This window comes from Schistocerca piceifrons, chromosome 2 (genome assembly GCF_021461385.2).
Source record: "Schistocerca piceifrons isolate TAMUIC-IGC-003096 chromosome 2, iqSchPice1.1, whole genome shotgun sequence".
In the NCBI taxonomy this organism is placed as follows: domain Eukaryota; kingdom Metazoa; phylum Arthropoda; class Insecta; order Orthoptera; family Acrididae; genus Schistocerca; species Schistocerca piceifrons.
The window spans coordinates 502,761,115-502,833,203 of NC_060139.1; the positions used below are offsets into that span (position 1 = coordinate 502,761,115).

Sequence of the window (72,089 nt, forward strand, 5' to 3'; positions counted from 1 at the left end):
TCTTCGAAGATCACACAAGGAGCTCCCTCCCACAGTGTGAAGTGGAGAGACACATTGTATGCAACACACAAGCCACGGAACAACCTTCTCACAGTGTACCTAGGGGAAAAGAAAAAAAATATCCATATCTTGAGTAATATGCATTCCATGCCTTCTGTCAACTCCCCCTCCAGATAAGGGCCTCTCTCCCTCCATTATCCCTCCTATCAACTTTGATCCTTACCTCCCCCTTCCTACCTCTCTCCTTTTCCTGGGTTCCCTCTTCACCCCCCTCCTACCATCGTATTTTTCTCCGCCTACCCTCTCTTTGCCTCCATTCTCTCCTCCCCCACCCCCCAGGAGTCCTTTTGCTTTCTTCTCCTCTGCCTTCCTCACTCCATATTGCGTCCATCCTGCCCCCCCCCCCCTTTTAGTGTCCTCTCCCACCATCAGCTACTCCCCTCCTTTTGCTTTTTCCCTCTCCTCCTCCTTTTTTTTCCTCATCTGTCCAGGTCGCCCCCCCCCCCCCCATCTGCCTCAGGGTGTGGTGTGTCATCTTCATGTCTCCTATATAGTGCAGTGTTTTGTTTATGTGAGTGTTCAGTGTTGTGAATCCCCTTTCTTAAGTGTACTGAACAGAAATCAGACTGTCACCATTTCTTTTTAATTGTGTCTTCATTAGCGTCATCAACTTGTGTTTTTATATTTTAACTTCCACAACTTTCCGCCACTTTACAATCTTTACAAAGTCACCGTTTTATCGCCCGCTTTTATTGTTTGTTATCTTCTCATTATGTTTTTAACTCTTGTGTAGGCTGCAGATCGGCATATAAGGTGCTGCCAGTCCCCCCTCCCTCCCCCCTCTGGGGCGGATTGAATTTCAATAAAGGAAAAAAAACTAACATGCGTGCTGGGTGTCAGATGAATGAGAATACTGAGACGAAACTTCCAAAAACGGTGAGTCGATATAGTTGACTAAATGGCTAGACACCTGGCACCCACCAATGGCCTGTGCATGTCTTTTAGAATATTCTTGACCTTCCCATGATCAACGATCACACAATTTTTAAGTTACTTATCTCTAAGAAGATTTCACGTCGGGACTTTATCCTCAGAGTAGCAGATCAGCTTGTTGCCCTCTACTAACTGCAGACAGGAGCTAGTCTCCCCTTGCAGGCACTCGATACCGGCGCTGGCCAATATGGAAAAGGCGTTGTCAAATTCAGATTCTCTGTAAAAAACAAAACAACAAAGGGAAATAAAGCATCAAGCGAATGCTTCAAGTGCAACAAGTATGTGTGCAAAAGCTGCCAAGCAAAAACTCTTGTCGAATGTCTGAATCTCAGCTTAGGCAGTTCTGTCAAATCCTTGTTCTTAAATATTTCCAAATATTTATAATTACTGGATGAAGTTGTCTGTTATTATGTTTTAGTTCCATATTGCAATAAGCAGGAAAACACACAGAGAATTTTAGTCACCTACTGCATTTTAGAATCTATTAAAAATATTTTGTACTTATCTTATTTTTCTATAAAAGTAAAAATACTATTAATACGCACTAAACAATATATTTTGGTTCTGTGTCAATCTTTTTACAAAGAAAAACGTTATAACCTAGTTTTACTTACTTGTTTTAATGACGATTGATGAAAGATTGTGTAATTTCTTCTGATAATTTAAAATAAAATAAGTTTACATCTGGAAATCAATGTTTGACAGTGTACTATTCATTTTAGAAACGTATTGCCAGCGCTCGAAATACCACCCAAATACGAATAAAACGGTGGTTTTCTACTGAGGATCAAAAATGACCCACGTAGTACTACTATGGGTACAGCGAAATTCGGTACTTCTTTTGTTAAAGACACAATTTGTATCCACAGCACATGTGACCTGTAATTGCTGAAGTGTCATGATGATCTTTCTATTGGCAAAAGATTCGGGAATAGTTCCCCATTCGGATCTTCAAGAGGGAACCGCCGAGGGGGAGGGGTGACCATGAGCGAAAGATTGAATAACCAATGAAAGGATAACGTTCTACGAGTTTCTACCAGTCAGGGCGTAGAATGTCAAATGCTTGAACGTGGTAGGGAAGTTAGGAAATCGGAAAAGGGGAACGCTGAGGCTCAATCTACATATATATGGGTCAGTGAACTAAAATGGAAGGAAGATAAGGTTTTATGGTCAGACGAGTATAGGGTAATATCAATGGCTGCAGAAATTTGTATAGCATTCGTTATCAATAGGATGGGTGAGCTATGGTAAACAGTTCAGGGATAGGGTTGCTACCATCACAATCGACAGAAAATCTTCGTGGACAACTGTATTTCAGGTATACCCGCCGAAATCGTAAGCCGTAGGATACTGAACTGGCGTCCGCCCCCGGTAGCTGAGTGGTCAATGCTAAGGCGCCGGGTTCGATCCCGACTGTGTTCGGAGATTTTCTCCGCTGAGGGACTGGGTGTTGTGTTGTCCTAATCATCATCATTTCATCCCCATCGACGCGCAAGTCGCCGAAGTGGCGTCAAATCGAAAGCTTGAACCTGGCGAACGGTCTAAGCGACGGGAGGCCTTAGTTACACGACATCTACACTTACTGAATTGGTAATTCAGCGCGAAAAGTGAGATGAGAATCTTGGAGGACTGGAATGAGGTTGTAGGGGAGGGAGTAGAAGAAAGGGTACGGAACAATATGGCCTTGGTAATAGAAACGAAAGAGGAGAAAGACTAATTGAGTTCTGAGTTGGTAATAGCGAATACTCTTTTCAATAAACTTTGATTCCATCAGAAACCGTTGTGCACAGCGACGGTAGACTGTAAGGATGAAAAGGCACACAGCGGCCAGTCGCTATCGCATTAGTTTTTATTATACTTGCAAATCTAGGTTTCGGCTATAAATAGTCATCTTCAGCGCATTTTCGTTATGTTTCAACAGACTCGCTGCAGTTCATGTCACAATATCTTCTTACATGTGTGTAGGCCTATACATCTATAAGAACATATAGTGACATGAACTGCCTCGAATCTGTTGACATGTACCGAAAATGCACTGAAGACGGTTATTTAGAGCCGAAACCTCGATTTGGAGGAATAATAAAAGATAATGGGTTTGCGACCAACTGCTGTGTGCCTCGCCTTCCATTTTTCAAGAATCACCGGAGGAGGAATTATACTTGGAAGCTTTCAGTTAGATTACATCACGGTTAGAAAGATATTCCAAAATCAGATACTGGATTGTGAGGTGTACCCAAAAGCAGATCAAAATTTAGTAGTGCTGAAGATTAGGCTAAAGTTTAACTGACTAGTCAGGAAAATTAGATGTGCAAAGAAATGGAATATGGAAGTACTAAGAAGTGAAGAGATACATTTGAAGTTCTCTGAGGCTGTAGACACTGTGATGATGAATAGCTCAGTAAGCAGTACAGTTGAAGATTAACGTATATCTCTTGGAAATTTGTGGTAAGTTCCTATGGGACCAAACTGCTAAGATCATCGGTCCCTAGGCTTACACACTACTCAATCTAACTTAAACTAACTTACGCTAAGGACAACACACACACCCATGCCCGAGGGAGGACTTGAACCTCCGACTGGGGGAGTCGCGTGAAACGTGACAAAGCGCCTTAGACCGCACGGCCACCACGCGCGGCGTGGATATCTCTAAAGAGGGCATTCACAGAAGCAGGAAAGGAAACCGTAGGAGACTTCAGCGAAGAGACGATGAATAACAAATGAAATACTTCAGTTGATCGACGAAAGAGGGACGTAAAAAAGTCTTCAGAGAAATTCAGGAAGAAATCGAAAAAGAAATGACTATCAAAGTACGGATTCAGCATATAGGAAAGTCAAAAGTACCTTCGGTGAAATTAAACGCAAGGGCGGTGCCATTAAGATCTGAGCAAATGCTGAGGAGAGAGCGGATAGGCGGCAAGAGGACATTGATTCCCTCTATGAGGGGGAGGACTTCTCATGATAGAAGAAGAAACAGGACTCGACAGAGAAGATTTAGGTTCAAAAATGGTTCAAATGGCTCTGAGCACTATGGGGCTTAACTTCTGAGGTCATCAGTCCCACAGAACTTAGAACTACTTAAACCTAACTAACCTAAGGACATCACACGAGGCAGGATTCGAACCTGCGACCGTAGCGGTCGCGCGGTTCCGGACTGAAGATTTAGGGGATCCAGTATTAGAATCAGAATTTAAAAGAGCTTTGAAATGCTTAAGATCAAATAAGGCAGAATAAATTAATAACATTAGACCGGAATTTATAAAATCGTTGGGGAAAGTGGCAAAAAACGACTATTCGCATGGGTGTGTCAAATTTATGAGACTGGTGGTATTCCACTTGATATTTGGAAAAACATCGTAAACACAATTTCGAAGATAGCATGACGTGATAAGTGCGAGACTTGTAGTACGAGTAGATTCAGCTTAACAGTTCACGCGTCCGTGTTGCTGAAGAGAATAATATAAGGAAGAATGAAAAAGAAAACTGAGGACGTGTTAGATGACGTCAGTTCGGCTTTAGGGAAGGTAAAGACATCAGAGAAACAATTCTGACGTTGTGGCTGACAGCAGAATCAAGATTGAAGAAAAACCAAGACATGTTCGGTAGATCTGTCGCCATGGAAAAGCGTTCGACAAAGTAAAATGGTGTTAGATGTTCGAAATACTGAGAAAAATATTGATAATAGGGGTAAGCTAGAGAGAAAGGCGCGTAATATACAAATATGTACAAGAACCAAGAGGAAAAAATAGGACTGGAAGCCCAAGAACGAAGTGCTCGGATTAAAAAGCGAGTAAGGCACAGGTGTACTCTTTCGACCCTAGTGTTCAATCTACACTTCGAAGAGGGAATGAGCAAATTAAAAGAAAGTTTCAAGAGTGGGAATAAGGATCTCAGTGCTAATATTCGCTGTTGGCATTGCTATCCTCAGTGAAACTGACGAAGAATTACAGGATATATTGATTGGAGTGAGATAGTTAAGGAATTCTGCTACCTAGACAGCAAAATAATCCATGACGCATGGAGCAAAGCGTACATTAATAGCAAAAATAGTGGGCTTGCGTTCGGGAGGACTACGATTCAGTCCAGCGTCCGGCCTCTTGATTTGGGTTTTCCGTGATTTCCGTATACAGCTTCAGGCAAATGCCGGGGTGGTTCCTTTGAAAGGGTACGGAAGACTTCCTTCTCAATCCTTCCCCAATCCGAAGGACTGATGACCTCGCTGTTTGGTCCCCTCCCCCCAAATAATCCAACCAACCAACGAACCAGCAACTGGCAAAAAGAGCATTCCTGGCCAAGATATGTCTACTAGTATCAAACATAGGCCTTAATTTGAAGGATGGATTTCTGAGTATGTGTGTTTCTAGCTCAGTGAGACACAGACTGTGGGAAAACGGGAACAGAAGAGAATCGGAGCCTTTGAGGTGTGGTATTATAGTCGAATTTTGAAAATCAGGTTAGGAAAGGAACATATGGAAAACATAGAGAAGAAGAAGGGACAGAATGACAGAACAGCTGTTAAAACATCAGGGAATTACTTCCTTGGTACTAGAGGGCGCTTTAGAGGGTAAATACTGTAGAGGACGACAGAGATTAGAATACACACAGCAAATAACTGAGTATGTGGGGTGCACTTGCTACTGTGAGATGAAAAGGTCGACACAGAAGAGGAATTCGTGGTGGGCGGAATGAAAACAGTCGTAAAAAAGAAAAGAAATCTCATTTGACAGCAGGCTCGGGCCGTTCTGGAGGATGTATGAGGAAAACTCCTCGTTCCTATTTTGGAAGGTTTCAGATCCTCCAGATCTCATTAGATCACCGTGGCAAAAAAGGAGTATGCTGTATTTAAATAAATCTCTGTTGTGTCTAAATGTGTTCCCCTCAACAGGACCAAATGGCCCCATTTAGGGTGTCTCATTCACACCGTATACAGGAAAGCCGGTATCTGTACACTTGGTCACCATCCAGTCCTAAAGCTTGTTCATCGAGCAAATGCCGTCTCTTATACCGAAACGTGCCAAAAGAACTCAACTACCCAAGAAAAGTCTTCCGAGAATATATGCAGCAACAAATAAGTACCGCAAGCTACTATAGGCGGTGTCCACAGGTAGAACACGTTAATGGAGGACAATAAAAAGCTTAAGTTTCTGTTTATTTTTTTTAAATTGTAGTTTGGTAACAAGAAGGTCAGACGGCTCCTAAAGACGCATAACGTCCATCTTCAGAATCACAGCTAAAATAAGTCAACCCTGAGGCCTGTGAAAGAAAGCAAAGTGCTCAAATCCCACGCACCACGCGCGTGATTGTGGACTTAGTATTTCGGTAAGACCGTAGGCACAATATAACAACGTCGGACTGAATATGATAGGTGTCTGCAACTACGCTATGCATGGGAATTGGCTTTAGCTCAACGTGCGTTGGGAAACTGACATAAAACTGCGTTCAACGGCACCGCCATCAACACGAATGCTAATGGACTCTGAAAATGGCATGTGTAATTACTATGTAAGCTGGCAGTTATTTTTATTTTGTAGTGAAGATTGTAAGACAGATGCAAGTTCAGCGTCTGGCTATGCGGATATCATTAGGGACGAACCAGAGACGTGAATGAGATAAAATCTGTGGTTCAAAGGTGAAAGTAAATGTTATTTCTGCCACCCATACATTACCCGAAAGCGACAAGGGAAATGAAGAAATAATAAAAGATAAAAGATATACATCATATTCGTGGTACTTCTCAACCCAAACTACACTTTCAGCCAGTACATGTTGGATGTTGCATAAAACAGTTTCGGGAACTGGTGTGTAGTGTGCCAACGTTTCTCACCGTCACATGACCTTTTATTAGTGACTAATACCTCTCAACTGACGAGATCTGCCTGTTGGCGCTAAGATGTCTGTAGTACAGTGGCAACTACGCCTTGACGCAATTCTATAATGTATTTCGGACGCTGGCAGTCATAAATTCGACGTTCATTGGTGGAATCAGTAGTCAATAGACTTCTGAATTACAAAAAAATATTAAATTACTAGCAACGCAAGTGGGATGTTACCCTTCCAAATAGCCATGGGCGTTAAAGAGACCGCTACCGGGTTAGCGGGAGACAAGCTGGCCCAGTTCGAATCCGCCCGCCAGTGTGTCAGCCAGCCTGCAAGTGCCTTTTAGGTGGTTTTCCACATCCACTAGGTGAATACCGGTATGGAATCCACGTTCCGCCACTGATACGCACTATATGAACATTTAGAACACTTTTTTACAATTGCATATAGTACTCTAGCGCAGACAAACGGGATACAGTGACTACATCCTGGGTATTGAATATATCGAAAGTTATCCTGGCAAGGGCGCCAGAATGAAAATTATCCCATGGTGCTGACTATTTAAAATGGTTGAACACGTAGTAAAATTTACTATCAACATTCATTTTTTAAAAGAAAAACCGACATAAATTATAGTTATTGACTGAATAAAGTAAACAACTGACAGTTGGGTTAAGAGAACAATGGACAAGGATCGTTGGTGGCAGAAGTGAGTCAAGTACTCTGACCCTAAAAATGTGGATAAGGCAATCTGAATTCATCTGATGCTGAGCAGACTTTTACTGATAATCTACAGAAGTCTATATGGGTGCAGCTGAGAGCAAGTGGCGATTGAGATCTATACGCCCTGACAAGGCAGGAGCAGCAGTACGTTACCCTGTTTGCTTCATGCAGTGATGTAACTTGCAGCTGGCGAGATGTGTTCGGCGGAGGCGAGGCGTAAGGCGGCACCTGTGAATCGATCACGGCCACAAAGGAAATGCAAAATCTCACGGTCTAGCGATCAGGCAGACGGATCGCAATTTACTCTCTACCAGAGCCCTGAAATCAGATTCCAGTGCGTGACACACCCATTTTCTGGTCGTACCAAGGACCAATTTGGCTCACTTATACGACAGAACGTACAAGGATACCAAACTTCAAGACTGGTAAACCAAAAATGAATAAGTGTGCCCTCAGCAAATGAGTAGTCAGAGACATTTGAAGTCACACTGTCAGTACAGTAAGAACTTCACCACAGGATCTCCAGTCTAACTACTTACAAGTGAAGAGAAGCTAAATCTCCCCTCCTACACGACAGCACAAACTCATGTCGAACCAGCTCAAGAGTTAAGAAACCTGCATCTCTGAAAAAAAAGAAACTGGCAATTACTGGCTTTTTTTAAGTTTTCACGGTGGCAGAAGGTGTTTTTCTCTAAAGTCGCGTCGTTTCCCATGGCAACAAGAGAACAGATACAGTCTTAAAGATCTTTATCTAAATCGCCTGTGCCTTGGAGTATGTTAGTCCAAGCTATGAGGTGTAATAAAGATTCCATCTCTAAACATTTCTCAGATGCCGGAGTTTCTTATACAACCAAGGGGGCCGATGGAAGTGGGTCACAGGCCTATTTGCAGGATCGGCGAACACGAAAACTTGTGAATTTTTATTACGCGTGGCTCTGCACACAATGTCTGGTTTGTGACTCCACTGTGTAGACGTTTCCATTCAGTCCGTCGCCCCCAGCATAGCCAATGCCTGGCGCCAATGCAGGCATAGCGGCATTGTCCTGCTGGAGACCTATCTCGACTAGGGGCAGCTCTGTCTGCCCTTTACGGCTGTGGGCCTGTCTGACAAGATTTACTGAGGGATGGACTCGCCGCCAATTGCTTTCAACTTCCAACATTTCATTTCTACGAATTAAGAACCATAAATATACCTCATGCTTTTAACTCCCTACCAGGCTCCGTCAACGCCTGCTCAGGCCATTAATTTTCTAAAGTCTCGATCAAGGTGCGTAAGGTTGTAACAAAATCTTTAATAATTTTCTGTGTACGAAAAATAGGTGAGAGAGTAACTTGTCCTCTTTCAGTAAATGAACCTATTGAATGAGAGGATTTTTCTTTTTTTCTTGCTTTAGCAGAACTGTTTTTTTTTCCCCTAAAAGCAAATATAATGGAGTAACTGTTAACTGTGCCATTGGTGATATATTATAGATTCTTACATGTAAAACACGAATCCATTACGTTTTACGTTTTGGCGTCTAAGTCGCACATCGATATTTCTGTAAGGCAATCTCTATCATTTGTCCGAAATACTTCTTTTTTTACTTGCTTCCTTAACTTTCCTCCTCCTGGCCTTGATCAGTTAAGATGTATGTATCAATGTAAGTCGTATAAGGATGAATAATTATTTATTTTCGTTCAAGCATTGACTCATCTCTGTAATTTGCCACAACAAATGCCGTTAATATGTTGCTGACAGGTTTTCAGGTGAACTGTTAGTGAGTCTTGTTATATGGATGGAAATAACCCGCTTGGACGATACCTGTTTAGGCGCGAGTTATTCCGAGAAAGCAATATTTTGGGTCTCGTGAGACTTCATTCTGTAGGCTTTTCGTCTGTTTATTACACCCACTACAATGAAGTGAGATTTAAAATTGATAAGCTTAGATGTTTAGTCTGCTCAAAACCAAAATCAGGTGCAGCAACAACAGCAGCCATTAGGATGTTACAGGTGATACAAAAAGCCTTGTGACACTTACATCGATTAGAAGTAGGTTTATATTATGTAACTAAGTATCTGCAATTATGGAATGTGTATTCTGATTTATTTAAACTCCTTGATATGTGACAAGAAAATTAGTGTTTTGTGATGTGTATATGAAAAAAGTAAAATGATATGTTAAAATGATAAACTATTACAATATGCGTATATTCATAAAAATAAAATGTTTATTGAAAGCTGGCTCATGCTTAGGGCACTTCGATTTGTGCCATATAAATGCTCTATGAAAGTTCCTCCGCAACGGAAGTGGAATGGCGCGATGTAAAAGGTGGTTTTCGTGGTCGAACTGAGCGGCTCCTTTGTGTGAACGGTACACAGTATGTGGCTAGCCGTAGCACAGTAAACTTCAGTGGTGCCAAGAGAGGCAATTGGAAGCTGCTTTATAAAGTATTTGCCTTCGATGTGGATCTGGCCATTATTTGGTATTCTCGGCATAAAGGAATGGCTCTAATATGTGGAAAATCCGACGACAAGAAGAGATTTTATAGACCATTCGAACATCAAGAGTCATGAGTACAATTAGCCGCCATGTCGCTTGCCACCATTCTTCTCCACTGATTCATTAACTTCATACATTCAGTATTGTATATGGGTATGGACCAGTTAATATGTGTGTTGTTATAATAATAATCACAACTTTATAAATCCGTCTGCGGAACCATATTTTCTATCCTGATCACGAACCTACGCAGAGTCCTCACCCAAGTGCTACTAAAACCGAGTAACACGATTTAAATGAACAGTTCTCGCATTCAAGTGTTTAAAAGCGATTTTTTGTCTAATATAAAAGGAGTAGTAAAAGTTAAAGTTAACACCACAAAAGTGAAATTGGATAGGCTTATGCTAAAGTATCCTTAGTTTATTATTTGTAGGATTACAGCGCAAGATTGTGTACGTATTATTGTCTAGAATACCTGCTTCACAGGTGAGAAAAAGGCAAATAAGTTAAGCTCATTTTAAAAATAGTGTGGTTTTGACTTTTATCATGAATGGTTCCTTTTTTGAAGTTAATTAAGCCCAGTGTTTTATTTTATTGTCTTGCAAAGTTAATTATGAACTACTCCAAGCGAAGTGAATGTTTAGCTTTTTGAATTAGACGTTTTGTACTGTAATAATCAGAGAGCTTGACTAGTGGAACTATACCAGTTTATGAGTCCCCACCATATTCTCCATCTATTAGAAAAGAAAATTTAACCATTACTGTTGCCAAGGAAAACTGATACATGTAGAGGAGTTTAAACAGTTTATTTATGATATTATTCATCTTTCTTTGTCTTTTTCATGTCAGTTAACATGAAAGCTGCTCATTTTCAAATTTAGTTCTGCGCTTCATGCAGTAACATTTCAGTATTTGATTAAGTAATACTCTTGAGAGTAGCTGTCATTAGTATGAGCTCGGTGCGTATTTGTTTCCTATAATTCACTGGTTTGTGTGATATTGGTAACTGGTGGTACACACAGTTCAGAGTGCACTGTGACAGTTTTTGTCCTGTATGCTATTCAATGGGAAATATCAGCTAAAGTAACTTAAATAACTAATATTCAATTTTCTTGAACATATCTTTCCAAATTAATGTCCCTAATTGGACTGGCGACCGTTCATTTTTATTTTCATTCACTTATGAGTTTAGCAATTTCATTAACACCCAAGGTTAAAGTCCTTTTATTTTTTCTGTTAATTTCACCATATTCAAAATTATAGTGCGATACCTTTGTCCATTAGATATAAGCGCGGTCAAAATTCGAAATCCTCTCAGAGGGTAACATTAGCGTGTTTCACGGCACGTTAGTGTTATAGCCTTTCACTCCTAATGTACAAATATTAGTGTTGTCTCTGTTGATGTGACACCAGGAACAGTCAGGCACTATAAAAGCAGCTAGAATTTGTGATTTGCCTTGAAAATGTGAAGTTTGAACCATGTGTGTCCAAGAACATATTCCTTCGCCCTATTCGAAATCACTCACTTACGAGTGAAGGCATTGGTTCCTTGATTTTGAAGTTTTAAATATCTGAAAACTATCTTCTGAGAATATAAGAAGCAAATACCAGAGCCTGAATTTTCATGGCCCTCCAGCGTAGATGTTAAAGGGTTGCTATGAATTTAGTGACAAATATCGAGAGTTTCATAGAGGTTGTAGGTTCCTGGATAGAGGATTCCAACAAGTGGTTAAGCATCTTCTCGAGAAATTGTTGGAGCTGTAATACAAAACTTGTTTAGGCCGAACCCGGGTGTATGCTTCCACCAAGACATGATCAAATTCGAAGGGATGCTTGATGATTTATGTCCAGTGATTTATAGGGGTGTGACGTATCATTACAACTAGAGGAAGAGTGGAAGCGTCATGGGTCGTAATATTAGGTGTTGATGTTTTTCATAATATTTTCTTAATAGGGATAGAAACCTCCTACTCGCTTTTAGTTGCCGTTTTGTTCATTCGAGTATGCTTGGTTTGTGTAACTCAACGTTCTTGCAGGTCATTGCCGGGCTGTGATATAATCCTTTCGCTTTTCTCGCCACCTTCCTCGATTCAGTACAGGGATAAATAAAATATGGGGTGGGCCCGGAATAATTATTTAACAAATAATATTCATATTATCACAATGGATAACGCTAAGCTTTAAAACGTTTCGTCACACTGATAACAAGAAGGGAGTTACAGTACTTAGCGTGACTGAGACTGTGTTTGTCCATTTCATCTGGGGTGACATTTCACGGTTAAGATTTTTTATGTGTGTTTTGGAAGAGTGATGGTTATTAACGAATTATGTTAATTTAATCATACTCACATTAAATGACAATAAATGTAACTTTTCTATCTTCCATTCAACAATTCAATATTAATCTCAGAGGGTTTCCACTTAAATAAACCTTAAATTTTCTGCCTCTAGTGATCTTTTAAGTGCATTAAAAATAAGGCCAATGTTCCGGAAGACAGTCCCGTTGGAGGAAAAACACTTTAAGAATGGACATGTGACTTCGTATGTACTGTAATGTGTAGAATAATGTACATAAAAGAGTGGAAAATGTTTCATTATTCATTTACTTACAGGGACTTAGTTACCGTATTCACAGGGTCTGCTGCATGGGGGAATGGGGAGGCCACAGAGAAGCCATCGTATAGATTGACATACCTAAATGAATACGTTTAAATTCGATTTATATTTCAATTCGATAATAGTTCCGTAGGGCCACCGTTCCTTTAGTTTATACGTCACTCCTGCAAATTATGCCTTAAGACTGGTGTTTTGAGAGCATTTTCAAAATAAGTTTATCCAGAAAACAGCAAAAAATGATAACATGGTGAAGCAAACTGAAAGCTATTGGGAACCCAGTATGACAGGCCTGCCATAAGCCAATATCAGTATAGCTTGGTCAATTTAATGTAACTGGTGGGGTGGGGGGTGGGTGGGTGGGTGGGGAGGGGGGTAGGTTGGACATCTCCCGCCGTGTCGTTAACACTTGCAGCTCGCATTACGATCTGTGATGGAAAAGACGGTAGTACGTAACAAAGTTTCGCGAACGCCCATTACAACGATGTTAATGTTCATATGTGAATTTCAAATGAAACAGAATTAATACCACAGCTCAAGGTCAATCAGTTAACTGCATGTTTGTTAGTGCAGTGTATCTTAATGTCAGTTCACATAGAGTGGCAAGAACAGTGGCAGCGTTCTGAAAGCTTCCGCATGCTATTGACGAATTCTGACCAATACTTGGCACTGCATCGGGGAAAGTTGGCATGGTCACTTTACGCGAGTGCACTGGGCCTTAGCGTAAGAAACTGCAATGCTACTTAACACGAGCAACCTATGTTGCGGGTTAAGTGCATGAATCGCGTGTGAAAGGAAAGGAAACGGTATGTTGCATAAACATTTCTTAGACATAGATAGGGAAGCTTTTCGATTTTAAATAAAGAAATTAAAAAAAAAAACAGCGAGTTACACATGAACAGTGGTACTTGAACAGTGGTACTGCAGTCGCTACATAAAATTTAAACCCAAAACTTTAAAACAGACTTTTAAGTCATACAAACATACACTGTGGTGACAAAGTCATGGGATAGCGATATGAACATATACAGTTCCGCGCACACAAGATACAAAAGGGTAATGCGTTAGCGGAGCTGTCATTTATACTCGAGGATGGATCATTCGAAAAGGTTTTAGACCTGATTATGGCCGCACGACAGGAGTTCAAATGGTTCAAATGGCTCTATAGGACATAACATCTGATGCCCTCAGTCCCCTAGACCTTACAACTACTTAAACCTAACTAACCTAAGGACATCACACACATCCCATGCCCGAGGCAGGATACGAACCTGCGATTGTAGCGGTCACGCGGTTCCAGACTGAAGCACCAAGAACCACTCGGCCACAACGGCCGGCCGACAGGAGTTAACAGAGTTTGAACATGGGACATTCCATTTCGGAAATCTTTAGGGAATTCAATATTACGAGATCCACAGTGTCAACAATGCCTCGAGAATACCAAATTTGAAGCATTACCTCTTTCCACGGACAACACAGCGGCCGACGGTTTCCTCTTAACGACCGAGACCAGCGGCGTTTGGGTAGAGTTGTCAGTGCTGACAGACGAGCAACACTGCATGAAACAGCCGCAGAAATCGGTGTGGGACGCACGATGAATGTATTTGTTAGGACACTGCGGTGAAATTTGGTGTAAACGGACTGTGACAGCTGACTACCGACGCGAGTGCCTTTGTTAACAGCACGACATCGCTTGCAGCTCTTCTCCTGGGCTCGTGACCACAGCGGTTAGACCCTAGAGCCTACACAACTGGAAAACCGTGGCCTAATCAGATGACTCCCGATTTCAGTTTCTAAGAGCAAATGGTAGATTTCGAGTATGGCTCTAACCCCACGTACCCATTTACCCGGTTGGTCAACAGAGCACTGTGCAAGCTGATGATGGCTCCATAATGGTGTCGGCTGTGTTTGCATGGACTGGACTGGGTCGTCTGGTCGAACTGAACCAATCATTGACTGGATATAGTTATGTTCGATTACTTAGAGACAATTTGCAGCCATTCATGTTCCCAAAAAGCTATGGAATTTTTATGGGTGACAATGCACTATGCCACCGGACCGCAATTTTTAGTGACTGGTTTGAAGAACATTCAGGAGAATTCGAGCGAATTATTTGGTCACCCAGATAGCCTGACGTGAATCCCATGGGGCAGATATGGGACGTAATCGAGATATCAATTCGTGCGCAACATACTGCACCGGCAACTCTTTTGCAGTTATGGACGGACGGCTACAGAACTAGGATGGCCATGTGGGACAAACGGAGGTCCGACACGATATTAGGAGGTATCACATGACTTTTGTCATCTCAGTGTAAGTCGCAACACCACACTCACATTCTTCAGTTTACCTAACGGAGCTAACCAATCAACGAAGAAAATAATGTAATGACTGTCATGATATCTTCAACATTAATAGTTGACTCGTTGTAACGAATAAAAAAATTGCGATGAAGTGCGTTTTCTGAACGGATCTACATTCTGGAATGTTACGGACATCAGTCTGTGGAATTTTTAAACATGTCCTTCTACGTAATTTCTCACTGTTCAGATTACTCATTAGAAAAAACATATTCTATAAAATCAACTTACTTAGACTACTTTCATCCCTTTATTTTAAAATACAATATTTATGATTATTTCGCCATTACATTGTCAAAACTTTTTGAGAGCTTACATTTCCCTTTCTTGTTGCTGCTTTTTTGGAACCATCATGGAGCTAAAAAGGCCAAAAAATATCTTCTAAAGCGTCAATAAAATCATTTTTTGTAAGTAAAATCGCGGAACTGGCATTATCCAACGAAAAAGTTAAAGAAAACTGTGCACGTATGTTAGATATAAAGGAAGCTACTTCCAATTTCACTCGTTCTTCTCAATCTGATGTAGGCATTTCAGAAGATAGGCACGATTATGCTAACGCATCTCCATTTCAAACACCATTGGTCAAAAATGACATTTCTTCGTTTGGTGACAGATGCAACCTGAGCGATTTGAATATTAAGCATTACATGACTAACTATGCTGAGAAAGAAAGCTCATGATGTGGACTGACGCATAACATGCAGTTTACCGACGCTAAATACTTGCTGGATTACGTCGTTCTCGGACAGAGATTCCGGAATCAGATCCAGTATTTTAAGTAGTCCCCAGGAGCAAGTAGAAACTCAGATCATAATTCACTAACGACGAAGAGAAGACTGAAGTTTAAGAGAGCCATACATTCTCATGTATGGAAGAGGGGTACTGAGGTAATGAGGAAGTTCGGGAAATGTGGATTCTGTGGTAAAGACTGTCACTGTAGGCAGTGCAGTTGAAGAGGAGTGTACGACTCTAGAAAGAGCATTCGCAGTTGTTGTAAGGACAAACAGAAGTAATAGGAACGTAACTGCGAAGAAAACTTGGGTAACAGACGAAATACTTCAAATGATCGACGGAAACAGGAAGTACAAGAAATGTTCAGAGAAAGATAGGAATACAGAACCATACATCACTTAGGGATTAAATAAATAGGAAGCACTGGGGACGAGCCGGAAATGAGAAGAAAGTACACTGAAGGCCTTTATGAAGGGGAGGACTTGTCCGATGACGTGGTAGAAGAAGAAATTAGAATCAGTAGGGAAGAAATAGCGCATCCAGTATTAGAGTCAAATTTAAGAGGGCTTTGGACGACTTGAGGTCAGTTTAGGAAGAATGGACAGATATCAATCCATCGGAATTTCTAAAATCATTGGGAGAAGTGACAACCATACGACTATTCATGTTATTGAGTGGAATCTATGAGACTGATGACATTCCATCAGACTTTAGGAAAAATATTATCCGTACAATTACGAAGTAGCAAGGACAGGTAAGTGCGAGAACTACCATACAATGAGCTTAACAGTTCATGAATCCAAGTTGCTGACACTTGATAATACAAAAAAGAATAGAAACGAAAATTGAGGGTCTATTGGATGACAATCAGTTTGGCTTTAGAAAAGGTAAAGACAGTTCTGACGTTGTAAGTACAGGTAGATTTAAAAATGGAACGACCAAATAAATCTAATCGCAGGTAGCGCCAATGCCGGACAGATTAATCGAAATAGTTCTCGGGAAATGTAGTGCATTCACAAAAGGGTAGTTTACAAACTTCTCGTTCTGCCGATACATGAATATTGATCGTCAGTCTGGGATCCGTGCCAGATACAGTTAATAGTGGACACAGGGAAGGTCTAAAGAAGAATTGCCCGTTTCGTTACAGGTTCGTTTAGTAAATGCGAAAATGTTACGCATATGCTCAGTACTCACTGGTACACGCTGCAGGAGCTTTGTCCTTCACCATTGTTTATTTTACTGCTAAAACTCTGACGACATACGTTCCCAGACGAGTCAACCAGTGTATTTGCTTTCTTCTGCATGTATCGCGAGGAAAGACCACGGTAGTAAAGTTTGAGAGATAAGAGCTCACCCGGAGGCTACAGCAGTAAGCAAAATACTCCCCTGTCACACATCGGAAGAAGGTTGTGGGCTATAGATGTAGATTTAAAATAATATTTCTTTTGCTTCTTCGTTTCATGATATAATTATCTGTATGCATCATGTACAGCATGTTTGTTCTAACTTGAACCAACTAAATATCCCTAAAACGATGCATTGTACGAAAAAGAGAAATCTCCTAGATGAGAAGTCAATATTAGTAAAGGTGACATTTGTCTCTGCTGTAACTGGCCACATCGTAACCCCTTAGGGAACAGAAAATTACATTAACCATACAAGTAGCTTATTTGCCAGATATGTTAATGTCTAGCCATATTATCTGTACTGTACTTTCAAATTTGCAATACCCCAGTAGCATTTGAACATAAAGGTTTACATTTAGTCGTTAATGGAATGTAGAATCAAAAGTGTTCGTTCCTACTTGCAAAAACAGTCACAATTAAAATTTTTCGATTAGGGGGCTATTTACCACGAATAGATATCAATGGTTTGAGTAAACCGTATGTAGGTTTTTTGGCGTAGAAACCGAATATGCAATAAAAAGGTGGAGTTTTCATTTGAAAATACAGAGTTGACCCCTCCCACACAGAAGTGATGGAGGAGGCCAGTTGCAGCACAGACAGATGTCCCCTTTACTAACATTAAGTTTTCACCAAGACCATTTCCTTTACTTCGGACAAAAAGTCGTTCTGAAATATTAAGCTGTCTCAAGTTAAAACATACACCTTGCATATTTTAACGTTTGTATCAACATTCGACTGGGTAACGACTCCGGAAAAACGTCTCCCAAACGCTCTGAAGACGACTTTCTCGAGATAGGAAATGGTATCTCTCTAACTACGTGTCTAAAGACCAGTTTTTCACTAGCTGACGGCATCCTTCTCGTGTAACAGTTGCCGTTATCTGCGCAACGACTATCACTAGAAAATTGACTCAAACATTCGGTATTGCACGTAAATTAATCATTACTTACTTCAAAGACACATTTAATACATACACTCCTGGAAATGGAAAAAAGAACACATTGACACCGGTGAGTCAGAACCACCATACTTGCTCCGGACACTGCAAGAGGGCTGTACAAGCAATCATCACACGCACGGCACAGCGGACACACCAGGAACCGCGGTGTTGGCCGTCGAATGGCGCTAGCTGCGCAGCATTTGTGCACCGCCGCCGTCAGTGTCAGCCAGTTTGCCGTGGCATACCGAGCTCCATCGCAGTCTTTAACACTGGTAGCATGCCGCGACAGCATGGACGTGAACCGTATGTGCAGTTAACGGACTTTGAGCGAGGGCGTATAGTGCGCATGCGGGAGGCCGGGTGGACGTACCGCCGAATTGCTCAACACGTGGGGCGTGAGGTCTCCACAGTACATCGATGTTGTCGCCAGTGGTCGGCGGAAGGTGCACGTGCCCGTCGACCTGGGACCGGACCGCAGCGACGCACGGATGCACGCGAAGACCGTAGGATCCTACGCAGTGCCGTAGGGGACCGCACCGCCACTTCCCAGCAAATTAGGGACACTGTTGCTCCTGGGGTATCGGCGAGGACCATTCGCAACCGTCTCCATGAAGCTGGGCTACGGTCCCGCACACCGTTAGGCCGTCTTCCGCTCACGCCCCAACATCGTGCAGCCCGCCTCCAGTGGTGTCGCGACAGGCGTGAATGGAGGGACGAATGGAGACGTGTCGTCTTCAGCGATGAGAGTCGCTTCTGCCTTGGTGCCAATGATGGTCGTATGCGTGTTTGGCGCCGTGCAGGTGAGCGCCACAATCAGGACTGCATACGACCGAGGCACACAGGGCCAACACCCGGCATCATGGTGTGGGGAGCGATCTCCTACACTGGCCGTACACCACTGGTGATCGTCGAGGGGACACTGAATAGTGCACGGTACATCCAAACCGTCATCGAACCCATCGTTCTACCATTCCTAGACCGGCAAGGGAACTTGCTGTTCCAACAGGACAATGCACGTCCGCATGTATCCCGTGCCACCCAACGTGCTCTAGAAGGTGTAGTAAGTCAACTACCCTGGCCAGCAAGATCTCCGGATCTGTCCCCCATTGAGCATGTTTGGGACTGGATGAAGCGTCGTCTCACGCGGTCTGCACGTCCAGCACGAACGCTGGTCCAACTGAGGCGCCAGGTGGAAATGGCATGGCAAGCCGTTCCACAGGACTACATCCAGCATCTCTACGATCGTCTCCATGGGAGAATAGCAGCCTGCATTGCTGCGAAAGGTGGATATACACTGTACTAGTGCCGACATTGTGCATGCTCTGTTGCCTGTGTCTATGTGCCTGTGGTTCTGTCAGTGTGATCATGTGATGTATCTGACCCCAGGAATGTGTCAATAAAGTTTCCCCTTCCTGGGACAATGAATTCACGCTGTTCTTATTTCAATTTCCAGGAGTGTATTAAACTAAAACCGTGCCTCATAATAAATTATAATTCTACAACGAAGCCCCTAGAATTTTAGGAGGTTGGTTACGACATATCTGCTGTACAATTTTCAACGAAAGGCACCGTGAACATGCATCGTAATTAAACCCTATTCATGCTACTTCTTTTCATCTATATTTCTATATAAATAAATTTCTGCACATGGCAGCAGAATCCCTCAGATTATTTGAAGCGTAGAGTTTTTCTGTCAGTCCGTTCATGATTTTCGGTTGGCTAGGAGACTCAAAGTAATTATTAAACGAATTAATTACGGAAACGTTACTTTTTTACGTAAAGTAAATTATTTTCTCCGAAGGCGAACATTCTCTTTCACATAGATGCATCGCCAAACTTCTAAATTTTCGTACATCCATATTTAAACTGGACGAAGGTGGGACACAGCTGGTATAACTTATATTAAAGTGAAATTCCTCCAGCTGTACTTAAGATTTTTTTTTTACTTCGCTACTAGTTTCAGCGTTGCGTCAACGCCATCTTCAGGCCCGTACTCTTTGATGAAATCAGTCGTGTGTGGCTCAGTCAAGAAGTTCGCGGTGAGATCCAAAGTACAGCTGGAGGAATTTCATTTTAATAAAAACTTCTAAATGTCTCTTTCAAAGACATCTCGCATATGAAGTAATGTATATTACGCAGGGAAAATTCGCATGTAATCCACAGCACGTGTTTGAATATAAACGACTTCTACCAATGTCCACTTGTATCCCCGATACGCCGATAATCATTCTTATTCGTTTCTGAAGAGGCATTACACAATGGGCACAGATGAAACGGTTAGAAAAGTAACACTTTGAGCCTCTTTAACACACCATTCAGCATTTATAGCAACGGATGCGAAATTTCAAATTTCTGATGTCTTTTAGGAATAAAGTTCATGTTCACTCACGAGACGAAAGTTAAACGAATATTACATTAATAATGCCCATACTGAAATATGTACCTGCCAATTACTTATAAAAAATTATAACGTTCAAATCGACAACGAGAACATTAGAGACGGACGAGGAGGTTGGACTGGAGAAGTGAAAGAAATTGGCCAGGTCTTTGAGTGAAACCAGTTAGACAAATCGCAGAAGGCTTCAACTGCCGTCTTCCCCAATGCGAGTCCAAGTGTCTTACCACTGCGCTACATTGCTCAGTGTGTCAGATACTTCATAAAGAAATCTAAACGTGCCTTATACACTATGTGATCAAAATTACCCGGTCACCTGGCTGGAAACGACTTACAAGTTTCTGGCGCACTCCATAGATAATGCTGGTTTCTTGGGGAATGGCAGCCCATTCTTCACGGAGTGCTGCACTAAGGAGAGATATCGATGTCGGTTAGTGAGGCCTGGCACGGATTCGGCGTTCCACAACATCCTAAAGGTGTTCTAAAGGATTCAGGACAGGACTCTGTGCAGGCGAGTCCATTATAGGGATGTTATTGTCGTGTAACCACTCCGCCACAGGCCGCGCATTATGAACAGGTAATGGATCGTGTTCAAAGATGCAATCGCCATCCCCGAATTGCTCTTCAACAGTGGGAAGGAAGAAGGTGCTTAAAACGTTAATGTAGGCCTGTGCTGTGATAGTGGCACGCAAAACAACAAGTCGTGCAAGACCCCTGCATGAAAAACACGACCACACAATAACACCACCGCCTCCGAATTTTACTGTTGGTACTACACACGCTGGCAGAAGACGTTCACCGGGCAGTTACAGTACCCACACCCTACCATCGTATCGCCACATTATGTACCGTGATCTGTCACCCACACAACGTTTTTCCTCTGTTCAACTGTCCAACGTTTACGCTCCTTACACCAAGCGAGTGATGTATGGCTTATGAGCAGCCACTCGATCATGAAATCTAAGTTTTCTCACCTCCCAACTGTAATAGTACTTGCAGTGAATCTTGATGGAGTTTGGAATTTCTGTGTGATGGCCCTGGATAGATGTCTGCCTATTACACATTATGACCCTCTTCAGCTGTCGGCGGTCTCTGTCAGACAGCAGACGAAGTCAGCCTTTGCTCTTTTATTCTGTACACGTCCCTTCAATATTCCACTTCACTATCACATCGGAAACAGTAGGCCTATGAATATTTAGGAGTGTGGTAATCTCGTGTACAAACGTATGACACAAGTGACACGCAATCACCTGACCACGTTCGAAGTCCTCCGCGGCGCGCCTCATTTTGCTGTCTCACGATGTCTAATAAATAATGAGGCCGCTGATATGGAGTACCTGGCAGTATGTGGGAGTATAATGCACCTAATATGAAAAACGTATGCTTTTGGGGGTGTCCGGATGCTTTTGATTACATAGTGTACATTGCACAGGGTGGTTCTAATTAAAGTGCAGTTACTCACAGAGGTCCAGCGTGGTCTGTAATCATCGTAAGGCAGACAAACTACGTAGGTACGATTATGCATTAATGCGAAACCGATTTCCGCTGAAAAAACTAGTTCCATTTTTGACCACCAGGTGGAAAACTGGCGCCATGAATGCAAGAAGTGTAGAAATGTTTCCATATGTAATGGAATTGGTACGGTACAAGAGCAGAAAAGGTCAAACACATGAGAAAGGTAGTGCTGATTTCATTAGTAACCGTTACGGCCTGTCAAATGACATCTTGGATGTCACACCATCATATAAACAGTTTACAGTGCCAGATTTCCGCCTGCTGACAAAAATAGGAAGTAATTTTTCTCCAGCGTAAATCGGTTCCACGTTAACACGTCAGCATTCATACCAAGTTTTGCTCTCATACAATAAGTACAGCCCACACTAGACTTCCGTGAGCAACTTTAATTGAAACCGCCCTGTGTAAGTCGTAGTATACGCTGTATAAGAAGCATTAAACGAATTACGCTTTCCGTAAAATAATTTGTTATTCGATGAGCAATAAGCACACAAAACAGAATGATAAGGTAGTGAAAACCGATGGGTAAAGAGCTTCTGGAAACTGAACTAGTATTGAAACACATTGAATTTTTCACGTCTCAGTACACAATCTCCATCATGTACCAATTTTTAAATTAATAACCGATATTATTCGATACTTTTGTTACTATTTGACTGACATTTAATTCAAACTGTCGTATGTTTTATTAGACTAGTTTTGATATTTATGTGGACATATGAATACATTACTTTGAAATTAGAAGTTAATTAGAATGTATCTGTCGTCACTCTGATAGAGTTGTTTGCTTTGTGGAGAGCTGTGTCGGACAGTTCGCACAAAGGTAGCGACGGGAACACGATTCAGTCAGTTAAAGCCAACTGACAAAAGTAAAATACTAATTTATAATATATGCGCTGGTTTTAGGGTTGCTATATGGTCATAGCTTTTCAGAGGGCATTCTAGTTCCACTCTTGAGTTGGGATGAGGTCTTTTGGAATTGAGAGATTTTCCATACGTTTGCTCGGCGAGAACCTCTTATACGTAAAAATTATTTGAGGTGAGAGATTAAAATAAAGTAACACATTTCATGATACGTTTTCTCTTTACAAGGAAATTAAGGAACAGAATTCCTTTAGCAGAGTTTGCTCGTGTTTTAATATCGATGCCGTCTTTGTCTCCAAAGATCTTATTTTTACTATAATATGCCCTCAAATTCCTTTGTGCCGTCTTATGCTTATCTGTGAGCTACTTCGCACCAGTGCCCCAGTCATCGTTTCCGATGCGACAGAACTGAGCTGAACAAATAAACTGTTCACCGAAATCGGTAGAACAGAAACTCCTATTAAATTTCCGAATCAGTTCTCTAAATTCGGTGTCCACTCTTAAATCGTAATAAAACTTAACGAGATTGTAGGGGCAAGACGTCCGAGGAACTGGCTTTTTAATTGAAAGCGCTTCGTGTTCGGCTGGCTGACCGGCGGTAGTAGAGAGACGATGTTCTCAAATTGGCGGTTCGTCCTAAGGGCGTCCGAATGAGAGAGAAAAGAAAAGGGAGCGAAGATTTGGCTAGGCGGGGGACCAGCCAAAAGCATCATTAGTTAAATCTGCCGCCTCCCGCTGTTCTCATTAACACAGCTAACGGCGGGGGCTAATACCGAATTGCACCCAGGCAACAGTTAATTAAGAAATAATAAGTTCAGCATGCCGTAGATTCTTCGTTACGGAGCATCAGAAAAATGAGAATTGTCTCGAAAACACTTTCGGTACCAGAACCAGAGCGGCTTTCTCTGTTCCCCTCCTCTATACGATTACTGCTCGTAAATTTTTTAGTTGGAAAGTTTCGGAGCTGTTAATTGTGCATTTCACATGACACATATGCGGTGGAGAAATTCCACGATATCTGCTACTCTAAACTTTCTAAAGAATTATTATCATCCCAATATTCAAAGATTTTGTAAGGGAAAAATTTGGAAGAGTGAATTCAAACAGATTACTATGTCTATACGGGAATTGATTCAGAAAAAAAGTTTCAAGAAAACGGTGTGTGGGTACTGATCTTTTCTAGTGTTCATCTTCTGCAGGTACTTTTGCTGCGATGTTAACTGAAACATCTGAGTAGCGAGCGAAGATTGCGGAGCAAAATCTGTAGCCTGTCTTTGCTTGATGTACTGTGTACTGTGCTTATCACGGCGTATGCCAACAATGTGCGAAGTACTTCTGCTGTTAGGAAACAATGAAAATAAGTGAATCGACGTATATGAGATGTGTTGTTATAATAGGATGGTGGAAATTATGTAGACTGATAAATTATGAGATTCTCCACAGAATTAGTAATAATGGAGTAAATGGAAAAGTCCAACTACAGGAAGGAGTAGGACGATGGGGTTCATAATAGTAATGGTGAAGGTGGTGGTAGTAGCAGTAGTAGTAGTAGTAATAGTTATTGTTGTCGTTACATTCACCCAAGGTTGTTGAGTTTTTAAACTTTTATTTACTCAAAAATCAAGTGTTAACGTCGACGCTGGTGTGTAATACTTATGGACGAAAATAACTTTCACATGATGTGTCATTGTCAAGAAAACACCTGGATGAAACTTGGACAATAAATAGAAAGAATTGCTGCAGTATAGCACATTAGGTAACTGAAAGATATAGGCAGTGAGAGGAACAGGTATGACAATTTTATTCAAAGCCACTAATTACACAGAAGTCACCGCTATTCATGGCGGTTCCTCTGGCATTACCAACGCAGGACATGGTTCTTTAGAGTGTGTGCCATCCCCGCTGACTGCAATGAACGCTCCGCAACCTGCACCCATGATGGCCCAAGACTGATAAGGACTTTTTGTGGCACAGCGTGCCACTCCTCCACCAGCGAGATGGGCAAGTGGTTGACGGTCGTCTGCGCATTTCGACGTGTTCCAGTACATCTCTTTAAAGCATTCCAGACGTGATCGATGGGACTTAACTCGAATGCCAGTCCATTCGCCGAATATCCTCTAAGAGCCCCTCCAGTTCCGTTGTTCGATGCGGTCGTCCATTGTCATCCATAAAAATTAAGTCATGGCCCAACGCACACTCGAAAAGACGCGCATGGCTAAGGAATATAGAGCTACAATAACGTCGGCCGCTGAGCGTACCATGTTCAAAGATTTAAAGTTTAGTGAAAATGTGTGAAATCTTAAGCGACCTAACTGCTAAGGTCATCAGTTCCTAAGCTTACACACTACTTAACCTAAATTATCCTAAGGACAAACACACACACCCATACCCGAGGGAGGACTCGAACCTCCGCCAGGATCAGCCGCACATAAAGTTTAGTACTTGCTCCCCAGAACATAACACCTGGACCACCAAAACGATCATGTTCGCCAATGACCATGAGTGCATTATGTGTTCCCACCTCTCGCCATACGTCAGGTGCTACACTGAGATGAGGGACTAGACTAAAAGAGTAAATCGTAGTGGACAGCATCAAAGCAGTCACAAACTGATAAATGAAAAAAGAGTCGTGTGTAACTTCGAGTCTCCCTGAAGGTATGCCCTTTTACATCCGAACTAACGACAAAAGAACATCCAAAATACATTTAAATGTCACTAGATATTCTCAAAAGAATTCCCAAATTAATTGATTATCATTTAATTACCTGTATTATCCGGTACATCCTATGGGAGCATGTTTCGTAAATGCTTACTTTAAAAACCAAACAGAAGACTTTTTTAAAAAATTCGCACGCATTCTTAGACAAGAAATAATTTCGAGAATGATTATCTTTGTTTAATACCTCCACATCTCGATTAAAAATCTGGTACTAAAAGTAAACAAATCCTGTAGAATATGATTCAAACACATTTTACTAGTGGTAAAAACGTATTCGTCAATATAAATTAACAAATTACAGTAACACATTGTATTATAACACTTTTGTAGACTTTGCTGACTAGCTAATAGATCATATAGAAAATCGATGTATGGTCCTAATTTTGCAATTGTGCTAACGCTTCGACTATTTTTGACTCACTTACTTTATTTGTGCTGAGAATTGTGGACAAACCGTACAGTCTGGTTGTGAGAATAGATTTTAAATTTTGTTAAATTTATACTCATAGCTGCCCTGCAAAAATATCTTCTCACCGGCAGGTTATTTCAAAAATATTACAAAAAATGGTTCAAATGGCTCTGAGCACTATGGGACTTAACATCTGAGGTCATCAGTCCCCTAGAACTTAGAACTAACCAAAGGACATCACATACACCCATGTCCGAGGCAGGATTCGAACCTGCGTCCGTATCGGTCGCGCGGTTCCGGACTGAAGCGCCTAGTACCGCATGGCAGAAATATTACAGAAATGCAGAAATGAACCGAAATTCTTCTGATGCACCATGCTAATGTACCCCTAGCAATTGGATGGACTTGCTGCTTTGAAAATAATACGTCATCTCACTAGATTTTCGACAGTAAGATTCTTTAGGTCTTTTAGCAGCTCCAGGACGTTTTAATAAGTTGGTCAACAGATTTAATAGCTCAGTTAATGTACGTAAAACCATTATGAAACAACAAATAAATAATCATATTCGCATTTTAGGGATTTAATCCTGGGTCAACCACAATGGCCTAGCAGAATGGCAAACTTCAGCATTTAAAGCTCATTTTCAGATTTTTAAGGAAACGAGTTCAACATTTAGCCATGTGTGAGTTCAGGTGCACCAGTTTGTTTTACAACATAGAGGAAGTGAGAAAGTAAGAAAGGGGAATGCATTAAGCATTTAGATGATATATTTACTGTTAATTTCATTTTATATTATAATATCATAAAAGTGACGTATCGTAAATGTCTAAATACCAAATAATCAACAGCACCATTTCATATCGACAGGTGAATCACTGTGCAACACATTTTCAGTTGTAAACTGCTGTAATGTCTTGCGATATTATTACCGTTTTATACGATCAACTAACTTGTAATCGATTGACAACGAGTTGTGTGAACGGAGGAAGTCTATCCTGTGATCGGGCTCACTATTATGATCGCGTTAGTAGCGATAATCCTAGTGATAAAGGTATAGGACCAGTTCTAAAATCGGTATTAGTGGCCTCACTGTGCATGCTCGAGCTAGCAGCTGCCTGGTGTGATCACGTCTCTGCTGAGTGCTTAATCTGCCATACTGCTTTCTGGTGCACTTACCGTATATTAAGTTTTGTTTCTGTTTGTATTTGTTTCGTTATCACAAGGAACTTTCTGAGCAAGTGAGTATAGGGCACTTTTCGAAAAAATTTTCACGGAACTTTTTAAATCTTTGTAAATTTCATATAACACTAATACGAAATCACGACTTTGTTATGATAGTGGCGGTACGCTGTGTTTACGTTAATCATTTAAACACGCTGCGGCAAGGCCTTGAACGAGTTTATAGTTCGGGCCTAGTACGCCTGGAGCGCTTCAGCAGACTATAATCTTTCTTGAACACTTTCGTTCATCGGGTATGAAGGGCCTTCGACATCCACACGGAAAAATTCTTCTGTAATTTTCGTGTCACACAAATGATCGTTTCCAATACAGTGTAAAACACAGTAATGCAGGGCAGGCCCGAAAGTGTGCCGAACCTCATGTAGGCCGATTGTGGGGGCTGCCTGTTGGCCAAGGCTCGGCCTGCCTCGTCTTTGCTCGATCCTTCTCAGAGGTATCCTTTTTTTTAGATCTGCGGTGTGGTACTTTTCGGCCGGCACAACCTTCTTCGGTTCGGCAGAATCGTGGTGTCAGCGCTGTATACCTTTCGCTATTTACTCGTGGTATGAAGTACATACACAGGTACAGTGACTGACTGCACAGAAGGAGGCAGGCTAGCGATCTATCGTCAAAACCGTTGAAAATGAATAGGAATGCCAGAAGAGAGGGATGAGAATTCTCAATGCAGTCGCACAAGTGACAGGTACTGCAGATCTGCTATGGAACGACATTAGAGTACTATACAGAAAGAATTTAAAGGTTTAGTTGGCCATGAAAGAGCCAAAAACTACAAAAATCGACAGACGGGATTCGTTGTCTTGTGCATCAAGAAGTGCAATGTGCAGTAAGTAAAGAAACTGATGGTATATGCATAGTGGAATTTCTGAAGCAGACCGCATTATTTCACTGTCAGTTGCAACAGTTCTCGACGGAACTGACCTAAGAGTATGGAGCCTTTATACTTATCAGCCAGAACATGAACATGATGATAAGAATCTACTATCGATATAAACCCGTCCAGGCGATAACAGCGTCAACTGGCGAGGAATGACTGCACGTCATGCAACCCGGCAGGGCATGTAGTATCAGTGAGCGTGCTGACCATGTGTAGAATGGGGAAGCCTAGCGATCAAAAAAATGGTTCAAATGCCTCTGAGCACTATGGAACTTAACTTCTGAGGTCATCAGTCCCCTAGAACTACTTAAACCTAACTAACCGAAGGACATCACACACATCCATGCCCGAGGTAGGATTCGAACCTGTGACCGTAGCGGTCGTGCGGTTCCAGACTGTAGCGCCTACAACCTCTCGGCCACCTCGGCCGGCGATCTATCTGAGTTTGACTCATGACCGATTATAACGCCTCGGATGGTCTGTACTATCATTTCGGAAACTCCACGACTTGTCAGGTGCTCGAGGAGTGCTGTAGAGAAAGTCTACAACACGTGGTGAAATCGAGGTAGAACCACTTCCAGACGTCGTGAGGTTGGGCGGCCCCCTTATTAGAGACGTCGGGCATCGTAGGCTGGGCAGACTGGTAAAATAGGACAGGCTGCGAACTGTGGCGGAACTCACATCAGACTTTAATGCTGGGGAGAGTACAAGTGTGTCTGAACACACAGTGCACCGAACACTTCTAACCATGGGTCTCCGCAGCCGACGACCCATGGAAATGCCGATGTGAACACCACATCGGCAGCTACGACTGGATTGGAGACATGACCGTCGGCACTGGACGTTGGCGCAGTGGCAGAGCATTACATGGTCTGATGAATCCCGTTACCTTCTTCGTCATGCCGATTGGAGGTTGCGAATCCTTCCCCTTTCAAGGGAGCAGCTCCCTGACAATTGTACTGCGGGAGGGAAACAAGCTGGAGGCAGCTCCATTGTCCTCTGGGGATCATTCACGTGGGCATTTATGGGTCCAGTGAAGATCGTGCAGGGCACCATGACGGTCGAGGAGTATCGTGCACTGGTTGCACACCACATACATCCCTTCATGAAGATCATTTTTCCTGACGGCAGTTGCATTTTTAAACAAGATAAAGCGCCATGTCACAAGGCCAGGAGTGTGATGGAGTGGTTCGAGGATCGCAGTGGCGACTTCCAGTTGACGTGCTGGTCACCCAACTCGCCAGATCTAAACCCGATCGAACACATCTGGAATTTGATTGAATGTGGCGTCAGAGCTTGTAGCCCCCTCCCCAGAATTTATGGGAAATATGTGACTTGTGTGTATGTGTGTGCAGATGTGGTGCCATCTCCCTCCAGAAATCCACGAAGATCTCACTGCTTCCAAGCCACGTCGCGTCGCCGCTGTTAACCGTGCCAAATTGTGGACATATCGGCTGTTAGTTAGGTAGTCATAATGTTCTGGCTGATCAGAGCACATATTATTGCAAAGTACGTTGGTTAAGTCAAGCAACATGCCTGGAGCGATTTTTCAATTTAGAACTCGCTGTTGTTGAATTTATGGATGAAAAAAGAGTGCAGGAACGAAAATTAGAATGTGTGGTATGAATTTGCAGACTTCGAATTTTAAGTGGACTTGATTGCATACTGCTCACAGTAAGACATTGCAAGGTGAGAATCAACTTCTTTCTGATTTGATGGGGATGCATTTAAAAATAAAGTAAATAGAATACATTGTTACAAACACACTTCAGTTCCCTAATGTCGCTGGGGTTACAAAAAGCGAAACTTTTGAATAATTCATTGTGGCCTTGAAAGAATTATAAGCATAAGTTGCACAACGTTTAGTGGACACGGCCAATCTCAGATCTGTTTTCGAGATAGTTTGCCATTTCATTTAAAAGTGCCCATGTGCTTGTGCAGGCGTACGGATTCATCTACGAGTTAATTCCAGTTTTTTTAAAGACAACTCTTTCTGTATTAAGACTATGAAAGACGTCTACATTACCTTCCTCAGGTAGAGTTTTCACGTCTAAGTAATGAGATTGCAAAAACACTACAGCACTCTATCAATATACGTATCTGAAGGAACTTCTTTTGATTATAATACTAAATAAGTCACGATTAAGTGGTAACTTGAGTGTGAAAACCTGTGAGTCTGCATCCTTCGGTCCGTATGCTGACATTTTGCACTAGGTGCAACTACATTATGTCTTCAGGATGTTAAAAATAATTAAATAGTACTGAAAATTTGTTTTGTTTGCCGGCCGCGGTGGTCTAGCGGTTCTAGGCGCTCAGTCCGGAACCGCGCGACTGCTACGGTCGCAGGTTCGAATCCTGCCTTGGGCATGGATGTGTGTGATGTCCTTAGGTTAGTTAGGTTTAAGTAGTTCTAAGTTCTAGGGGACTGATGACCACAGATGTTAAGTCCCATAGTGCTCAGCGCCATTTGAACCATTTGTTTTGTTTGTGCTCTACGTTTTTGAGAAATGTGAAATATAGAACTAAGTCATATGCAGTGCGACTGCAGTACCATTTAAATGTGGCACGTTCGTAGTTTGCCGCTCTTCCACCTTCTCATCCTCAGACAGTGTGCCATGGCAGTGGTGGAAATGGGCAACGAGGCTGAGCGCTATGGCACTCGTGCCATGGCACGGGGCATGAACCAAATTCTTGGCCATCCCTGCTGTAACGTATTCATATAGGATTTCTCTAACATTTGTGTGCCTAACTCGACATTTAAAACATCATCTTCTCAGCACTTTAAATTATTTAGAAACAGGTAAAAGAAATGAAAATCGATGTGTGTCTGCATGATTTTCTTGTTCATTATCCACAGTTAGTCATCCAAGTGTGTAAATAATTGTCATATCATCATTGTTATCAACATCATCATGACCATTAGCAATATTCCTTTGATATCAACTACTGCATGTAGAATTTTTCGAGATGTGGCTTTGCGTTACGGTCTCCTGCTGTAGGTCACTTACGAGTCATCTGTCTGCTTAGATTAGATCATCTCGGTCAATCCGCTCGAAATGGAGCAGATATCTTCCTTGGTCCTCTACCATTCATTCTCCTCGTTACATGTGACACCCAGTTCAACTTCATTTACGTTACACTCATAATTAAATCTTCCTCTCCACACTGACTCCTTATCCTTTTGCCGGCCGCTGTGTCCGAGCGGTTCTAGGCGCTTCAGTCCAGAACCGCGCTGCTGCTATGGTCGCAAGTTCGAATCCTGCCTCGGGCATGGATGTGTGTGAGGTCCTTAGGTTAGTTAGGTTTAAGTAGTTCTTAGTGTAGGGGACTAATGACCTCATAAGTCCCACAGAGCTTAGAGCCATTTGAATCATTTGATCCTTTTGCGCCATCTACGGTCTCTGCTAGTCCTTCCCGTTCCCCTACATGTCTCAGTACTCATAGAGTCTGGCAGCTATGTAAAGGAGCAAGATTCGATTCGAGGTGGTGGTGGTGGTGGTTAGTGTTTAACGTCCCGTCGACAACGAGGTCATTAGAGACGGAGCGCAAGCTCGGGTTAGGGAAGGATTGGGAAGGAAATCGGCCGTGCCCTTTCAAAGGAACCATCCCGGCATTTGCCTGAAATGATTTAGGGAAATCACGGAAAACCTAAATCAGGATGGCAGGAGACGGGATTGAACCGTCGTCCTCCCGAATGCGAGTCCAGTGTGCTAACCACTGCGCCACCTCGCTCGGTTCGATTCGAGGTCCGCAGCTCGTGGTCTCGCCGTCGAGTTCTCACTTCCCGAGCACGGTCACGGATTCGATTCCCGGTGGGGTCAGAGATTTTCACCTACCTCGTAATGAGTGGGTGTTTGTGTTGTCCTCATCATTTCATCATCATTCATGTAAGTGGCGAGACTGGACTGAGGAAAGGTTGGGAATTTGTACGGGCGCTGATAACCGCGCAGTTGAGCGCCCTACAAACCAAACATCATCATCGATTCGCAGTACTGTCAGGATTTTTCCGTGGTGGAGGAGTTGGACAGTGAAGCACTCAGCCTCCTGAGGCCACCTGAGGAGTACTTGAGTGAGAAGTAGCGGCTCCCAAGAAAGCCGGTGATGGTCAGCAGTGTGGTGTGTATGACACCGTGCCCCTCCATACCGCATCCGAACAACGAAGGTGACAGAGGATGACGAGGCGGTCGGTCGGTCCCTATTGACCCACAGGGGACAAAACGAGGACGTCTGCTTTGCTACTGCTTCCCATAATAAATCTTCTCATTGCTCAATGAGCAACTCTCACTTTTTGAATGGATTACACATTGACAGTGTGTGTGTTTCCCTGCTTCATACAATATACATCAAAAACTTCTACATCTACATCTTCGTCTACATTACTACTCAGCAATTAGTGTTAAGTGCCTATCAAAAGGTTCATCGAACCACCTTCAAGCTATTTCCACTTTTCGCGCGGGAAAAACGAGCGTTTAAATCTTTCCGTGAGAGCTCTGATTTTTCTTATTTTATTATGATGATCGTTTTTCCGTATGTAGCTGATCACCAACAAAGTATTTTCACACTCTGAGGAGAAAGTTAGAGTTTGAAATTTAGTGAGAAGATCTTGACGCAACAAAAAACTTTGTTTTAATGATTTCCACCTCACTTCGCGTATTATATCCATGGCACTCTCTCCCGTATTTCGCGATGATACAAGAAGAGTGTCCTTTGAACGTTTTTTATCTCCTCCGTCGATCCTATATGATGCGAATTCCACACCATGCGGTAGTACTCCAGAGAAGGGTGGACGGGCGTAGTATGTGCAGTCTCTTTAGTAGTCCTCTAAATGTTCTGCCAGTAAATCACAGTTTTTGGTTTGCTTTCCCTACAACGTTATCTATGTGGTCGTTTCAGTTTAGTTATTCGTAACTGTTATCTCTAAGCATTTAGTGGTATTTACAGCCTTTAGGTATGTGTGTTTTAACTTGTAACCGAAATTTTGCAGATTCCTTTTAGTACTCATGTGGATGACGTCACACTTTTCATTATTAAAATGAATTGCTACGTTTCGCACCATATACATATCTTGTCTAAATCGTTTCGCTATTTGTTTTGATCATATGATCATGACAACGTCATCTGCAAACAATGCTAGAGGGATACTCAGAGTGCCTCCTAAATAATTTATGTAGGTCGGGAACACTAAAGAGACTTTAACACTTCCTTTGTGAATGCCGGATATCACTTCTGTTTTACTCGATGACATTCCGTCGATTACTACGTACTGTGACCATTCTGACAGGAAATCACAAACCCAGTAGTACAATTGAGGCGATATTCCATAGGCATGAAATCTGACTGTAAATCGCTTCCGAGGAACGGTGTCATGAGCCTTCGGGAAATCTAAAAATATGGAATCAATTTGACACCCTCTGTCGATAGCACTCATTACTTCCTCAGAATAAAGAGCTAGTAGTGTTTCACAAGAACGATATTTTCTCAATCCTTGTTGGCTGTTTGTCAATAAATCGTTTTCTTTCAGGTAATTCATAATGTTCAAACACAGTATATTTTCCAGATCGACGATAGCGATACTGGTGTGTAAATCAGCAGATTACTCCTATTTGCTTTCTTGGGTATTGATGCGATCTGTGGAACTTTCCAGTCCTTAGGTACGGATCTTTCTAAGATGGAGTCGTTGTACATGATTGCTAAGTATGGACCTGTTATATCACCATATCTGAAAGGAACGTGACTGGTATACAATCTTACCGTTGTTGATTTAAGCTGCTTCACTATACCGAGGATATCTACTTCTTAGGTACTCTTGTTGGCAGTTGTTCTAGCTAAGAATTCTGGATTCTTTACTTCGTCTTCTCTGGTGAAGGTATTTCGGAAAACTGTATTTAGTAACTCTACCTCAGCGGCATCATCCGTAACATTGCCGTTGTTACGACGCAGTTAAGGTGTTGATTGTGTCTTTCCGCTGGTGTATTTTAAATACGGCCAGAATCTTTTTGGGTTTTCTCCCAGGTTTCGTGACAGTTTCGTTGTGGGCGCTTTTAAAACCATCTCGCGTTTAAGTTCGCGTTAAATCTCGCGCTTCACTAAAGCTTGCCAGCCTTGAAGGGTTTGCGTTCTTTTAAGTTTGAGATGCTTTTTTCATTGCTTCTGCAACAGTATTCTGATCTATTTTGTGTACAATGGAGGATCAGTACCATCTCAGCTGATGTCGATACTAGTACCAAAACTGTTATAAAACTAGACGTGCAACCAGAAAGAGAGTGCCGTGGCCAAACCAGGACAGCATCGGCCGCAGCTGTTGAGGGGACTGCGTGCTCAGCGACTTTGCAACACTTCTGTAACGACAGACGGGACTTGCCGCAGCCTGGAAGAATACTGCAGCCCAATTACGACAGATGGTGGTCACTGACTCGTCGCAGACGGTTCGGAACGACACAATAACAGAAATCAGCATGGAGAGACCATTTTTGAGGACGTGCGAACGAACACGTCAACGTCGAACAGCTGGAAGTGATATGATCTCAAGCCTGTGCCACTCCACGCAGCGCCGAAGACACAGACGCTTCTGCCTCAGCCAGGACACGAGACCGCTGCTATCTCTGCCCCGCCGGGGAGCCAACAGAGGACCACTACACCACGAGCCCAGGAGTGTGACGCAGTCCCACTCATTATGGCCAGGAGACACGGCAATCTGGCGGTGCAGCACAGACCGACCAGCAGCACAATGTGCAGTCAGCAGCCGGAGTCTGTCGCCTCTGGGGAGACACCGTCATATTCTCCGCACCGCCCATCAATGACTGTAACCAAACGCGAATAAAGAAGTCATTGTAACATTCACTGGACCTTCTTCAACTATCCAAGAAACTCCCTCAGCAGGAATCCGGAGAAGTGTGACAAATCGTTTCATCTCAACTGGTAAGTAAAGGAAGCGTACAGTCTTGGCGCTGTTAACAATGGGTAATTCATGAATGGGCCTACCTCGCAAAATGTCCGCAACTCGATTTGAAAAAGGAATAAAAATTTACCACATCGCCACGTCCACACCATCCAGTGCTCCATCCATCGTATTGCTGACTTACGTCAAAATCAGAGTTTGCCCTCCCACTAAAGCCAGTTAGCGAGATGCTGTAATTCTCTAACATAATTTTGTAGTTCTTCTATTAAAGGAATTTTCTCAGCCTCCATATTACCGTACTTCAGGCGTTCGGTTAGTTATATGATCAAGATATTCATTTACTCTAAGGAACTGAGAATGCGATGGGGAACCATTTTGTATAAGATTCAAGTTACTCTGAACGCTGGCGAAAGACTCATGACTAGGAATGGCGTCACATACCTCATCAGAGTGGCGAGGCTGAACTGTAACATTTTATTCCGTATGACACCTGGAGTTTTAAGTTCGTAGACCAACCTCCCTCTTGAGATGCACAAGATGCAAAATAGTATTGGTCTGGAGAAGCTTAACTGTGAACCAAAAGCAAAAAACATTAAACAAGTTTCATTCAATTGCTTACCATTTTAAGTCAACTACCTGCCTTTCCTGGTCTGGCCATTTATGTGCCCCTCTGCTACATTTGATAGGTAGCCGGCAGGTAGGTTTAACTGGTAAGGCGCTAAACCATCAATAAGCACAATTCTTATTCAAGACATTCCCACTAACGATTTTATTTGCTTGGCCCCCTACAAAAATAACAGAATATCGCAACATAGAATTTATTGAGAAAAAGATCTCAGCATTTAATAAGTGACAAGCATTTATTTATTTCATTCGTTATACTGTATTTGTGAAAGTAATAATTAAGAAAACCCTTCGAATGACCAGTTCTATTCATTAAATAACTTTTAGTTCAGAACAACAAGTAAAATATTAACCATGAGAAGTGCCAATTTTCGGGTGGGATCCGAATTGGTGGCGGCAACAAGTTTAAAATAAAGCTCCTACCGAATAATTTTCCTCTGTGATTATGCTAGAATAATGGATTCAAAACCTCCAATATCCTGTGTGAAAATTAATGTGCTCAGGATAAATTCCTTCTGAAGGAGCTTCGCTAAGTTAACAGCTAGGCCTGGGCTGCAGGACGTAGAACGGTGCCAGGAAGGTTTCTTCACTCGGTGACGACCTAGAATAGTGTACCATGGTGAATAGGACCGCTTCAGCTAGATGAAAACTTTTGTTTCTCATCCAATTAGTTTTGCGGCGTTAGAGTCATATCTTCAAGGATACAGATTTGTAATTTTTTCCAAACAATAAGCCGTGTATGACCATATTCTTTGTCCCACTGTGATAAAACTGTTTAAACGACAGCAGGTCGGTATTCCAACTTAAAATAAAGCAGACTGTAAGGAACATCACCCCGTCAGGAAAATGGCGCGGTAAAATAAATCACAAAGCAGAACTTTCATGATTAGACGATAAGTCAAGTTTAGATTTCATCTAAACTTTAACTTTTCTAGCCGGATGGTAGTGTTGAGATACTTCAGCGATTTCACGAGTGTCATAGTCATCGTCTTCTGGAGAAGCTGTCCGAATGTGATGAGTATGACACTCGACGACACGTCACGGTAACTCAAAACTGTCACCTAGCTGAAAATCCGTGAGCTATTTAACAGTAGCAAGTCATTCACAAAACGTAGGTGGTACAAGTATATTCAGTTAACGTGTATTACTTCTCCATGGTTTCGGATTAGATACATGACATTTTCCTGTAAAGTTCAAGAATACAGGTTTGTAATTCCTTTATGAGTCCTGAATTTCTCTATACCCTGAAGTTAAAGAAAGTTATAGCATTGACGTATGTGTTCTTCACCATACTAATGTAGATTTGGTCATTGCCTCTCCTGTCAATTGCTTTTAATATATTTTCACTGTATCTGTGTAAGACTTCTTTCAAAATTTAGTAAGCCCTGATAAATCGGTAATCCATCCTCATTGCTCTTTTCAACATACATGTTCAGGTCAGTTGGTACATAATACTACAACAACTTCTAAAGCTTGATTTTCTTTCGTCTAATATTTTCTTTTTATTATTTGTGATGGCATAAGTCTATGTCTTGTACACTACGGGAAGCTGATAGCTCTCTAATGTTTTTGACTTACCTGTCACCCTTATTGTGAATCGTAGTAAATGCTGCACTGTTCTCGTTTTATCCCATTCGCAGACATTTCATAAATAACTACGCTCTTGCATTGCTTTCCATTCAGTATTAACCATTTATATTGAAACAATCATTTCCAAGCGCTTTCCATTTCGCGCCACCTCATCTGGCACTACTTCCACAATATCATTATTTTGATTAATGATTGTTTATGTTTTTGTTCCAGCTCTTGGAACTATTATAAACCTTCATGAAGTCAGAGAACGCTTTTCTGTCGGATGTTAGTTACACGGCTGATTCGAGGACATGCTGTCCCCACAAGCGACACGTCAACTGAACTGACACCCCTTCTCTCACCCCCTTCCTCCGACCGCCTCCCTCAGACACTAGTTGACTTTCCTTGTGCTCTTGACTCGACCTTTAAAAACAAATGTAAATCGAGTGACCGTAAAAATGGGTTGTTTCTTCCTTTAAAATATGTACTAGAGAGATTCTTCTGTAACTGCAACAAGTTTCTGAATCTTACTTCGGTGCTAAACAGACACGTCAACGAAAGTGCTACAACAATCTGGTATGTAGTGCAAGTGTGTTGCTATTGTGATTGTTACTGTACTGATCGAAAGGTCACCTATGATGTTTGTAAACATATATACAGGTACAATGGCTGCTACCTACAGCTAGAACGCCACACTCGAATGCATTACAGCATTTTAGTCCAAAGCAAAGTAAGGAAGCATTCGAAACGTTTTTGATACAGAGTGAGCACCTATAATTCCATGAAAGACAATCGCGACAAATGATCGGGTCCGCATCGTCCGCATCGCACAGAAGGTTTGTAAACCAGGTAGTTGTTAGACGTGTGTACCGGAGTCAAAGTGATGTGGTGCGGACATGGAATCGGTTCGCATTGACAGGTAGTGTTGAGGACTTACAGCGCGCGGGCCGTCGACGCTCGAGGAGCAGTGGTCGATATCTACTACTTTTGAGTCAGAGGATTGTAAGCTGAATGTTTCAGAACTGAATTCTGTGTTCGAACACATTACATAACGTCCTGCATAGCATCTAAGAGGAGACGATTGCATGACGTGAATCTCCATTCCCGACGGTCATGACGAACACCACTTCGTATTGAGAACATGGTGGCCTCCGTTGCAGAATGGACGTTCCAAGATTGGTGTCAGATGTTGTTTACCAATGAAACTCAGATCTGTTTGCACCCTGATATCCACAGACACCCTGGTCGAAGACAAACCTGAAATACTGTAGGGCTGCAACACAGCGTCACATATGGGCAATAAGATGGTCATGGAGTGACGTTTTCGGATGGCATTACAAGGGACCACCGTACACCTCTCGTGATTGTTGACGGCATCTCACTATGCTACTGTACGGGGACAAGATTTTGAAACAAGTTGTGGGACCGAATAGCCAATATTTTAGTGACAGTTTCATTCTGATGGACAGTAACTCGCATACTCACCGTGAAGATCTGGTGAACGCGGTCCATCAGCATGCTGGGATAATCAGAATGGACTGGCCTGCCTGTTCCTCGAACATGAATGTGACCGAACATGTGTGAGACGACTCAAACGAGCTGTTTTTGGACGTCGTCAATGACCACGAACTCTGCGCGACTACGCAGAATGGTCATTGACGAGAGCTGGCTTGATGATCTCATCAATGGTATGCCACTACGAATTGAAGCCTGCATCGGAGCAGAGGGAGGCTCCACCACGTGTTGATGTTGCTCAGGTGTGTTGTGAGCATCCTCCCTCCCTCCCTCCACCCACCACCCCACAACCCACGATAAACAGACGATTTTGTAGTTACACAAATTATTTATTATTACTATTTGGTTAGGCGGACACATTGAAAACGAGTATACATGCATGCCTCACTGCCAGTTTTCGTTGTTGCGCCGTGAGATTCGAAATAAAGGTGTAATGCGAAACTTTTAAGAGGAGAAATAATTCATTTCCATTTAAGGTAACTCCTGTGATCTTTATAAAGAATATTCCTTATCAGCCCATCTGATTTTCAACATTCTTCTGTAGCACCACATAGCAAACGCTTCGACTGTCACATTTCCGGTTTTCTCACTGTCCACGATTCAGTGCCATATAACGCTGTACTCCAAGTGTACAGTCTCAGAAATTTCTTACCCAAATTAAGGCCGTTGTTCCCCTATCATGAGTAATATTGCTGACAAAGTAGCACAATTTCTTAAATTCAACCGGCTTCTGTGACCGAGCGGTTCTAGGCGCTTCTGTTCGGAACCGCGCTGCTGCTATGGTCGCAGGTTCGAATCCTGCCCCGAGCATGGATGTGTGTGATGTCCTTAGTTAGGTTTAAGTAGTTCTAAGTCTAGGGAACTGGTGACCTCAGATCTTAAGCCCCATAGTGCTTAGAGCCATTTGGACCTTAATTTCATGTACTTCGTGATACCCAATTCTGATCTTACGTTTCTCTCTGTTCTCATTTCTGCTACTTTTCATTACTTTTGTCTTTCTTCGGTCTTATTCTGTACTAATTACACTGCACATGCCATCCAACACGTGCTGCAATGGATTTTCGGTTTCACCGAGGACAACAATGTCATCAACAAGCCTTATCATTGATATCTTTTCACCCCATATTTTAATCGACTCTTCAAACTTTCTTTTAGTCTCATTATTGAAATGTAAAAGTGCATCCCTGTCTTATCCCCTTTTTAGTCCAGATATTCCGTTCTTGATCAGGCAGTCTTATTGTTTCCTGTTGGTTCTTGGACATATTGTATATTACTCGTTTTTCACCATAGTTTATTCCTATTTTTCTAAAAATTTCGGAAGTCTTGCACAATTTCACATTGTCGATGCTTTTGTCAGGTCGACAAATCCTATGAGGACTGCCTAAAATCAAACAGGTCGTCATCTAATGTCTCTTCAGTTTCCTTTACCATTTTTATTTTCATATTATTCTTACCAGCAACTAGGGTGCGTGAGCTATTAAGATGATTGTTCTCGCAGTTACCTGCTCTTGCTATCTTCGGAATTGAATTGATGATATTTTTCCGAAAATCACATGGTACATCGGTAGACTAATAAATTCTACAAATAAACCTGTTCTTCTAGTTGACACCTCCGCCAATGATTTCAGAATTTCCAATCCAATGTTCTCCCTCCCTTCTGCCTTTGTTAATCTCAAGTCTTCCAAGTTCTGACTTCAACACTGCATACCCAGTCTTTTCCATATCGAATCCAATTTCTTCTTCTATCACGTCATCAGACAGTTCCTTCCCTCCTAAAGGCCTTCAATGTTCTGTTTCCACGCATCTGCTCTCACCTATGCGTCTACCAGTGGAGTTTCCATTGCACTGTTATTGATGCTGCCCTTGCTTTTAATTTCACCGAACTTTGTTTTGATTTTTCTACATGCCGAGCCAGTCCTTTCCTTTCCAATTTCTTCACATCATTCTTGCACCCATTTCGCCTTTTCTTCCCTGGGATTCCTATTTACTTCATTCCTGTGTGATTCATCTTACTGGATCCCTTTATTTCCCTGAACATTTCTGTTCTTTTTTACTTCCTTCTGTAGTCGATCAATTGAAAAATTTCTTCTGTTGTTAGGGATTGTCTAATATTTACTTTCTTTGAACCTATTTCCGTGATGCATCTGTTTGGAGATGCACACTTCTCTTCAACTAAACTGTTTACTATGGTATTAATTATCACAGCATCCACATTTTTAGCGAACTTCAAACGTATTTGATCATTGCTCAGAAGTGTAGTATCCCACATTCCACAATGACACATCTGTGCGATTTTCTCGATTCTCTGAAACTTCAGTCTGGTCTTCATCATTTCTAAATTCTGATCCTTCGTATGTGATTTCGAAATCACTGTCACACCGTGACGCATTCGAGCTGGGATCTTCCTGTAAGTCCTTTTTCAAGTAAACCTCCTCCGCCTCTTCTGGTTTATTAACGGAAATTTGTTATTACTTACAGGAATTTGTCACAGAAGTCAATTAGTTTTTCTGTCCTGTCATTTCTGCAACCAAACTGTGTACTCCGATAACTCTTTCTCCTTTTCATTCCCATATAACCGCATCTCAGTGCCCATTGTTAAATTTTTCATCTACCTTTACATATTGAATTAACCGTTCTTTATCCTCATGCAGATTCTCAACTCTTCAGACTCTGTTTGCAGTTTCGGCAAGTATACTTGTAATATTGTTGTCGGCGTTTGTTTCGTGTCGAATTTGACGATAACAACCCTTTCACTGAACTGTTCACAGTAACTCAATCTCTGCACTACGTTCCTACTCATAACGAAAATCCTACTCTTGCGTTTTCCTACGCTATATTTGTTTGATCAGAAATCCTTTGCCTTCTTTTTATTTCATCTCAGTGACCCCCACTTCATGTCGACAATGCCTTTGTATCTCCTTTCAGATGTTCTAACTTACCTACCACGCTCAAACTCCTGGCATTCCACGCTCCAACTCGTAGAATATTACCCTTCTTTTGATTCTTCTATCTTCTTCTCATGCTCACCTCCTCCTTGATAGTCGGTTCCCAGAGATCCGAATGGGCAGCTACTCCGGAATTACCAGTGGAGAGATCAGCATGACATTTTTCAAATTACATGCCACATGTCTGTGAATACACCTTCTACGTCTTCATGCCGTTTATCATCTCTGATTCCTGCGGATATTAAGGACTGTTCCGAATAACAAAGTTAAAAGAGTGCCCTAGATATCTGTCTGTTCCTATGACAACAAGGCCGTTGGAAGGACGAGGGTGATTTCTTATGCCGGAAGCCTTCGGCCGCCGTGGCTGATGATCGTTTTATTCGAAACTTAAACAGTGGCTATCTTCGGACCCACGACTTTTTGATTTCTAGTTAAGGATACTGCAGATCATAGGTCCGAAGGTTACGATGGCAGAAGCAAAAATATTCCAGTGAACAGTGGGCAGCTGACAAGCGTTTGCGAGACAACTGTGAAAGTGAATCTACGAGTTGTCACAGACTTACAGATGAACTACCGTCATAGTTAGTTCTAAAGTATTTGAAATGAAAACTTGTATTACGGAGAATAGGTACATTTTGCTACCGAAGTAAGACTACATTTAATGGACCACTAAGGTCCAAAACCAGTAAGTCGAATACGTGCTGTAGGGAAGCAGCATACTCACGCCTTATAAAATTCACATCAGTCTTTCCATTGTGTGCCAGCCTAGTCCGCTGTAACTAGCTCTGACGTCATAAATGTTGCGCAATACTTTAAAAATCAAGTAAATAACCTGAAACGTTTCTAGCATGTCAGGAGTAATGCTAAATCAATATGTGTTGAATATCAGTTCAATAACATTAACCATTTTCGAAATTTGGACGTTTTTCTGCAAAAATCATTGGCGCAACAGAAAAGAGCTAGAAACTTAAAAAATTGTATTTAGATTCCTTTTGCATAATAATTTAGTAGAAACAGTATTCTAGATCTCACAAATTAAAATTTTAGTTGAAATTCATGATTTTCTGGTTTTTGTCTTAAAAATTAAGAAAGCAAGATAGATTAAGGAGGCGAATAAATAAGGCTAGGATGTTTAAAATTAAGTAGAAAGAAGATCCGCTATAATTATAAAGATGTGAGAAGTTTCAACTGAATAACTATAAAACTATAGCGATAGCGTATCTCCAAAGGGCAAGTTCAGAGCTCGTCTACTGCGTGTAGTGTAATTAAATTAATTCTCTCGCCTAAAATATTTAACTTAGCCACGTCAGACTTTTATTACGATTACTTACCTGTGTGCTGACTGCACATGTAAATTGAGAACTTCATTGGCCATCAGCAAAGGACGCAATGATTTATTCGATAACTTAAAGTGGTGCATTACTAGCCGAGCGGCTAGTCGGGAGAGCGGATTTGATCAGGTGTTCCCTTAGCCGTCCGCACCGCGGCTTTATATACACTCCTGGAAATTGAAATAAGAACACCGTGAATTCATTGTCCCAGGAAGGGGAAACTTTATTCACACATTCCTGGGGTCAGATACATCACATGATCACACTGACAGAACCACAGGCACATAGACACAGGCAACAGAGCATGCACAATGTCGGCACTAGTACAGTGTATATCCACCTTTCGCTGCAATGCAGGCTGCTATTCTCCCATAGAGACGATCGTAGAGATGCTGGATGTAGTCCTGTGGAACGGCTTGCCATGCCATTTCCACCTGGCGCCTCAGTTGGACCAGCGTTCGTGCTGGACGTGCAGACCGCGTGAGACGACGCTACATCCAGTCCCAAACATGCTCAATGGGGGACAGATCTGGAGATCATGCTGGCCAGGGTAGTTGACTTACACCTTCTAGAGCATGTTGGGTGGCACGGGATACATGCGGATGTGCATTGTCCTGTTGGAACAGCAAGTTCCCTTGCCGGTCTAGGAATGGTAAAACGATGGGTTCGATGACGGTTTGGATGTACCGTGCACTATTCAGCGTCCCCTCGACGATCTCCAGTGGTGTACGGCCAGTGTAGGAGATCGCTCCCCACACCATGATACCGGGTGTTGGCCCTGTGTGCCTCGGTCGTATGCAGTCCTGATTGTGGCGCTCACCTGCACGGCGCCATCACGCATACGACCATCATTGGCACCAAGGCAGAAGCGACTCTCATCGCTGAAGACGACACGTCTCCATTCGTCCCTCCATTCACGCCTGTCGCGACACCACTGGAGGCGGGCTGCACGATGTTGGGGCGTGGGCGGAAGACGGCCTAACGGTGTGCGGGACCGTAGCCCAGCTTCATGGAGACGGTTGCGAATGGTCCTCGCCGATACCCCAGGAGCAACAGTGTCCCTAATTTGCTGGGAAGTGGCGGTGCGGTCCCCTACGGCACTGCGTAGGATCCTACGGTCTTGGCGTGCATCCGTGCGTCGCTGCGGTCCGGTCCCAGGTCGACGGGCACGTGCACCTTCCGCCGACCACTGGCGACAACATCGATGCACTGTGGAGACCTCATGCCCCACGTGTTGAGCAATTCGGCGGTACGTCCACCCGGCCTCCCGCATGCTCACTATACGCCCTCGCTCAAAGTCCGTCAACTTCACATACGGTTCACGTCCACGCTGTCGCGGCATGCTACCAGTGTTAAAGACTGCGATGGAGCTCCGTATGCCACGGCAAACTGGCTGACACTGACGGCGGCGGTGCACAAATGCTGCGCAGCTAGCGCCATTCGACGGCCAACACCGCGGTTCCTGGTGTGTCCGCTGTGCCGTGCGTGTGATCATTGCTTGTACAGCCCTCTCGCAGTGTCCGGAGCAAGTATGGTGGGTCTGACACACCGGTGTCAATGTGTTCTTTTTTCCATTTCCAGGAGTGTATAAGAACGCTGCGCGAAAGAAAAGGCCCCACTTCTCTCCAGACGCTGATTAGCGCACCACATGTGACGGCAGTCGCGTTGCGTCGGTATCATTGCTATAAACAGCCTCGGATGCCGTAATAAGTTACTCGGGATACACGTAACCATGAAATCGTTTTCGAGTGAAGTGTTAATTCTGGGATGACTTTAATGATCTATCTTCAGTTTGCGTATGTCGTATTTTCACGTGCTGCCACGGGACAGACATTCTACCATTATTCAGCGTGGCGTTTGATGAACATTATCATCAAATTATGCCAAGCATTCACTTAAACATTTAATTTGAACAGTTATAGTTGCATCAGCGCATTAGACTCTGAAGTGCTCTGGTAGTTGGATTGTGTGGATTCTTTTTGGTCTGCGACTTTCAGAATATAGTGAACTTTTTAGAGAGAATGCTTTTTGATTATGAATCCCAGACAATCTCCTAATTCCTCAGAGCTATAAGCTGTAGCTATAAATGTATTTCTCAGATGAAGTGGGCACTAGGAATTCTAATTACAGGCTTCACATTTTGCTAATCACTTTCTGGTTGCCAATATTGTTGTTAGAGAGCCAGTGTTGAGAACGGCAAACAGCATAAATAAATAGTAGGAACATTTAATAACGATTATTCAACCCGCCACCCCACATATGTTGCTAATCGGCCGGGAAATGCATCTTTTCTACATTTCATTCTACATTTAATAACAATTAATTCCACCCGCCGCCCCACAGTGCTTTATCTAGATATCCATATTCATCCGACCTCAGTCCTTTCGATTTTTCTCTTGAGGCTCATCTCAAAAGCAATGTGTACAGCACATCGATTTCACACTGTTGAAGAGAACTGAAACAGCGATCTTGAGTCTTGTCAAGATTTACAAGATGATACGGAGGTGTTTGAAATAATTCGTGACTCACTGCAGAGGCGAGTTCCGCATTCCCGCTAAATATGACGGCAATCGGTGGAATACGTCCTTTAACAGATACGAGTGTACAGAAAATTTTAACATGAAGTCTGCTTATGTACTAACGAATTTCTTCTGAATGTAAACCTTGGGTGAGATTTGAGTCTTGGAAAGGTAATCGAATAGTTTATATCTGAAAGACAGTTGGAAAAAAAAGACCTATATATTTCCGTACGAGCTCTGATTTCCCTTGTTTTAACGTGGTGATCACTTCTCCCTATGTAGGTTGTGTCAACGACATATTTTCGCATTCGGATGAGAAAGCTGGTGATTGGAATTTCGTGAGAAGATTCCGTCGCAACGAAAAACGCCTTTCTTTTAATGATGTCCAGCCCAAATCCTATATCATTTCAGTGACACTCTCTCTCATATTTCGCCACAACAGAAAACTGGCTGCCCTTCTTTGTACTTTTCCGATGTACTCTGTCTGTCCTATCTGGTAAGGATCCCACACTGCGCAGCAGTATTCTAAAAGAGGATGGACAAGAGTAGTGTAGGCAGTCTCGTTAGTAGATCTGTTACATTTTCTAAGAGTCCTGCCAATAAAACGCAGTCTTTGGTTAGGCTTCCCCACAACATTTTCTAAGTGTTCTTTCCAATTTAAGTTGTTCTTAATTGTAATTCATAGGTATTTAGACGAATTTACAGCTTTTAGATTTGAGTGATTTATTGTGTAACCGAGGTTTAACGACTTCCTTTTAGCACTCATGTGGATGACCTCCCACTTTTCGTTATTTAGGGACAACTGCCAATTTTCGCACCATTCGCATATCTTTTTAAATCGTTTTGCAATTTGTTTTGATCTTCTGATAACTTTATTAGTCGATAAACGACAGCGTCATCTGCAAACAAGCTAAGATGGCTGCTCAGATTGTCTCCCAAATCGTTTATATAGATAATGAACAAAGGGCCTGTAACACTACCCTGGGGAACGCCAGAAATCACTGCTGTTTTACTCGATGTCTTTTCGTCAGTTACTACGAACTGTGACCTCTCTGACAGAAAGTCACAAATACAGTCACATAACCGAGACAATATTCCATAAGCACGCAATTTCACTACAAGTCGCTTGTGTGGTACAGTGTCAAAAGCCTTCTGGAAATCTAGAAATACGCAATCGGTCTGAAATCCTTTGTCAATAGCACACACTTCACGGGAGTAAAGAGGTAGTTGTGTTTCATAAGAACGATGGTTTCTAAACCCATGTTGACTGAGTGTCAATAGACCGTTTTCTTCGAGGTAATTCATAATGTTCGAACACAAATGTGTTCCAGAATCCTGCTGCATATCGGCGTTAATGATATGGGCCTGTAATTAAGTGGCTTACTCCTGCTACCTTTCTCGAATATTTGTGTGACCTTGCAACTTCCTGTCTTTGGGTACGGATCTTTCGTCGAGAGATCGTTTGTATATGATTGTTTAGTATGGAGCTAATGCATCAGCATACTCTGAAAGGAACCTAATTGGTATAGAGTATGGACCAGAAGACTTGTTTTTATTAAGTGATTTAAATTGCTTCACAATTCCGAGGATATTCTACGTTACTCATGTTGGCAGCTGTTCTTGATTAGAATTCTGGAACGTTTACTTCGTCTTCTTTTGTGAAGGCATTTCGGAAGGCTGTGTTTAGTAACCCTGCTTTGGCAGCACTTTCTCCATTGCTATCACGTAGAGAAGGCATTGGTTGTTTCTTGACGCTAACATACTTCACATACGACCAGAATTTCTTTGGATTTTTTGCCAGTCTCGAGACAAAGTTTCGTTGTGGAAACTTTTATAAGCATCTCGCGTTGAGGTTCGCACTAAATTTCGAGCTTCTGTAAAACATAGCCAATCTTGGGGTAAGTTTAGTGTAACTTTAGGTTTTATGCACAGCTGGTTTTAATCATACTTAACAAACAGAATGCAAAACGTTTTTTCTAAATAATTCAGACATTGTTGGAAGAGTAGAACATTTTAATGACTGGGGAGAAATTACGAAGGGTGTCCCACAGCGTCCAGTTTTTTGTGTCCAGTCCTATTCCTTATATACGTGAATGATCTTCCATTTAACATTCAACTAATAGAATTGGTACTTCTTGGAGGTGATACTATAACATGCGCCAGAAAGTATCAGAAGAGACTGTAAATGTTGTTTTCCAAAGAATTATAAAATGGTTAGAATTATAAAATAGTTCGCAGAAAATGAATTCTCTCTAAATTTTGAAAGGACACATTATATTCAGTTCTGCACAACAAATAGTCATACAAACAACTGATGTAGCACGTGAACAGATTTCAGTAAATAGGATAGAAAGCTACAAATTTTTGTGTGTGCATACTGATGAAAACTCGAACTAGAGGAGGCATATTAATGAGCTCCTCAAACAATTAAATTCAGCAGCTTTTGCTCTTCATATAATTGCTAATCTTGAAACAAACGAATTAGCCTCCCAGCATATTTTTCGTATTTCCAGTCAATAACGTCGTACAGATTAATTTTCTTAGAAATAAATTATTTATTGTACGAAAGCGTGTAGTAAGAATAATATGTGGTGTTCACCCGTGGATGTCACGTGGATAGTGTCTATCTCTTCAAGAAGCCAGGTATTTTGACTGAGCTTCCACAATACATACGATGTGTTAGGGATACAAGGGCGGATATTTCTGTTGATGACTGTGACCAGGATACTGAACAACGTTACATCGGTATTAACTTCTTTTTTAGACTATCATTTATAGTTATTGTGAGCAGCATCTTTTTAAGTTTGTTAGAACCTCCAAGTGGCCAACGGCCTTGGCCGCAGTGGTAATACCGGTTTCTGCCATATCATCGAAGTTAAGCGTTGCTAGGCTGGGCTAGCACTTGGATAGATGGCCATCCGGTCTGCCGAGCTCTGTTTGGATGCGGGGTGCACTCAGCCCTTGTGAGAAAAACTGTGGAGCTACATCACTGAGAAGTAGAGGCTGCGGTCTCGTAAACTGACATAAGGCCGGGAGAGAGATGTCCTGACCACATGTCTCTCCATATCCGCCTCCAGTGACGCTTGTGGGCTGAGGATGACACGACGGACGGTCTGTACCGTTGGGCCTTCATGGCGTGTTCTAGCGGAGTTCAGTTTTAGTACCTGTGAGCGGTCGTGACGGAAGCAAGCCGTTAACGTTTGTTTTGCCCTTGGCAGCAGGGCGGGTATTGAAGTGTCGATATTTGGATGGAAAGTGGATGGTGTATAATGACAGGTATAGTCCATTTTGTGATGCAGTTGCGTCCATGATGAAGATAACATCAGGTACTACATTGCGTTATGTGCTTGCGGGAACACTGTGAGACACAGAGGGAAAAAATACTAACACACTGAAGTGGGTTCCTATTAGGATACCAACTGTCACGAAATCTATGCCTATAGCCCTGGCACTCTGCATATTTGCTATTGAAATGCGTGATAAATAATCCATCATAGTTTAATAAGAACAGTGACGTCCGTATATACAACACTAGAGGGAAACATGAACTTCGTTACCTATTAATAAGGCTGTCAATGGCTCAGAAAGGAGTTCATTATGCACCAAGAAAAATCTTTGAAGATTTTTGTAATAACGTAAAATACCTGGAAAGTAGAAAAGGATATTTTATATCTAACCTAAAATCATTCTCTTGGACAAATTCTTTTATTCAATGGACAAATTTCTATTTAAATATCGTAGCCCGTAAAAAAGTAATCAGCACCTAGTTTTTAAGTGTAATGCTTTCATGAATGTTAACACTAATCATATATACATATCCTGTAAACTGACTCTTTCCACCTTATTTCCATAAAAGAACCGTTCAGATGATTTACGGGCTATGTAACTAACTACCTCATAATCACAAATTCCCCGTTAACTCGGAAACGATTCTTTTGAGACCTCGTAAATATGCTGGAATGTTTTTGCGTCTAAGAGTATTATCGTATATTCTGGCCTATGTCAGATTTCGCTGCTAATTATTTTTACCCTGTATACAAAATATACACTTGTCGTCCCTCTCGGGTTGATGGTTCCAAGCAGACGCATAAACCGGCCTCGGTTAGTTGTTGTTCTACCTTCACAGCCAATTAAATGATACATTTTAGAACAAGCGTTTATGAAATGTTGTCATTCTAGTCTTATTGTTTAAATTGTTATTCCTATCATATTTTCTTTTTATACCTTGACAGTCTCTGTGTCGTTTGCTGACGCTTCTGTTAATTCAGTAGTTTCTCTCATTCTGAAACTGTACCGCGGCGATTGAGTAGCAGGGGGAGTTCCTCTCGCCACAGTATTCACTTCTCCGCGGAGAAGCGCACTCTGGAGATGGCGACAGCCCGCACTGTGGTCTACGAGCGGCAGCATCTGGCGCCGCACAATTTACAGCGCCGCGCTCCCAAACACTGTGCTGGAGTCGCAGCCACTGAAGCTCTCTGCAAATATACACGGCCAGCGCCACCACCGGCCGCCGGACGTGACTCAGGCACATTTACTGCTCGCTCCTAGTCTCTTCCTGTGGGCCATTCAAGAAGAGGACATTTGTTTGGTTCTCGCTGAATCCACAAACACCTCAAAATAAAGATGTTGTGTGACGTTAGTTGCATCCTCCGAAGTGACACCTCTCAGGATGTCATAGATGGGATCATTTGTATCAAACGTACACAAAAACATAGTATTTTCGGGAAACGTTATGCGTCAAATACATGTGAAACGCATGAAATGACCTCTAATAATCAAACATAAAGATGATTCGGTGCTTCGGAGGCCTGCGGTTTACAAGATCCTCTGTGAGTGCGGCCGTTCATACATCGAGCCGGCCGCGGTGGCCGTGCGGTTCTAGCGCTGCAGTCCGGAACCGCGGGGCTGCTACGGTCGCAGGTTCGAATCCTGCCTCGAGCATGGATGTGTGTGATGTCCTTAGGTTAGTTAGGTTTAAGTAGTTCTAAGTTCTAGGGGACTGATGACCTAAGATGTTAAGTCCCATAGTGCTCAGAGCCATTTGAACCATTTTATACATCGAACAGACGACACGTACAGTCCAGGAAAGATGCACAGAGCACCGAAGGTACACCCGGCTATTACAACCTAATAAATTTGCCGTGACGGAGCACTGTATTGACACTGGGAACTCTATGGTGTACGATAATGTCGAAATTTTAGCCTCGGCTTCTGGGACTCTGTAGTGTAAGAAGCGACTGAAATTCGATTGGAGACGAATTTAATTAATAGAGATAGCGGTTTCAGCTTGGACAAATCATGTAATGCGGCAATTTCTGTAATTAAATCACAAAGATGTCGCGACGGTGCAGCTCTCAGTGATACATCGATATCACCGTGGGGATCGACTGCGTAGCCATAGATCTAATTCAATGCATATGTCATACCTCTTTGCCGCCGATCAAAGTCTCTGACGCATTGTGCATGTGGCCGGCCGCAAGCGCAGTGGCTCGGTCCGCGGGTTTAAAAGGACGGAGCAAGAGCTGGAGCGTCAGTCACCTTGGCACACTCTAAAGATGACTGGACGGTATTCAGCCGAAATATTAGAAGAACGAGTAGTTGAATTTATGCCTCTGCAAGCCCGAAATTTTAGGGAACAAACAAAGAAGTAGCTTCATTTTATGTTATATTTTGTAAAATTGGTGTCTTCGGTTCTGGACGAGTGCGTAGCAACTTGGAAAATCTGAAAAAATTGACAGTTCTTGCCTCTGTCTACAGTGTCCTATCGGTCTAAGAGGTGCTGTCAGGACAGGAAATAGATGGTTTTCAGAACTACAGGTCAGACATGAGCACCGTATCCTCGTTTGAAACTCGCCAGTGAGCGGGACCAACAATATAAACGTACCCTGCAACGAACTCGTCACTCAAGTCGGCCAGTCCGCCACATTTCGTGAACGCTCGGTTCCATGAAGGGCCCAGGGGAAATCAATATTTAATTGAAAAGTTGCCCGAGAAAAGCCTGAACTATTGTGTGCTATGGAGAACTTCCACGCATTTAAACACGCAGTCAAAAATTACTAAAGGCGTTTGAAATAGTTACTCGCTGGCCACCAGAGACTGCTGCTGGCTCTCGTAAGACCTGTAGTGTCACGTGCTCTGACGTACGCCCCACGGCCTGTCGTTCTCGTGGGCCTCGCCAGTCAGCCCTGTGACGCCATCTCCGAAGTCGCCGTCTCCGTGTGCCCCTAGACTCGGCTCTTTAAGTCTCCGCCGCAGCCCACCAGTCACCTGAGCCTGTTGTCGGGAACAGGTGGACTGGACTCGCTCAGAAAGGATAGAGAGCACACGAGCTCGCAAGTGTAACCGCAGTCTCGCAGCGTTCACGCTACATAAGCAACTGTTCTGAAAGCAACTTCCGCTTTTAAATTGCAAATGACGATTCATTTATTTCACACAATCGTGGTTTCGGCCTTACAGCCATTTTCAAATTAAGTTGAATTGTCACAAAATGTCCGAGTTGTTCCTAAAGGACAGAAGCAAGTTATATACAAATATAACTGCTGATCGGTGAGTAGTGAATATTACTCTACATACATATATTTTGTATAAATAAAACTTCTTAGAAGACCATAGTAAATTTACTTTAATATTTAATATCTATTCAGAGAACGTCTGACAATTACGTTGAGATTCACACACTTTCGAGGCGTTACCGAGCCTATTACGACAGTACCAGAAAATATGACATGAGGTTGAAGTGCAATCTCAAGATGGTGATTAATTATGAAAATAAATTATAGAAATGAATGATATGCTACACAACTCTTTGTTAGCCTGTAAAGTCAAGTTTCCTTTACCAAATGAGTACAGAAATAGTGCGTTTTTTTGTCGTTGTTCTAAGCCCAGTTTTCGTATGCCGCAGCAGATTTGCTTTCGCACACCGAAGGTGGAATAAGCAAGAATACAATCATGTTGTTTACATTGCAAGAAATTAGTAATTTTCTTCTCAAGCGCAGACTATAGCGTCAATTTTATTCCAGATGTTATTCCTCCTCTAATTTTGCAGTTGTGTACTTTGCATCAATAAATTTTCCTCTTAAACCCCCCACAGTCTCACAAAACATAGCTTTGTTCAAGGCCATCTCATCCTTGCAATCAGACATTTCACTTTGTCAGTCATAAAGATCGTGCATTTATCATACATATTAATAATAATTCATGACTAGCGTTAGAAATATTAATCACGAGTTTTCTCCCACGATTGCGAAAACATTCTGTTGGCACCTACCTACATAGAAAGAAGTGATCAACACGATAAAATAAAAGAAATCAGGGCTCGCACAGAAAAATTTAAGTGCTCGTTTTTCCCGCGTGCCGATCGAGAGTGGAACGGTAGAGAGACAGCTTGAAGGTGGTTCATTGAACCCTCTGCTAGGCACTTTATTGTGAATAGCAGAGTAATCACGCAGATGTAGACACATTTCTGCATGCATCAGTAAGAGAGAACAAATCGATGAGTATATAGCGACCGCTTCGCCACAGTTCTCAGACCGGTAAGAATTGCGGAACTATAGAGGCAACGAAGGAAGTCCGTTAGCAGAGAAATAAGAGCGGCGCCTTGATTTGTAAAATATGCAACCAGGAACATTAGATACGTACTCGCTCGGTTTCTGATCTCCATCCATAATATTGATGGCAGAGGTAGATACGAGGTCGAGCATTGATAGCCATGAGGCTTTTATGTTTATTCTGACCTAGAGGGGAGGTTTAATGCTTAAACCGCCGTCGATAACGAGGTCATTAAAGGCGGAGTGCAAGCTCTGATTACGTCAAGAATGGGTGAGTAAAATACCCGTGTCCTTTCAAAGGAACTACTCGGCTTTTTGCCTGAAGAGATTTAGCGAAATCACGGAAAACGTAAAACTGGATGGTCGGATGTGGATTTGAACTGTGTTCTTCTGAATGCTAGTCCAGTTAGTAAACATTGCGCCAGCTCGCTTTGTTGATACTAGGAGGGTACGCCACTGGATATAGTGCGTATGTTTCCCTGCAAAACAATAAATTTAGGGTCCACAAAAGCTAACTCGCGTTAGTAAAACGTGAAAATTTTGTCACTGAATCGAATTATCAACTGCATGTACAGCTTCAGTTTGGAACTATGACAAGACAAGCCAGGTCAAGAGAGTGCAATCCAGATGTTGTGTATTGTGATGGATGACGGGGACCCGTTGTCGCCCTTTTTCCCTTATGAAAGACATTGCAGCGCGGTGATGGTAACATTCAGGCTTACATAGTCACATTCAGGCTTACATCGATCAGCATTGAAGTTAGCCAATCAGGCCGTTGCGTGCTCGTACTGAAGCGGCGCGCCACACACAATTAACTCAGAAACGGTGGTACATATCGAATTTTTTTATTAACAATTATTTCTCAGGGAGCCTACCCTGAAACATCCTTACAGCGTTTTCAGACTATTTCTGACCAGCCCCGTATACACAATAAACATGCATTGAAGCCCAGTGCCCGTAATAAGAAAACCAAGAAAATGCTGAGACTACTGTAAGAGTGATGCTAACAGCTGCAGAGAAAGTTAACCTTGAGAAAAAAATAGTAACTTGAAAAAAGTGAAAAAGGCCGTAAGTTCCATCTATTGGAACAAGTGAGCCGCATAATACATTGGTCCTTCAAGAAAGAACACAGCGAAATCACGTCATACGACGGATGACACACAACTGAAACATGACACTGGGTCCCACTTTCATAGTAACTGTGTGTATTTTACGCTATTACTCGTTACCACAGAGCTTTTACGTCCACGTTTTCCCTCTTTTTTCTTGGGAAAGTTACTCACCTAGCCTCGGTTAAGAAAGGATGTGATTGTGCATGTATTCAATTTCCCTTTATGTTTCTCTGTCCCCTTTCCTCATCTATGTGTGTGTGTGTGTGTGTGTGTGTGTGTGTGTGTAACTGGGACGACGCGGATGTTTGCAACTTGCTCCTTTATATTCACGTAGAGTGTCCTGGTTTTATTCGGCTGAAGTACCAACTAGGGAGGAGCCAGCGACTTAGCTGAAGCAGAGATTGCATGCTCCGCTAGTATGGAAAGCAAGTATTGGCAACAAGATTGACTTCTTGCTCTCTCCCCACACCATCGTAGGGATGCCTTGGAGACGCAGGATGGTCGAAGACTCTTCTGCTCTGCCAGGTAAGTAATTGGCGTGCTAATCTTGCTCGGCGCCAAGACTGCGAACAAAGTTATTAGCAGTAGTGTACTTTCCATTAAAAGTCAGTAATGTGCAATGCAGGGGAGGTTTCTTCTGACTGGTTTGATGCAGCCCGCCACGAATTCCTCTCCTGTGCCCACCTTTTCATCCCAGAGTAGCACTTGCAACCAACACCCTCAATTTGCAGGATGTATCTCAATTTCAGTCTTCCTCTATAGTTTCTTCCCTTTACTGTCACTCTAGTGTGTGTGTGAAATCTTATGGGACTAAACTGCTGTCATCAGTCCCTAAGCTTACACACTACTAAACCTAAATTATCCTAAGGACAAACAGACACACCCATGCTCGAGGGAGGACTCGAACCTCCGCCGGGACCAGCCACAGAGTCCATGACTGCCGCGCCCTAGACCGCTCGGCTAATCCCGCGCGGCTCCCTCAAGTACAATTGAAGTTATTACCTAACGTCTTAAAAGATGTCCTATCATCCTTCCTTTTCTTCTTCTCACTGTTTTCGTTGGTCGCCGATTCTACAGAGACAGCTCATTTCTTATCTTATCAGTCCACATAATTTTCAACATTCTTCAGTAGAACCATATCTCATATGCTTCTCTTCTGATTCCCGTTATCCCACAGTCCATGTGTCACTGCCACATAATGCTGTGCTCTGAACGTACATTCTCAGAAATTTCTTCTTCAAATTAAGACCTATGTTTGGTGCTACGAGACTTGTCTTGACAAGGAATGCCATTTTTCCAGTTCTAGTCTGTTTTTTATGTCTTCCTTCCGTCCGTTAGGGCTTATTTTGACACCTAGGTGGCTGAATTCGTTAACTTCATCTAATTCGCGATCACCGATTATGATGTTAAGGTTATCTCTGTTTCACTTCTGCTACTTCTGATTACTATCCTGTTTGTTCAGTGTACTCTATTTATTCCATTCAACAAATCGTATAACTATTTTTCACTTTCCACTTATTCCATTCAACAGATCCTACAATTATTCTTCACTTTCACTGAACATAGCAATGTCACGAGCGAATCTTATCACTGATACGCTTTCACCGTGAATTTTAATCCCACTCTTGAGTCTCTTATTTTCTTCATTCCTTTTTCGATGTATAGATTGAACAATTGGAACGAAAGAGCACATCCCTGTCTTATAACGTATTTAATCTGCGCATTTACTTCTCGGTCTTTAACTCTTATCGTTTCCTCTTGGTGCGTGTATTGTGTATTCGCCACCTTTCCCTATGACTTACACCTATTTTCTAAGGATTTCGACCATCTTGCAGCATTTCACACTGTCGAACGCTTTTTCCAGGTCGACAAATCCTATGAATATGCCTTTATTTTTCTTCAGTCTTGCTTATATTATCAACCGCAACGTCAGGACTACATCTCTGGTGCCTTTGCCTTTTCTAAAGTCAAATCAATCATTATGCAACTGATTCTTCTTTTCCATTCTTCTCTATATTATTCTTGTCAGTTACGTGGACGTTTGAAATATCTAGCTGATTGGCGATAATTCACGGACTTGTCGGCTCTTGCAATCTTGGGATTTGTGCGGATGATGTTTCCCAAGGTCTGATGATACATCGTCAGTCTCATACATTGTACACACCAAAGTGAATAATCATTTTGTTGCCACTTCCCCAAATGATCTTAGAAATTTCGATGGAATTTTATCTATCCCTTCTGCCATATTCCATCTTACTTCTTCCAAAGCTCTTTTAATTTCTCATTCTACTAGTGGATCCGTTGTAATGTGATGGTCTCCGCAGCATTCACGAATCGAGATTAGTCCGAAATTTTGAGTAAATTTTAGGTGATTTGAGATGTTCGCCACCATGCTTTGTTCGCACAGAAAACCGTTAGCCTCTTAATCCACTAAGTAACTGCACTCTAAGGAAAAAGATCTCACAACTGCGGAATTATTCGAACGGGGCAGAAATCGGTAGATGTGATGTACAGGTACAATCAAATAATTATAGACTCGGAAAAATGGATGATTTATTCAAGAGAAAGGGCTTCACAAACTGAGCAAGTCAGTAACGCATTGGTCCACCTCTGGCCCTTATGCAGGCAGTTATTTCACTTGTCATTGATTGATAGCGCTGTTGGGTGTCCTCCTGAGCAATATCGTGCCAATTTCCGTCCAATCTCCAGATACGCTTTAGTTGGTCCGCGGGACTCATTTCTAAGCGGGATTCATCACTGAAGACCGACTCCAGCTGACGAGATTACAGGCTGAAGACGTGTGTGGAGACGACTGGACCGCGGTGGGGTACCAACCTGACAGACCCCCCCCCACTCGCCCGACAACCCGGAGTGATTGTCTGGGGTGCCATCTCTGTTCATAGGAGGAGCGCTTTGTCATCCGCCGCATCCTCACAGCACACCGGTACGTGGACGATAATCTACGGCCCGTTTTGTTGCGCTTCATACCAAGCCATCGTGGACCCAAATTTCAGCAAGATTGTGCTCGCCCGCACACGACGGAGTTAATACTGTTTATCTTCGTGCTTGCCAAACCCTGACTTAGCCAAAAAGTCACCGTAACTCTGCAGAATTGAGAACATTTGGAGCATTAAGGGCAGTGTCGCCCAACCAGCTCGACATTTTGACGATCTAACACGCCAAGTAGAGATAATGTGACACGATATGCCTCAGGTGGATATCCAACAATTCTGTCAATCGCTGACAAGGCAAATAAATGCTTGCATAAAGTCCAAAGGAGAACTAAAGCGTTACTGACTTGCTCAATTTGATATGCTCTTTTTCTTTAACAAATTACCCAATTTGCTTATCTGTACATGTATATCACATGTATCTGTTTCCGTCCCGTTCTGATAGTTCCCTTGTGGTTTTTTGGTGTTTTTTGTGTATTACGGTATATGTCTACCTTAACCATGCCAAACATTCAGGTTCTGGTTTTCTGAATTACAATGGTTAACGTGTGTCATATTTAAGTTTAGGTGGTTAATAATATTGAAGTTACGTTTATCATGGGTTTTATGGGTCTCCGCCACCACATACATTTACAGTAAATACTGGTTCACATAAAAAATGGGGAGTACACAGACCCGGTATTGCTAAATAAGATGAACCGGCCGTATGTTCACTTAAGGGGAATTTCAGCGAAACTGCGTGTAATTCAGACACCACTTGTTGCTAAAATAAATGCTGGTTCATTTTAGTGATCGTGGGAATACACATTCGGCGTTGTTAAAAGAGCTAAATCCACTGGGTGTTAATCAACGTTTCCTTTTGGGTGAACTATAGCAGGTGAAAGATAGCTTGGCAATCCGCCATCAAGCGTCCTTCTGTGGGTTTTGATATAGAAGAGAGGCATTTATGAAAGGAGATGGTGGTCTCTTCCTGGCTATCAGGGCAATTTATTATTTCATATCATTGTACGTGGAAGTTGCCAATTCGTGGTGCGCCCCAACGCATTCCTTCCTGTCATTCCATTGCATGCTCTAGGTTTCACCCAACTGTTCTATATCTTTCCTTGACCCTATTTTTTTTTTTTTTTTTTTTTTGTTGCGTGTTTCCTTTAAGTAAGCTGTGCGTGTGATTCTGATTTGTGGTGTCCATATAATCCATCACACCCCACCAAACCGCGGTCTGAATGATTAAATATTTGTCCTAGCTGTTCAAGTGTGTATTTCATGTCAGTCAGAAGATTAAGCCACAATGCAGGTGTGCGAAGTCACGAGGAAAATGTGTCGAGCCATAAGGAATACTGTTATAGTTGATGATCTGATATTGTATTAAAACTTAACAATCAACCCATTTTCAAAGGAATGACGTTACCCAAGCCTCCATAGCATCCCCTTGTCCCTCAGCACTAATATCGCCCTTTAAGAAAGAACATTACTGATTTGAGGTCTAAATATATGAAAGAATTGCCATCCTCATTAGGAAAGTTTTTAAATACTCACGATATTACCTTCCATGTGGGACTGTATTTGCGTCGTGTTTTTCATTCTGATTTATTCCCTTGTGCTAGGGAAATTCATATTTAAACGTTTTATAGGATAACTCATGTCATGCATCCATCTATCATTAGACTGCATACAAGTTTCCGAAGATTGCTTGCGTGAGAGTAGGATATATTTAAGCAAGTGTTTCACCTACTGATGCTCCATGCAACAAGCGAACTCACCGAAAGAGGGGATGTGTCTCAACAGACATTAAAATATCAAATGCAGTTTTACAATCTAGTGTCTTCTGAAGCTTCTCCTAATTGCATTACGTAATCTAAATGTTTAGGCATGATAAATAAGTATGATGAACTGTGACTGTTATATTAGTTTAACTGAAATTCCAAAACAACAAGGTCAGCTCCCAACTGGCAGTTCCCTCCCACAGATCAGAATGGGGGAATAATCTGGAATCCTTTGTCAGTGGAGAAATCTTTAGTTACTATTCCAATTATAGTCCCCAAGTCCTGTGGATACACTATATGTGTCTTTAATGTGGTGGTTTCCATTGCATTCTGCATACTCATGCCTGTGATCATTGCAGATTCTTCTGCCTTCTTAAATCAGTTTCTCACCCCAAAGCCAAGAGAGTACAATGAATTTCTCTCCGCTTCTCTGTCCTCTTTGATAAGGCCGTTAGCAGAACATGGGTTACTCTTATCCCTGAAGTCTTAGGTCACCGTTGCTGATGATTCTTATTCAAAATTTAAGAAGGGGCTACGTTTCAACCATGATGCCTTAATTACTAGTCAAAGACCACGGGTCTTAGAACCCTGTGAGCTGCTGATGGAAGAGAGATACTGTTATCACCCGTATTAGGCCACTGAAATAATTCAGAGGCGATAAGTGAAGATTTGTGCTGTACCGGGACTCGTCCTTTATGCGGGCGGTCGCCTTAGCCTCTGTCGAAGCACACTTCATGGCCAGCTCAAATTCCCAACGTGTGACATACTACTTCCCTAGCGCCCCCTGTCCTAATTCCTACGGAAATATTGAGCGACAAGTTGAGAATTTTGGTTGGCCGTGAAGCATACTCGGATGGCGAACTTGTTGATGGTTCAAATGGCTCTGAGCGCTATGGGACTTAACATCTGAGGTCATCAGTCCCCTAGAACTTAGAACTACTTAAACCTAACTAACCTAAGGACATCACACACATCCATGCCCGAGGCAGGATTCGAACCTGCGACCGTAGCGGTCGTGTGGTTCCAGACTGACGCGCCCAAAACCGCTCGGCCACACCGGCCGGCCGAACTTGTTGAGACGACCACTCGTACAAAGGAAGAAATCTGGGGGTCAGTTCCAGTCCGACACAAATTTTCGTTTCTCACCACTGAAATATTCCAATGTCCTAATGCGATTGACATTAGTATTTTCATTCATCTTGTAAATTTACGGCTGCTGAGTCATGACTTTCCGATGTCTGTTCTTTCGGGCATGTCTGAAAGAACAGACACCACGAATGTAACTGCAAGTTAGTGATTGCAACCACATTACTCTATGTGGATGTAAGCCCATTTTTACTCAATACACGTCCAAGAATTTGACACTCCACTCAAAGTAACTATGTTTTTATCCAGGTGGCAACATAGACCATGGTCTTGGAATGTCTCAAGCAACATCTGTTGGTAGTGACCCGGTAACTAACAAGTCATCCAAATATTTAACACAGTTGGGGTACCTTTGTTGCCCAAGGTGGGAGAGTTTACAACCGCAAATGCCGACCGGTCATAACGACACATGCTGAATGATCTATTAATCACTAAAAACTGGGATTTCCTGATCATCTACAAGTTATTGAACGTGGGCATCAGCGAAATTAAGCTTCGAAAAATAATGTCGACGAGCCAATTTAGCCAAAAATTCCTCCGGTCGGAAAACGTTACAAATTGAAATTTGCTTGAGCATGTTCGATAGCCTTGAACTCCTACGATCATGGGCATAGCCCACTGCTAGACGATACTGGGGATATAATACCCACACTTTGCAAATTCTCTAGTTCTGCTTTAGCTTGATCGCACATGGCGAAAGGCACAGAACGAGTCTACCAAACTTAGGCCCTGCACACTACCTTAAGGATTCGTCTACCTGATGCATCAAGTGCCTTAAACGGGATTGCACCTGAAACCAGATTCACCTGATATGAAACCCTGGAAGATTAAAATTGTGTGCCGGACAGAGACTTGAACTCGGGACCTTTGCTTTTCGCAGGCAAGTGCTCTATCAACTGAGTTACCTTAGCATGACTCACGACCCCTCCTCACAGCTTCAGTTCTGCCAGTACATCGTCTCCTACCCTCCAAACTTCACAGAAGCTCTTCTGCGAACCTTGCAGAACTAGCAATCCTGGCAGAAAGGATATTGCGAAGACATGGCTTGGCCACAGCCTTGGGATATTTCCAGAATGAGATGTCTCCATAATATCCTTTCTTCCAGGAGTGCTATTTCTCCTAGGTGCAAAGAAGAGCCTCTGTGAAGGTTGAAAGGTAGGAGACGATGTAGTGGCAGAACTGAAGCTATCAGGAGGGGTCGTGTGTCGTGTTTGGGTAGCTGAGTTGATAGAGCACTTAGCCGTGAAAGGCAAAGGTCCCGAGTTCGAGTCTCGGTCTGACACACAGTTTTAACGTGCCAGAAAGTTTCATATCAGCGAACACTCCGCTGCAGAGTGGAAATACCATTCCAAATTAACCTGGTCCTGAATTTAGAAAGTAAAAAGCGCAAAATCATCGAAACCAATAGTGCTAGTTGTCCAAGAGGTGACTTCTACAAAGTTAGCTGCCGAGCTACATTCTTATACTTAGCTTGAACTATAATCTGACCCTGCAACCCGATGGACTGACCATTGCACGTCACCACTTTGCGCTGAGGTGACCGCCACTGCGGGGAGCCATTGACCCATTATTCTTCCTCATTAATCAGAGACAGGGCCGCGCGTATGTCCAGCCATAAATCTGCCGTCGGCCCTTTGATGTGCAGTTCCAACCTGAGATGCTATATTCCACCTGCTACTGCCACGGAGACAGGCAAAATACAGAGTCCGCCAGAAAAATGTATACACACTTTTAGGAACGAAAATAATTACTTATGGGTTTATTTTACATTTAATAATTATTCACACATGTTATACAACCTTCAGTTTAGCACATGGTTTCTTTAAATCTTCAAAATGTTCACCGTTGGTGGCTCTACATATAACAGAAGGACGAGCGGTTGTGAATGTTACAGTGAAGATCGCTGCATATGTCGCTGTAATCTCCTGGCGAAGTTCCTCCAGCATGCGTGGCTTACATCGATAGACGTTATCTTTCACAGTTCCATAGGTGTTAGATCTGGCGATCGTGGAGGGAACGCAATGTGTCCTCTTCGTCTAATCGAATGTCCCGGAAAACTGTCATCCAGGAAAGCTCGCACGGCTAGATGGTGTGCGGTGGCAGCCCTACCTGTTGGTCGAAGACCTCTTCATCAGCTTCATAAAGCGCCCGTATATCTGGCAAAACTGCTGTACCTAACATTTCCAGGTACACTTCTCCAGTTCCATTAAGTTTAAATTGTGCCTCGTCACTACCTTCGTTACGATTTGTTCGTCGTCAGTTACCATTGCTGATACCATTCTCAAAGTTGCATTTGGCGATCAGAATCATAATTAATCGCGTGCGGTAATCGTAGAATGTAAATTTTCCACTTTGCAGCTTTCAGAATTCCTCATACACTTGTACTGCTAGCCTCCACTTCACGTGCAAATTGCGTAGCAGACTTCTGTGGACAGTTAACAAACGTTACCAACACGAGAGCCGACGAAGCAGGACTTGTAAATGTACACTGTCATCCTGATCTTCCTTTGTGAATATGTACGCTGTCTTCCTGATCTTCCTTTGTGAATATCACAAATCGTTGCATGCAATTCAAACTTGTGAATGATGCGTTTAATTGTTAGGTGGGTTGGCGATTCTGCTTCAAACTCCCAATTATACTGTCATTTCACTTCACCGGAATTATCAAGCTTGAAAAACCATTTCACAATACATTTTCGTTGCTCCAATGTCAAACGTGCTCCAGCCATCTTGTTTTCTCAATACCGAGATGAAAGTAGTAACAACTGTTGAGCCAAAGACCATACTACAACACACTAGTAATTCAAACTGAACGACAATATCGCTATCTCTATAGATCCTGACAAAGAGTATCCGCATTTTTTTTGGCGGACTCTGTAGAGTGAGGCATACTGAAGGCTACTGTCTGGTGAGGTACAGCAGCCGGAGCATACGTTCACGAGATGCCCCGGTTTTCGGCATGCAGAACCAACGACGTCGAGCAAAGGATACCGATCCCTACGGGAAGAACGGGCCCCGCAACGAGCTTCTGGCGTCACACTATTCGACTTGTCCGCCATACTTGGCGAGCACTTGGCTCCGTGCGAGGCCCACCGGAAATCAGTACGTGAATGGAAATTACTCTCTAAAGGCCTTAACTTTGTCACGTCCTGTTGAGATCTGGCGTGCATTTAAACGTACTACAGTTTAAACTAGTCTGAAATAGTCATTCGCTCCCTGCCGGAGATGGCTGTTGGCACTCGTAACCTCGTAAGAACTGCAGAGTCACTTGATGTGACGTGCGCACCGCGGTCTCGAGGACCTTGGACAGTGACGCCGTTGATGCTGAGGGCTGCAATCTGGACACGGTTTGATGGCATGAATTTTTTTGCAGTCTTTTGACAACGACGGGAAGAAAAATATCGCATGAGCGTCCGCTCGCGTTTCGACAAGCTGGCGGCGAACAAAGGGCTTCCGTTTGTGATCGTCTACAGAAGATGAGGGCGGAGGATCACTAACTGCTGCACTAACTACTCAATCCTGTGTCGCCGAGCTACCGGACAAACGAGTGATCGGTAAGTCGGAGCGTGCCGTCATCAGTTGACCGTAGAGCACAAAGGCGACTAGTACTAGTAACGTCGACACTAGAGTAATCGTGAAAAATAGCTTGCACTGACGCAGTTGCATGGCGAGCTTTGGTCATTATAACACATTACTCCGCCTAGGATGAGATGCCTCAGAGACCTTCGCACTAATTTCTCCATCAGGAGGGAGATGAATAACATCGTCACACAATAACGAGTCCGCATATAATGCGCCACACTGCTTATAGAAAAAATCACAGTTCCGCGCCAAGCCTTGTCAATTTCAGCAGCCCATTCTGCGTAGGATTGCTTCCTTCGCTTAACATGCTCATTAAACGTGAGCCTAACTGCAACGATATGAGTTAGGTAATCATAATAGTTGGTCACACTACCAAGGTCAGGGAGTGGGTATAGTGCTTGCTTCGGCTGAAGGTCGGACCTCATCTGATAAACCAATCGTTATGTCAACATTTAAATTTTTATTAATTTTCCATCAGGCGAGTTCAGAAAAGAGTAGGTTAATTACACATGTGAAACTGACCCGTTTATCTGACGTAATTAAATCACTGCGCTCCAAAATAACGATCAAGGAATTCGTTACCTACGAAATTAAAAGAGATTCACAATTAACTCGGTTTATTACATTAAATTGCTTGATAAACTGCTTGAAAAACTTTGACAACGATAAGCTCATGCCTTGGCAAGCTGGACAAGGGATATGGAATATGATTCAAATTAACTTTTTTTTTCTTTCTTCAGGGGTCATCAGTCTTCTGACTGGTTTTTTGATGCAGCCCGCCACGAATTCCTCTCCTGTGCTAACCTCTTCATCTCAATGAAATGATAATTAAATCAAGACCCTAAGCTGTCGACAGGCGTTGGTATGCATCAACGGGAACAGTTGAAAATTTGTGCCACGACCGGGACTCGAACCCAGGATCTCCTGCTTACATGGCAGACGCTCTATCCATCTCAGCCACCGGGGGCACACGGGATAGTGTGACTGCAGGGATTTATTCCTTGCACGCTCCCCGTGAGACCCACATTCCCAACGTAATGTCCACACACTGCATTCGTAATGCCCCTGCCCACTACACTCATTACTCGCGGCAGACAATCTTACCGCGTCCCGTAAGAGTTCGGGCAATGCGTGTGCATCCAGCACAGAAGAAGGAGGTCCATGGCCTGTTAGCCTTAACTATATGAAGATGGTATCTGTTCTTTCGGACATGTTTCCATGTTGTTTATTATGATTGCAACAGGCACAAGATCATCGTGATTTGACTGTGGATCGATGGATGACAGTCGCCTGATCGGATGAATCACGTTTCATCTTACGTGTTTGCCATTATCGACCCCCCGGCCTCCCGACGCAGATGATACAGTTGTTGAATAGTTCACAGAAAACTCGAGTCTCATCACAAATCGGTAGCCCACTCGTACAATCAATCCTCGATTTGTTGCAGAAAGTACGTAATCAAAGTCAGTTGCAGGTATAAAACATCGTCATAAATTATGCTAAGTACTTTCTCCGAAAATTATTTTGTGCAATTAGTTCAGAAGGCCACTCGTACTGCAAATTCTTGCGAAAACTAACTTGACCTTTCTTTAAAGCAGCAGAGAAAAATTCGCTTATCGCATTTCTTAGGCACAGCCTCTATTTCTTCCCAAATTAATTATGAAAGTATTTACGACATATGGCTTCGATTCATCGGATTAGTATCTGAATCGGTTGAGAGATATATTCCAAATAAATAAAAATGGCTGTGATCCCCCATTATATACAAAACAGGTGATAACACTGTTGAAGGAGTAACGAAGAAAACATACCAAATTTAAATCTCCAGGATTGGCGATGTATTACTTAAGCTCCGAGCTTGGCACAGACTTCAGTGCGAGATGCCTTTAATAGCTTCCACAATGAAATTCTGTCTCGAAATCTGAAAGAAAATCCGAATCGTATTAAAGAAGCCCAGCGGTAAGATACAATCAATACCTTTACCAATGGTAACATAAATTACAATAGCGCCTTTAAAGGGCAGTTAATAAACACATCTTTCAGAAATTCCTTCACCAAAGAAGACCTAGTAAATATCCCAAAATCTGAATCGAGAACTGCCAAAGTGATTAACTTAGAAGTAGATATCCTTGATGCGGCGAAGCATCTTAAAGCACATAAAAAGGGCAAGTCTTTCCGTCCAGACAGCATACCAACATGGTGCCTTTCAGAGTATGCACATGCTATGGCCCCATTCTTAGCAATCATATACAACCGCACGATCGACGGAAGATCTGTGCCAAAAGACTGGAAACTTGCGGAGGTCACACCAACACTCAGGCAAGGAAACAGGAGTAATCAGCTGAATTAAAGACCCATGCCAGTAGCGTCGATTTTCAGTAGAATTATAGACCATCTGCTGTGTTCGAACATCATGAATTAGCTCGAGGGTAACGATTTATTAACACACAGTCATCACGGATTCTGATAATAGCGTTCTCGTGAAACACAACGAGCTCTTTAATCGCACGAAGTAATGAGTGTTGTCAAATGGTGATCTCAAATTGATCCCACATTTCTAGATTTCCGGAAAGCTTTCCACACCGTTCCTCACAAAGAGACTTCTAATCGAATTTTGTACCTATGGAGTGTTGCTTCAGTTATCCGACTGGATCCGGGATCTTCTCACAGAAAGGTTACAGTACGTAGTAATCGACGGAAAATTAGCGAATAAAATGGAAGCATATCCGGCGTTCTCCGAGAAAGAGATATAGGCCCACTGCTGTTCCTAAACTACGAAAACTATTTAGGGGGCAATCTGAGCAGCCTTCTTATCTGTCATTTACCGTCTAGTAAAATCATCGGAAGATCAGAACCAGTTGCAAAATAACTTAGACACGGTATCTGAATGGTTCGAAAAGCTGCAACTGTCTCTCAATACGGAAAAGTGTGAGGTCATCCACATGGGTAGAAAAAGAAATTCGTTAAATTTCTGTTCAACAATAAATCGCACAAACCTAAAGACTTTCAATTCAAATAGATACCTTGATATTACAGTTAGGAAGAACTTCAGTTGGAACGACCGTACAGATAATGTTATGGAGAATGCAAACCAAAGACTACGCTTTATTGGCAGAACACTTAGATGTAACAGATCTACTAAAGAGATTGCCTACACTAAACTTGTTCATCCTCTGCTAAAGTACTACTGTGCTATATGTGATCCTTACCAGGACATCGAAAAAGTTCAAAGCTGGGCCCTTCTTTGAAGGGGATCTCGTTTTGTGTTATTGGGAAAAAGGGGAGCGAGTGTGACGGATATGGTAAGCGAGTTAGGATGGCTATCATTACGACAAAGGCGTTTTTCACTGTAGCAAATTATTTTCAAGGAATTTCAATCATCAGCTTCTTCCTCTGGACGTGAAAATTTTTGCTTGACGCCTAACTACAAAGGGACAAATAATCATCATCATAATATCAGAGATCGTACAGAAAGATTTAAGCGTTCATTTTTGCCTCGCACTGCTACAGGGTGGCACGATAGAGAAATAGTTCGAAGGTGGTTGGAAGACCCCTCTGCTGGGCAGTTAAGTGTGAACTGCAAAGTAGTCATGTGGATGTAGATGTAGACGTAGACGTACACCTGGTCGATGGTCGTGCCCGGACATGCTGTCATCCGCGCGAACAGCCGCTCGAAACACGCACCACCAATGCCCCCTCACCCGGCATATGGGGGCAGTTTTAGGTCGTGGGGAATTCCCCTGGTCTTTCATGGGATCTATCGTGGTAACTGAATGCACCATGACAGTTGTGGACTACCGCAGGAACATCACAGCGGACCACATGCATCACTTCATGGTTGATGTCTTCTCCAATGGCGATGGTCTTTCTAAGCAAGGTTTTTGTCTGTGCCACACGGCCAGCGTTGTGTCACAACAGAACGTTGATGTGTTCGTCACCAAACATACCTGATCTGAACTCGATGGAATACATCTGAGACCCTATCTGGTTCCAGGTCCGCGCTCACAAATGACCTACCAACACGTTATGAGGACTGCATTACCTGTGAACAGACATCTGGTGCCACGTACCTGTGGAATCCAGCCAAGGTCTCGTCAAATCTGTGCCACGTAAAACCACTGATGTACGTCACTACAATCGAATTGACTACAAAGTTTCACCTCATCAGTGCATCTGTCAGTACTTAAACTTCAAACAGATTTCATCGACAGAGAGATAGTCCACTCTACTCTGTAGAATGCCTCCGCTGCAGAGTGAAAATCTCATTCTGGAAGGAGAAAACCGACTGCAAATTGGTCGAAAGAGATTAACATTATTTATACATTATGCTGTTGACTATGTGAAGTATTATACTATCGGCGGTAGTGGCGCAGGATGGGTTTTATGCTGCCGTTACAGTTTGAATATTGTCATGCAAGTTGTTTTAAATAACTAAGACATCTGAAGGTGATAGGACGATCGCAAATGCTTGCGAATATAGTACTATTTAGCAGCAGCATTTAGCCGCTGAAATACGAGGTCTGTGAAATAAGAACGAGCTGTGAGGTAACACCTTCCTATTTCATTATTCATATCAAATCAGTCATGTCATGAAAGTAAAGAGCTTCGGTTATGTGCAAAATCATTGAAGCACCAAACAAACTGGTATAGGTATGTGTGTTCTAATACAAAGATACGTAGACAGGCAGAATACGGCGCTGCGGTCGGAAACGCCTATATAACACATCAAGAGTCTGGCACAGTTGTTAGATCGGTCACGGCTACTACAATGGCAGGTTAACGAGATGTAAATGAGATTGAACGTGGTGTTATAGTCGGCGCACGATCGATGGGACACAGCATCTTCGACGTAGCGACGAAATGGGGATTTTCCCGTACGATCATTTCACGAGTGCACCGTGAATATCAGGAATATGGTGAAACATCAAGTCTCCGACATCGCTGTGGCCAGAAAAAGATCCTGCGAGAACGAGACCAACGACGACTCAAGAGAATCGTTCAGCGTGACTGAAATGCAATCCTTCCGCAAATTGCTGCAGATTTCAATGCTGGGTCATCAAGTGTCAGCGTGCAAACCATTTAACGAAACATCATCGATATGGCTTTCGGACCCGAAAGCCCACTCGTGTACTCTTGATGACTTCACGAGACAAAGCTTTACGCCTCGGAGGGCCCGTCAGTATCGACATTGAACTGTTGATGGCTGGAAACAAGTTGCCTGGTCGAGCAAGTCTCGTTTCAAATTGTATCGAGTGGTAGGACGTGTGCGGATATGGAGACAAGCTCATAAATCCATGGACTCTACATGTCAGCAGGGAACTGTTCAAGCTGGTGGAGGCTCTGAAGTGGTGTGGGGCGTGTACTGTTGGTGTGATATTGAACCCCTGATACGTCTAGATACGACTGTGACAAGTGACACCTACGTAAGCATACTGTCTGATCACCTGCATCCATTCATGTGGATTCCGACGGACTTGGGCAATTCCAGGAGGACAATGCGACACCTCACACGTCCAGAATTGCTACAGAGTGGCTTCGGGAACAGTCTTCTAAGTTCAAACACTTCCGCTGGCCACCGGACTACCCACACATTAACATTATTGAGCATGTCTGGAATGGCTTGCAACGTGCTGCTCAGAAGAGATCGCCACCCATTCGTACTCTTACGGATTCATGGCCTCAGTTCCCTCCAGCACTACTTCGAACATTAGTCGAGTCCATGCCACGTCGTGTTGCTCATGGGGTCCCTACACGAAATTAGACAGGTGTACCAGTTTCTTTGACTCTGCGGTGTATTTTGCCCCAGGTTAGCAAGGAATCCGTCGAAACACTAACATTAGGATTTACAGAAAACAAACTAAAGTAATAAAATTAAAACCGCGTCATTAAAGATACCAAGGTGACAAGATGCTGAAGATGAAACTGTAATCGACGACGAGTTATACCAGAAGAGGAAGGTATAGTAAAAAAATGCTGTGTCGTAGAAGTCAAAATTATACTGTGCGAGAGAAAGGGGAGGACTGCAGAAGATAAAAGCGATGGATATTGTGGTGAACCTTGACTCCGCTGCTGCGTGCACGGCTGCAGTCGCCGCCTGCACTGCAGCCGCCGCCTCCTACTCTGCTACAGCCATCGGCTCTCTACTGCCAAAGCCGCTTTTTCTTCTGGACCAACCACTCACACCAACGCGACAACGCGAGCGACACGTCTGCTCGCCTCAATAATAGACACCTAACACACAAACAAATGCGTATGTTGTGGCCGTGTCTTACGTGAGCGACACAAGCAAGAGAGCGAGCGACTTTGGATACGCGACACACCAGCAACAAGCAGCAACATCGGGCGACAACCTTTGGTGTCCTGCGTGCGAGCGACCATGTTGCCCTACAAGATGGCTGCTTAGAGCCAACCCTCTGGTTCTATAAAACGGCGTCCTTAACCTGTAGAATACTATAGCTGGCTACAGAATTAGGTTTCCTTAAGAAAACAAAGCGAAAAGGAATGCTCTGCACGAAATTTACAAATGGAGGAATCTCCATGGAGAATTTCATAAGTATCGTCAACTACAAAGATTACCAGACAAGTTCTTCGAATACATTTGAATGAGCAGAGGACCAGTCGACTATCTTATCAATAAATTAAATACGAATGTTTTTTTTTTTTTTTTTTTTTTTTTTTTACATGATCAAGAACTTTTAACAGCCAATAAATGCGGAGGAATGACTACTACATGACTACCTACGCTAAATACGAACATAAGCACAAAGAGTGATTAACGTGGACAATAAGTACCTGTGGCGTAGGGGTTGTGTATACAGTTCGTAATTTCGTGCCGGGATACGGTACTGAGTCCGATTCCCGGCAGTTCTTATATTTTTACTAACTCAATTACGATTCTGTATACTAAGTTATATGAATTCTGTTTACACTGCATCGCTGAGTATATTTTTAAGGTCCTGCCAAAGAACTTGATCTTCACACCTATCCCAGTTTATCACGCACATTTAATTCCTAATGAATTACAATGAACCACGAAATTTTACAGATATCTGATGTTACGAACGTAATTCATTACCACTCAGTATTAATGACAAGCGTTTCAATTACTCTAAATAGTCGGTAAAAGTAAAGCTTATAAAATTTTTGAAAGGAAAGTCAAGCGTTTTGTGTAATAATTTGTTTAAAAGTATGAAATAAAAAGTATTAGGGAAACGTTTGGTGCACATCGTTTTCTGTTCATGATTTCCAGCATCATTCAAAGGCATGTAGAACGTTTCTCTGATCTACTTATTTCTTTTACACAAATAATTTCATAAAATATTTTGTGATTTCTTCCATTTTTTAATTTCAAGTTTCATTCAGAAAGCATGATCTTACTGACTCCTCGTTTGCCTTCCCGACGTACTTGATTCGAAGGAAGACTTTTGGCATTTAAATACCGCACCAATGTATCTTTTTATGTGCAAAATAGCTGGGTCTTGAGGGGATCACATTTTTGACACTTCACTTAAAGCAGCTTTTCGTGAAATATTTCAATTTTTTTTCACCTCATTAACAAAGTTTTCGTTCATTACCCTGATTACTTTCAAACATTAAATATTTTCATGCCAAACTAGACCTCATGCTGGTCACTTTGATACTCCGTTTACCCGTTTCTCTCCCTTTGTTTGGCTATTAAAATTTGGACAAAACCTCATGGTGTAAGTTATAAGGAATCTTGTTTTCGACTTCTCACGCGTTTACAAAGACGTATCGAGTGTTAATCATATGATAAAATAGTACTTTCTGAGTGCTGTCACTTTCAAAAATTGTCGTTTCGATATCTTGAACCCTTTATGAGATACGACCACTTGATTCCCGCAGTGCAGGAAAGGTTCGGATGCGATGCGAGCGACCCGTCCGCGGATATAACAACCAATATCTCAAGAATGAAAAGAGATATCATTCCGGTCTCAACTTTAAATACAATTAAGATATATTGGTTACATTGCATACGCAATAATGCATGGCCTTAAATGAACTATACGGAAAGTCTACAGAATGTGATTTTATCTCTGCAAATTCTTCAAAATTTCGTGCAGCCATGTACTCAATTTCGTGTAGCACAGTAACTATGACGAATAACGAAAATAAATTCCGACCGTTGTCATTTAAGGATATCAAGCTATAGGTTGCGGAAGAATGAAATTTTTCATCGAATAGTTTTCTTAAAATCGGATTTTAAGTAATTCATAACTGCCATCGCGCATGTTGTAGCGACAAGATTCAAACACGTTTGAATTCAAACGTCGCCAGTTGCAGCGGGAGACAGGTAGCGACACAGATGTCGCTCATTTAGGACACTTCCATAACAATACCTGCAGTTGTGTTTTGTCGCCTGAAGCTGTCGCGTGCTGTCACTCACTTCTGTCGCTCATTGGGTTAACTAAGGTCGGCAAAAAGGCTAATGAACCTCCAACATGATGTGAATTTTCCTGTAGTGAAACGGTAAGAGATTTCTGCACAAT

General features: G+C 42.6%; 1 non-coding gene across 1 annotated transcript; it reads right to left on the reverse strand.

Annotated features, from left to right (window-relative positions):
* Positions 1 to 31,736: 31,736 nt before the first annotated feature.
* Trnaa-cgc lies at positions 31,737 to 31,809 on the reverse strand. The gene has a single exon. It is a non-coding gene; the product is annotated as a tRNA-Ala (tRNA).
* Between the last annotated feature and the right edge of the window lie 40,280 nt (positions 31,810 to 72,089).